This window comes from Telopea speciosissima, chromosome 2 (assembly GCF_018873765.1).
Source record: "Telopea speciosissima isolate NSW1024214 ecotype Mountain lineage chromosome 2, Tspe_v1, whole genome shotgun sequence".
NCBI lineage: Eukaryota > Viridiplantae > Streptophyta > Magnoliopsida > Proteales > Proteaceae > Telopea > Telopea speciosissima.
The window spans coordinates 4574745-4646833 of NC_057917.1; the positions used below are offsets into that span (position 1 = coordinate 4574745).

The window sequence follows — 72089 nt, forward strand, 5'->3', positions numbered from 1 at the left end:
TAGGAGTGCTGGCGTAGACCACACTCCTGCACAGAAAACTGCTTCCCATGCTTAAAAACACCAGAATAAGTGGGGGGGGGGGGAAAAAAAAAAAACCAACAACAACAAAAAATCCAGAGCTTCTAACACAATCACTCAATCCCATAAACCTATAAATGCAAAAAAGTTGTACGAACTCGACAACAAATACTCCACTATTAAACCCTAAAGAAAATGTTTCTTGCAGTAATTATGACCAAAAAATGATGATGCTTACCAGCTATCTCAGCGACAGAAGAACCCTAGTTTCTTTTCCATATAAAGTAGAACCTCAACGAATTCTGGAATTTAAATTGTAGAGGAAGGGAGGTTTCTTCACTTGAAAACAGAACTGTCGCTTGTGAAACAATCTCAACTCTCAAATCCATAATGCTGGTGTTTCAGGATTAGGCAGAGGCAGGAGGTTTCTAAGAACGTGATTTAACGCAGGTCGGTCACGTTGTCTGGTGGACTTGGTGAGGCAGGCAGTGTTGATGCAGGATGAGGTGCAGCAAGAGTTGTGGGTGCAGATCGCGGATAAAGAGGCAGCAGTGTTCAGGGGCTTGTGATTTCGGGAGATGCAGGGGTTACTCACATGGTTGGGGTGATGTTTGGACGGGCGGAAGCTTGGTGTGATCGCACCGGCTTGTTGCAATGGTGTACTGCAAGGGTGCAATGGACAGAGCAGGGCTAGTGAGTTGCATAAGGCAGTCGAGTGTAATAGAGAGATCAACAAGGTGGAAGAGGAGATCAGCAGGGTGGAAGAGGAGTCCCATGGCCTATTGATTCCAACCGAAGAACACCCACAACAGAGATCCTAAAAGTCTCCTCACACCCGTCCTAAACCAGGAAGAGGAAGAAAAAGGCAACTAACAGGAACAACTAACAGAGTAACAGAGTAGGTTTATTTATTAATTATTTTGGAAAGCAGAGGTGGTATGCATAAATATCCAAAACTCAGGAATGAATCTGTAATTAGGCCTTACCTCAGGGGATGTACGTGTAAATTTCCCCAAAAAATTGACGCCTCCAACGGACAATGTTTATTGGGTGAATTAAGATGCAACGTGCAAACCAAAATCCAAAGGGGCAGAAACTTAGAATAAGCTTGCACAACAAATAAGATTTATGCAACGGTATGCTGAAGGGAAGAGATTTCAAGGCAGTTGAGCACAAACATTCAGCCCCATTGCCACATAAATTGAGGAGAAACTTCAAAGAAGGCACCATTTAATAAGTAGGGACGGACAGTGAAGATTTAGGAAGATGCTTGGGTTCCAAATTGTTCCACATGGCACATATCCATTTAACCTGCTTTTCAATAATTCATATAAATTAACAGAAATTTAGTTCAGTAAAATTCAAACTACGGTTCAAAGAATGTTTGAAACTCCAAGTTTCATCTTAGCAATTTTCAAAATCCATAACAATGACTGACATTTTGGTCTCAAAATATAGTCACAAACAATTACTTCCCCAAGTAACCATAATTTTTTTCTAGTCATATGGTCTTTTTTCCAAACAAATTGTAGAAATTAATTTTCTTCCGAGTTATCTTTGAATCTGAATTTGCTAACTATATTGCTACCTTTTAAAGACAGAATTAGACCCTCACTTCTATTGTCAAAACAAACCCTTTCCCCCCCCCCCCCCCCACCAAAAAATAGAAAAATATGCCCTTCCATGAACAATATTTGTATAAGATGCAGGGATCCTTGAATGATCTGACCATGACAACCTTATCTAAGAGTCTGATTGGCAAGTCGGTCTTTCTATACACTGGCACAATAGTCCCCATATTATCCATCAAAACAAACCACCAATCAGAATCATAACATAGCGTTTTTCTGCTATACAGCTCGACAATAACAGCAAATAAATTATAACAAATCCTTCAAATGTGTATTTCGTCAACGGGTCAGTCTACTTAAAGCACCCAAATATACAGCCAAGCCATTAAAAGAATTAACCTGTCATCCCAATGTGAAATGAACATCACTACTCCAAACGCTGCAGGGAATCAGAAGAACAGCACTCTGTACCATGGATGCAAAATAAGATCTATAGCAATCGAATTTAGCATAAGTTGGTCATATTGGAGGAGAGAATCTTTATTCCGTGCCGTGCATGGGAACCATAAGATGCTGTCCCTGTGACTGCAGCAACATTCCAGAAAGCAATATTATTATCAGAACAGAGTTACATCTCACCATACACTTACCTATATAGTCCACCAAAATGTTACAATAAGAAAATTGGCACTTGTTGATTTCAGCTCTGCCAGTATGTATCTACAAGGGTTGGCTTTATTACAAACAGCACAACTCATGTTTAAGCTACGAAGTTCCTAACCAATACAGTCAGTAGTGTCCCCTATAAACTCAAGTGGATGCAGTATAAATAGAATTTCTAATCAAGTAAGCTTTCATGATACCGTTTCTAAATATTATCACTCCAAGACTCATGAAATTTCAGGTTCCACTCAATGAATGATTATCAGGGTCAGAAAGTGATTACATAATCCTCATCTAAGCATATGATTATGCTTCCCCTAAAGATGATCCAAAAAAGGGAGAAGGGAAACTCGAGGAGGATAGGGAGAAGACTTATTAAACACCATATCCAAAATAAGTAAATAACAAGGAGTTGATTTTTGGTGTTATTTTTATTATTAAACACTTATTTAAGTTCCCTATTTGAGTTGTAATCCTAATCGGGAATCCTAGTTAAGAGTCTAGTTTCTATTTATAGGTTTTATGAATTAGTTTCTTACTTGATTAGGATTGGGTAGTTTTATTATAAATACATGTGTGTGGCTGAACAGAAACGAGACAGTGATTGAAGAGAGGAGCTATTGATGAAGCTGTGCGATGCGACAACAGTGAGATACCGTGGGTGAGAAGCCCTGGGTGAGAGGATGATGGGCTGAGATAGCTGATCCTATTCCCCCTTCTATATCCCCTTCTTCTTTTTCTTATCCTTTTATGCTCTCCTTCATATGCAAACAGCAAATAGAAATAAAACTGTTTTAGTGATTATATTTTTGTTGTTTTCATTGTATTGATCCTGCTGCAACCGATCTCCCTCTGGTTTCCCTGGTTCGAGGTTGAGTTTACATTAATAGCTAGATCTTGAAAACAAGAAAACCCATTTGAGGTTGCAATACCAAAAACAAGGTCTCCCTGTCAGAAATCTCAAAAACCCTATTAAATTCTCTTTTTTTTTCATTCTAGATCCAATGCAAAAATGAAAACACAAAGAGGAATTGAAGTGTTTTTTTTTTTTTTGTGGGTTGGGGAGGGGGGGAGGGTTAAGGCTGTACAAGCAGAGGAAAACACTGTAGTGGAGGAAGGTATCTACAGTTATGAAGCTCTAAACCATGTGGCTTTTAATCAATAAATCCAAGCAAAACATATCCATTTCAAGGAAAACTAGGTTTGGTTAAAAATCTGCATCAAACATCGCAACAAACTTGTAATCTTTACATAATCACAACTCATTGTGGACTTGAGATACCCAGTTTCGAAATCAGTTGTAACCAATCGATGGTGGTTAATAATGTTACTCTCGGCTTACAGAGAGAGGGGAGAGATGCAGCAGTGCCGGTGGAAATGATCCACGTGGCAAAGGAGAAGAAGTAGAAGAAGAACGGAGCTTCATTAGATCTTTGAAGGACGGACAAAGGCAAGACTCAACAGCAGGTGAATGGGACAATGATGATAGGAGGGGGTCTCACCATGACATCGAGGAACCAGCCATCGAGCGAAAATTCATTGGAAGATTGTGATTACCCTCATATCAAATATACGGATGCAATACATCAAACACAAGAATAAGTTGGAAGACATGCATAGTTTAGGTCTCGTCTCAAGTATGACGTCGAATAGAGCTGATCGGAGGGCAAGGATCCGTGTAGCCGACCGAGCTAGTTTGTGTTTTTTACTTTTGTTACGATGTTGTGTTTCTTTTCTTCTACTTTGTGTCGAAGGATCTGTGTAGCCGACCCCATTTAGTTGGGATAAGGCTAAGTAGTTGTTGTTGAATCATCTTAATGAGCAAATTGCAGACGTGAAAGGAACAGATATTCTTTTGCTGAAATGCAATAGAACAACTAGGCTAAGAACTTCCAATTCAATCATATGTGGATGCTGGCCCCCCCCCCCCCCCCAAAAAAAATAAAAAAAGTGGCAACTTTGTTAATGATACAACAGCCATCATGACTCCAGAGAAAAGAACCAACCATGATAAAAGATGCTTCCTTGCCATGTACAATTAGAATAGGGGGGGGGGGGAAGAAAAAAAAAGATCAGATTGATTTTCCAGAAAATATATTTCCACAGAAATAAAGAGAGCCCTAAATAAACAGTGTACTAAAGTGAAATACTATTAAAGACTAAATGAAATTAAAAAGAAAAGTATACATGCATAACAAAACACATATTTCACAAAGATGCATATATTAGGTAAGAAGAATGATATCCTGGATGGCCAGTTAGAAAAGCCTATGGCCCTAACATATTCCTAATGATGGGCCAAATAGAATACAAATTAGGTGGACAGAAAGGGCTCACAGTCCCAGCTCACATGTGAAATTTCAACTCAGACGGAGTTGGCCACATGACAAAACAAAGCTCTGAGAATTCACTCAGAAAAATAATATTTTGTAAAGATGGTTCAAAAAAATTTGACGGCTGAAATAAATGGAGTGGCATATGATTGTGAAAACAATAAGGGAAATAAGAGCAAATTTGGATCTGAAATTTGACATGTAGTAAATCAAACCATGCCCCTCCCACATTTGGAATTGATGGTCCGAGTGAAGCACAACACTACAAATGCCGACCGAAGCAACAATTAGCATCCCTAGTCTGAGAGCCAGAGATTCACCAACCAACGCAGGATACGGGTAAAGGTGGACCGAAGCAACAGAGACAAGGAGGTTCCGCTCATTCAATAAATGGCAACCCAGCCGGGAATGCCGAGGTACTTCGTGAGTAGAGGAATGAACGGTGCTTATACCTTGATGTGATGGATTGCTGGAAATAAGTGCCAACACCTTGTCCATATTTTGATCTACCAACAAGATCCAGCTTCTAAAAGGGGGCAATGCTACTACAAACACTCGTGCGTTTCTCAATATCCAAATCTCCAATACTACGACAGCTTGTGCAGCAAAAGATTTATGTTTGCTCAATTTTAGTCATAGTTCAGAATTTTGCCAAATCTATGGCGAATTTTTCACTTGTTTTGCAAATTCCGAACTTGCCGATACGGAAACACTAGGCAAAACCCAGAATAAGCATCATTTCAGTCGAAATTTCGCCTCCAAGTGCCAAAACGATACATTCACCTTACTTAAACACATGGTTTCGTGAGTTGTAGTTGAAATTCCGAGAAGAATTCTACTGTTTCAGTTCTTTCACTTGGGAGAAGAAGAAAACACCTCTTTTGCTTTTAGCCACATCACCTCATCAAATTGCTGGAATATGCTACTGGGGGTTGCCACATCACTATAAAGATATCGGTTGCTGCATATTAGCAAAGATTTGGCAACATTCAACCGTTCCAGGTAATGAACTTTTACCAAAAATGAATACTGTTGCAAAAAATATGGTAAATGCCCGATAATTGATGATGACATTTTTATATGTTAAGACACCGGAGGCAGATCTACGAGAAAGTCGTTTGAGGTGGTATGGCCATGTTCAACAGAGACCTTTGGATGATCCAGTAAGGAGGAGTGATTTAATTCAGATTAAAGGAGGACCTAAAATGACCCTTAGGAGAAGAAGTGAGAAAAGGCGTGTATAGCTTAGGCCTTGTATCAAGTATGACCTCAAATAGAGATGATTGGAGGGTAAGGATCCATGTAGCCGACCCCATTTAGTTGGGATAAGGCTGAGTTGTTGTTAAGACACCGGAGGCAGATCTACAACCTCATAGTGTCGAGTATTTTTTGTTTATATATATTTTTTATTTTTCTGGTTTGAAAATATATTTCCTACAACAAAATTGTGAAAAATTAGGGTTAATATCAATTGGATGGGGCTCAATTTTATATATGTTAGACACCATTGGCCGATCTACGTCCTCACGGAGTCTATTTTTTTCCTACCGGTAAATATTTTTTTTTTTATTTCAAAATAAATAAAAATAACTTAAAATTAAAAAAATAGAGAAAAACAAGGAAAAATATTCTGTCAGTTTGACAAGTAAAGAAAAACTATGGCAGTAATTTCAGCATGCTTTGAAATGCATGAGGCTTATATTATACTATACCAGATTTGCTTTTGTTGTATTAGGCCAATATTTTTATGCATAAAAATTATGAAATAAATATTTTTAATTTAGAGAAAAACATAAGGCTTAGGGGAAAATTAATAAGTAGCTACATAGTTATTTTTGTGGTCTCGATTGATGTGCTTCAATTAATGATGGCTTGTTTTCTTCATGCAACAATATGATGGTGAGATAATGGCTGCCTAGGGAAGAGATGATGACAGGGGAGACATAGAATGGAGGCATGGAGTGCCAATTGGAAGTGACAAGAAAAACAGTGTAATTACTATGGTAAGAAGATCATGAGAAGTGGGGCCATAAGATTGAAACAACATTTGGCTACAAATGTTAAAGATGTGGCCACATGCTCTATGGTTCCTGTGGAGATTTCTAAGGTCATATCTGCACACATGGCGGGAGGACATGTGGAGTGATGAGAAGGGGAAAGTTGGGGAGGCTATGTCTAGGTGGTTGTTATTCCACAACATCCCAGCAAACACCACTACGGGGCCCTATTATCAGACTATGCTAGATACGGTGGCCGAGGCTGGCCCAAGGGTCAAGGGGCCCTCTGCATGCGAGGTGATGAATGTGTATTAGCCCTAGCAGAAACAGGATCTTCAGGAGCATATAGATCATAGATGGCCTGAAGGGGATGTGGAAGAGCTACGGGGTGACGATCATGTGTGATGGTTGGAGTGAGCCCATGAGAAAGTCCATCATCAACTTTATGGTTTCCTATGAGTGGAGGACAGTATTCCTCAACTATGTGGATGCATCCAAAGAGAAAAATGATCCAAAATACATTTATAGGTTTCTAAAAGATATACTCTAGGAGGTGGGAGTGGAGAACGTTGTCCAGATTGTGAAGGACAACGGAAGCAACTTTAAGGACGGTGACAAGTTAAAGCATAATAATAGGTAACGGCTCTTCTAGACCATAGTTATCAAGGCGGCAAGGCGACCCATGGCAGTGGAGGGGTGTCTAAGTGCTTAAGCGGCAAGGTGCCTGCCTAGGCGTCCAAAGCGCACAAGTGTTATTTTTTATTTCCCCTCTTTTCTAACATTATTTAGTATGCTACAATATATACCTTATATCATCAAAAATCAACATTAAGCCAAGTCATCAAAAATCAATATTAAGCCACATCAAGTCATCAAAAATCAACATAGACCGAGAAGGCAACAGAATCAAAGAAGTAAGATATTGGAAGTTTAAAACAATCAAAACATACATATGGTTCATACTGTTCTTGGAATTGGTCACTGTCTTGGTATACCTAGTCTCACATTTGGTTTATATTATTCTTAGAAAATATGATCTTATCTATAAATAATTAAATTCTCTCAATTTACAGAAATGTTTTGATTCTCTAAGAAGTTTGACTTGTCATATGATTTTATTTTTACACGAAACTTTTTTGTATTGGGTAGAACACAAAACCAGCTTTCCAATAAATCCAAGATTGCTTAAATTTGATTTATATTGAAGGAATTATGTTCCAGTCAAACCTTATTTGATATGTGCGAATGCTATCAAAATTGCTCTGAATGACAATATTTTATTATATATCAATACAAATGAATATTTTACAGCACTTTTGTTTTTAGCAATGTTCTACCATTTTAAGATTTATGGAATTTTTAGCTTTGAAAAAAAACTCCAACATTAGAAAGTTGAAAATTTCACCTACTGCCAAAAATCGTTTTTGTTCTTGAAGGGGGGGGGGGTTGACTTTTTATCTTTTTGGAATTTTATTTTTTAACTATGTTTATTGGGTTCAAATAGGGGGTATTTGCTTATTTATGAATAATATCTTAAGTAAATGTTTCATTTACATAAATGCGCCTCCAAAATTCCGCCTGAACGCTTAGGCGACGCCTTGACAACTATGTTCTAGACCCCTTGTGCAGCCCATTGCATTGACCTCATGCTGAAGGGCACAGGAAAGACAAAATTGGTGTAGGGTATGGTTGAGAGAACGAGACAATAAGCACCTTTGCCAACAACCATGGGTTTGCACTAAACTTGCCGAGGAAGAAGTGTGGTGGGGACTTGGTCAGGCTTAGCATCACTAGATTCACCGCAAACTACATTGCACTAAAAAGCTTTGAGGCGAAGAAGGCCGGCCTCAGATCTATATTTGCATCTGAGGAGTGGTTTGGGTGGAGGGAATCAAGTTTCCCTAGTAGTAGGGTAGCATAGTCTACCATTTCATCTGAGGAGTTTTGGAACCACCGGCATAAGGTGGCAAAAGTCTTGGGCCCGGTGGGGTAAAGGTCTTGAGGTTGGTGGACTCTACTTTCAAGCCCACCATGCCATAGTTGAATATTGTTGTGGACGTGATGAAGGATCATGTGTATAATATGATGCCACATTAATGTAATCCCATATAGACAAAGCTTGAATAACACTGATCTCCAACAGTAGCAGATTGAAGAAGAGCTAAGAGAGGACCTCCCGATCTACAAGATGCAAGGAGTCACTGGGGATTCCAGTCCTTCAATCCTTGATATGACTCACAAGGAGGGGGGTCTTGATATGACTCACAAGACTGGATCTCATAGGAGAGAATAGCAGCAACAAAGGCAACAAGCATAAAGCTGAGTTTTTATTAATAAAAATTCGTCTTCAATGCTGGCCTCCCTTACAAACTTATATAGAAGACTCAAAAATAGACTTAGACACTAAAAAAGAAAGACCTAATCCTATCCCTAACCTATTAACTAGCTTAAACTGATTAGGAAACTGAAATAGACTCAAAATAGAGTCCTAATCCAACCTAACTAAACAACTAAAAGAAAAACTAATAAAATCACTTAAATTGAACCATTGGTTGAACCGATTCAATTTAAAACACCAAATAAAAAGCCAAGTATGGAAATAAAACTAAGTATGGGAGCTAATCCCGTATGCAACCTATTTACCCATATTTTAGGCCCATAAAAGTGGCCTATTACATTGGAAACCCAAGGGATCAAAGGCCCAACATGTTTGTAACCCAACCCTAGACTTATTCCCAATGAAACAAGCCCTATTTGGTGATGAATCTGCATCAACTCTCCCCAGCTTGTTCGAATTTTGTAGTGATGAGGGGTAAACAACATGTGAGTAGCAGCTTTGACCATTCCCAAGCAGAATTCTGATTGCTTGTAGACTTTAGGGATGTAGTCTTCAAGGCGTGGAGCTTTCTCTTCAAAGAACCATAGTGGTATAACAAACTCTATGTGCTCGACTTCTTCAAGAACAACATCTTGGATGTCAATGATTTCTTGTGGAGTGTTCTCAATCGCCACTTCATCTTCCATGTCCTTAGTCTTGTCTACTTTGCTCTCTTCAGTGTAGACCTCTTCAGTAGTTTCTTCTACCCTTGTGTTTTGGACCTCCACATCAATTTGATGGCCGAGCTTCTCGACCATAATCTCAACTATTGGTGCAGCTTGGTCTACTTGAATTTCTTTAGCTATAGGTTCTTGAATCTCTTTAACACAAACCGCCTTAGTGGTGCATCCATCATTGGTGAAACTTCAAACACAGTCGATGCCACTTGTGTTTGAGTTGACATGTTCGGCTGTCCCTATGGCTGTACAGTCAATGTGGTCACCTTTGGTTGTAACCCTTTTAAAGTAAAACAATGGTATAGATGGTGTCGATTAGGTAGGACACACCAGTTGTTTTCAGGTTCAGTCCAACCTTGTCGCACATCCAACCAATTACAACCTACTGCAATAACGCTCCTTGGAGATGGTACCGGCTAACACCAAGCACCATCAGAGTATGAGGAACGCTCAAATTCAACAAAAACTTGACCTGTAGGCATGATGCAAATCTCTCTTGACTGGGACAACATATCCACCACGGATTGTGAAATAATGTTGTTACGTCGCCTCTCATCAACAATTAATATGGTTGTACTCCCATTGGGTAGACGAACTCGGGTCTTAAAAATGAATGGAGGTGGGTCTTTCAAGGCTTGGTTGGAGCTTCCCTCTGCCATAGCTCTGATACCAATTAATGTAATCCTATATAGACAAAGCTTGAATAACACTGATCTCCAACAGTAGCAGATTGAAGAAGAGCTAAGAGAGGACTTCCCGATCTACAAGATGCAAGGAGTCACTAAGGATTCCAGTCCTTCAATCTTTGATATGACTCACAAGGGGGGTTCTTGATATGACTCACAAGACTGGACCTTATAGGAGAGAATAGCAACAACAAAGGCAACAAGCATAAAGCTGAGTTTTTATTAATCAGAATTCGTCTTCAATGCTGGCCTCCCTTACAAACTTATATAGAAGACTCAAAAATAGACTTAGACACTAAAAAGGAGAGGCCTAATCCTATCCCTCACCTATTAGCTAGTTTAAACTGACTAGGAAACTGAAATAGACTCAAAATAGAGTCCTAATCCAGCCTAACTAAACAACTAAAAGAAAAACTAATAAAATCACTTAAATTGAACCATTGGTTGAACCGGTTCAATTTAAAACACCAAATAAAAAGCTAAGTATGGAAATAAAACTAAGTATGGGAGCCAATCCTGTATGCAACCTATTTACCCATATTTTAGGCCCATAAAAGTGGCCTATTACATTAGAAACCCATGGGATCAAAGGCCCAACATGTATGTAACCCAACCCTAGACTTATTCCCAATGAAACAAGCCCTATTTGGTGATGAATCTGCATCACACATGGCAACATGACCTCCTTAAGATTATCAATCATCACTGGGAGCTTCAACTGATTCATCCACTGAATAAGGTTGATAAGTATTTTCTTAAGTGTACCTAATTTAAATTGCAGTTTATAATTTATAGAATATATTACAATACTCAGAAAATATCTATATGTCAATTTTCAACAAACTATATAAAACCCTAGTATCTATATATCCATAGACTTAGTTGAATCCGAATCCTCTACAAGCAGTGAAGCAAGTGGTTGCCAAGTTTGAGCTTGTAATACAATACAGTCTATTTGAAACTTAGGAATATAGTAAGTAATTAACCCAACTGGTATTTATTGCTAACATTAACAATTTTCCAAATGGGTATAGATAAAAAGTTTCAAGGATGCTGATGCAGGTACAGTGTCTTGGACCGACCCAAACCCACTTGGGTATCCATGTGAAGATGAACCGGGTCCAACCGGGTCTTTGGGTTCAGTAGGATATTTAATTTATTTATTTAATAGGGTTTTTATCAGTAGTTTATCACGTAATTTTGTCTTAGTTTTAATACGTTATTTAGTGGTAGAGTCTATCTAGGATTTTTTTAAAGTTATGAGTCCATTAGAGTTAAGGTTAATTTCAGTTTTAGAGTTTAATTTGGAGCCTTTTAGTTGTTTTTCTTTGAATATCAGTGTAATCAAACAATAATCAGATTTGAATGAAAATTTTTTTTGGTTTAGTTACCAGATTGGTACTAACAAGATCGTGTGACCTCTCTCTCTCTCTCTTTCCTGCTCCTTCTCTCTTTCATTATTCTTCTTCGTTCTGGTTTCTCCCCTGTTTCTGACGGTACCAGCAGTGCCCCAATCATTGGCATCGATCTCTATGGATACTCTTCAGATTAGTTTGAGGTTCTAAGGGGTCTTTCCTGCGATAGAAACGACACACCCTACAGAGGTTCGAACCGAGATTTGGCCTTTGCTGAGAGTTATAACAAGAACTTCAAATCTGGTCCTGTTCTTGTGCCAGATTAGGTTGCAGAGGGTTTTCCTTGCTTTATTTTTGCTTGTTGGTTCAGCCTTGGTGTGGGCTTGAAAAGGACTGGAATTACGAACTTGCCTTTGAAATCTCCTGCGATTTGGTTCCACTGTTAGGAGGTTCTATTGATTAAAACTCATCCAGGTGCTGCTGGTTATCTTTGTCGAAGGTTGAAGAAGAAGCAAGTTATTTAATTTTGCAAGTAAAGGCCTATTACCTTATTCACATAAAAACCCTTTCTTTTCTGATGTTACTTTGTTTACCGCCATTTAAGTGTTTCAATTCCAAGAATACCCCTCCCACTAACACGTTATACCCATTCATTTGTCTTTTTTATAGTGGATTCCATTAAATTACAGTTCTGCCACTCATCCATTAAAACCTTCCATTAATTACCATTCTGCCATTGCTCTTGTGAGACTTCAAATATTTACTGTTTTGCCATCAACTTTGAATTTGAGTGCTTCTTTGCTTGGGTGGGTTCACAAGCAAAACCCGATAAAGGGTTATTCCAACCCGGGTCTGCATTAGATGTCTTGGGGAGTTTTGGAGCCCCCACCGCTAAGGCGCTAACATGTCATATTACTGTAATGCAGCTGAAAGGTGGGTGTCATACTTGTCACGGCGTCTAGGCAACCCGAGGCATTGGAGAGGGTCAAAAATCAAGGCGATACCAATTAAGCGTCCAAGGCGCCTAGCGACGCCTTGACAACTATGGTGGGTGTTGTATGGGGGTGAAGCACAAGAATTGAGAAAGATAGCAATCAAGGTGCTCGCCTAGACATGTTCCACCTCGGCTGTGAGCATACGATTATGCTCATCCACTCCGAAAGGGAGAACCAATTGGGATGCCAACGTCTGGCAAACATGGTGTATGAGCGCACTAAAATATGAGGCTGAAGATGAAGCACATACACATGGATATGGAGAACGACAGGGACCCGACCGAGCTTGCCGAAATTTTTGAGGTAGAGTCAGAGGAGAATCTCTTGGTGGAGTGGGTGAGGGATAGAGGTGAGCTAGTGATGGATCAAGCTAGGGGTAGGCCTGAATCCCAAATAGCCAACCAGACGGGTGCTAATGTGGACGACTTTATGGCTACAGAGGGCCGCATACACTCAGACCGTTCAAGCCCACACTTGAAGGGATGATGAGAACCCTGATTGGTCCCATTCCAATGGCCACACTCGCACACCGTCATTGTCTACTCGTGGAGATGATTGTAGCAACGAAGACAATGGTGATGGGGTGGTGATAGATACGCAGGACTTCAAGAGGAGTATGATTAGGCAAAGGAGGTGTGGGAGCTGAAGCCGATTCGATTCATTAAGGAGACCCAATTTGATCATGCCAACAGGATATGGACCATGGTGCACATCTATCTTCCTCAGGTGCAGGCTACGCAAGAGAGCCAAGTCTCTAATTCCGACCAGATGAGCAGGTTGATTGTATGGACATCGATAGCTTGTCCAACACAATTGGAGGATTGAGTATAGGGGGCAGCAGATCGAGTGGGCACTAGCATGTCCCATCCTTTGCCGAAGAGAGCAACTGGTTGGAGTTCAGTGTGTATGGTGGCGGCTATGGTTGTTTCACTGGTGTGGGGGAGCATATATCCTTTGGTACTTCAAAATGCACAAGGTGTAATTGCAACGATAAGGACCTCTCATGTATGGGAACCAACAACTATCACAGAGAATCTTGTTACTTAAAACAACTGATAGTAGTCCATGCAAAATTCTTAAAAGATCTAGTTTGATACACATAAAAGACGAATACTCATGTTTATAACCTTAAATCACATTCCGAAAATATAAAATGTGACATCCATATTAATAGAATGTCCAATTCTATCCTTAGTTGTGAACACTTTATGGTATGTAACCTTGGGGCAACATAACTTATATTAAATAAGAATGTAAATTACTGTAATTACTATAAATTGGGTTTAATGGATACATATACCCAATTGAACGTTTAGGACACTTCTTGGGTACTTAGGAAGCCTGACGTTTGTCCAGACCATCTCATGTTTATGAAGCCTTTTTGTTTCTAAGACAGATCCGTGATGGACTTCCAGGATGCTTGAGAAACGCTGATGGTTCCCAAACCTTCTCATTCCTGAAGATTTTTTCTAAAGGTTTGTTAGGTTACAAGAAATAAAGGGAATGAAAGTGTAATTTTTAAACAAAAAAATATCCCAAAATATTCTCATGTGATATATTGCACCACAACCAAACCTGCAATTGTACCTACCACCAGGTCTTGAATCAGGTTGGTCTCTTTCATTTGTTGCATACTCTTTTGACCTGCTGTCAGTTGTATGTGATAGGGCTTTGAGTGGCGACTCATCGCCTGAAATTTCAGGCCCAACTGGTAGCAAGTGAAGGAGTTCTTCTCCTTCTTAGTGTGTTGTTTTTCCGCCTCTCTAGGTCGAGGGCCGGTTAGGAAAGAAAGGAAGCTGGGAAAAATCAGAGTTGCAAGAGAGAGAGGAGAAATCGCATAAGAAGGATGGGGGGAGAAGAGTGCACACGCACACAGCCCTCAGGCTAGACAAATTATAAACTCAATTCATTCTTCAAATCTGTCTCCAACGATGGGAATTACATCATATATAAAGACAAATAAAAGACTCCTAATTACTTCCTAAAACTTAGACTAACTAAACTAGAAACTCAATAAACCTCAATTTGGAAATTTCCCTACATATCTAATAACAACCCCAAAATAAAAGATTTCCCAAATAAAATAAATTCTAAATATCCTACTGAACCAAAACATGGTTGGGACCCGATTCATCTTGGTTTGGATACCCAACTAGGTTTGGGTCGGTGCAAGGTAGTGTATCTACATCAATTCCCCCGGTGTTGAGAAATGGTAAAAATAAAAGCTCACGAGTGGGGACTATAGGTTCCATGTCTGCAACTTGAAGAAAATCCAACATATAAAGCTTTGGGGTGCATCCATGGCTGGAAAATCATGGGGAAGAACGAAGACATTATGTGGAATAGCTTTCACTACACTGGAATCTGTCGTTACTTGATCTACGATCTGCTCATCTTCTGTGGCCGCTATTGGCTGTTCTGGTTGAGGCTGTATCACTGGTGCTGCCTCTTTTGGCTTGGAACAAACATCATCAACTAAACCATGAAGATTGAATATCTGGCGCATGTGGAAAGGATGTAGGGTGCACAAGTTTCCGTCACGATCAATGATGCCTTTTCGTTCGTCTAGCCATTCACGAACCAATTTAATAACATGCCAAGGAGAATCAAACGCTTCACAATGAGCTCCATCACAATAATAAGAAACGGAGAATTCGACGAATACATAATCCTCAAAGTGAATAATGATCTGGTCGTTCTTTGATAACATCTCTACCACAGATCATGAGACGAAATTGTTGCTTTGCCCATCATCAATAAACAACATAGCAAGCTTTCCATTGGGCAATCGAACTCTAAACTTGAACACAAAATAATCCATGGCCAGAAGAAAGTACTCAAATCAAAGAGTTAATGGCAATCCTATAAATAAAGTGAAACCTATAACAATAATGACAGAATTGTAATTTTGGGAAACACATCAGAGGAGCATCACGTATAGAGGAGGGGGTAAACTTGGGAGCTAAGGAAAATTTAGGATAAAGTGGAAATAAAGGACACCAGAAGGGTAACTTGGGGGAAAAAGATAAATTAAAGAAAATAAAGAGAAAAAAAGGACAATTTTGGGTAGAAAGAGGGGCAATTCTGGAAAAAGGAATTTAAGCCTTAAAACAATTAAGACATTAGAAGGGAGGGGTAATGTAGGAAAATTGGGGAGTAATGGGAACTTATTGTAGGGTCAGAAGATGTTATGGACTTGCTTTCAACCGCTGGAGAACCAGAGAGGAGATGGCTGGAGAAGTGCTGCGAGCTGCAACCGAGGAGCTCGAATCAAGCCAGCAGTGGCACTTCAATGACCAGTGATGCACGCTGGAGATGGAGTTCGAACCACAGCTGCTGAAATAAAATCAGGTGTGATTTCGTTCTTTTTTTTCTTTTGGTTCTCAGTTCTCTCGCTCTCTCTTCTATTCTCTGAAACTCTTCTCCTCTTTTTTTTTTTGTCGTTAGAAATTTAAAAGGAAAAGAAAGACAGTGGGGTTGGTTCTGGGAAAAAACGAGAAGCGGTGGTTCGATTGGTTTGTAGAAGGGTTTCAACTTTTTTTTTATCCAATGTAACAGTGAGATATAAGGGAAAGGGAAGGTGGGTTTGGGGTTTCAGTGGGGTTGATGTAAAGGGATGGGAGATGGAGAGTGACGCAGGCTTTTTTTTTTAATGGGAATCACAGGGGGTTGCTGTGGTTGATGGGAAGGAGATGGGAAGCTGGTGTGACGGGTCGAACAGCATCGCGGAGAAAGAATACAGGGAAGAAGCCAAGAAGGAGAATGGAAGAAGAGAGATTGATAGAGAAGGAGGTGGGATCCTTCGTCTCTGATACCAAATTGGTGGAGGACCGGTTAGGAAAAACAGAGGAAGCTGGGAAAAATCAGAGTTGCAGGGAAGAGGAGAAATCGCATAAGAAGAAGTGGGAGGGGGGGAGGAGAAGTGCACACGCACACAGCCCTCAGGCTACTCAAACCATAAACTCAATTCATTCTTCAAATCTGTCTCCAACGATGGGAATTACATCATATGTAAAAAGAGAAATAAAAGACTCCTAATTACTTCCTAAAACTTAGACTAACTAAAATAGAAACTCTATAAAACTCAAATTGGAAATTTCCATACATATCTAATAGCTACCCCAACATAAAAGATTGCATATCTTTCCCAAATAAAATAGATTCTAAATATCCTACTGAACTAGAACATGGTTGGGACCCGGTTCATCTTGGTTTGGATACCCAACTGGGTTTGGGTCGGTCCAAGTTAGTGTATCTACATCATCTCTATTATGATCTGGAGGTTGAAAACAACCCTCCTAATTCGATATCCTTAGTTTTGTCCCTTGTGTCAAAATTACCCCTCTTTTATTACCCCATACCCTTTATTTTAACATCAATCCAAGTCTATCCCAAATCAATAATTCAAATACCTTTTTGTGTCCTCCCCCTTGTTCCTACCTAACAGCCTTCTAAGTTCTAGATATTGTCTTGCCACTCCCCCTTCTATAAACTCCAATATAATTACGGATCTGCCATTATTTCTTGCAATCGAGTCATCTAGTACTCGGGTTGGCCCATAGCGAACCCAAATTGTGTTTCCAGCACCCAGGTTCCGCACCACAGGGTGTACCCTGGTTTTGGTTCTTTCTGGTATCATGTCGTTTAGGTTCTTTCTGGCATCATGTTGTCCATAATGTAGTCCTGGATTTTATTGCTCGAACCAGTAACCAAGAACAGAATCTTATAATCAAAGGATAATTAAGATTATGAGAAATCTAGATAATAGGAAATCAGGTGGTTTAATTGGCTTAAAACTTAGGTTGAGTGAGGAAAAGGTGAGGGAGAAGATATGCTGAAAACCACAACTAAATCAGATGGTTAAATCTGGAGTAATGGAGGTTTCCTAGTAGAGATAGGAGTAAGGAGTAAAGTGTAATTTCAAACAATCGGCTGGTTGGATGGAGTGAAACTTGGATCGAGTCTCACTTAGGGTTTGAAGATGATTCGATCAAAATTCAACAGGCACTAAAGGTTGGATTTGGCAGGGCAGAATTCTCACAAAAAACACATAACGTGCAACCTACTAGAAGGGAAGACGACCTAGTTGCAGGTTTTCAAATTTAGACTTACTTGATGTTAAACCTTGATTTCAGAATTCCAAGGCAATAAAACAGTAGTAGAGGATGTAGAGAGTAACCCAACGACCCACCCGGGTCTTCCCACCGCAAGGTGTCAATCAGATCGAGCACCGATTCCTTCAAATCTTGATCAAACACAAGATTTTCTTCGCGAGGAAGACAAGTTGTAGAGACAGCAAGCAGCTCAAAGATTTCTTTTCTAAAATTCGTGTGCTAAGGAGTGAGCCTTCTATTGCTTAAATAGGTAAAAATTCAAGTTGGAAATCAAATAGGACAAGTCCTCACTAACCTCCACCAAGACAATCCTAAAGACGAAGCTAGAATCAGAGTAGGAATAGGAATTTGAACCCTAACTGGGCTCAGCTGATTACATAATAAAAATTAAATCAAATTTCACTTAAATTGAACCAACAGATGAACCAAAATTGGACCAGGTTCAATTAAATTAATCCAAACAAAAAAAACAGAAAAAGAAAAGTACAGAACTAAAACAGCAACCACTTGGACTTCTTCTTTGATGCAGATCGGTTATGTTTTCACCCCATATTCTGGGTTTAATTAAACCCATCGAGCCAGCCTTATTTGGGAGAGAATACAACTATCGATCTTGCTGATTTCATGGAGATTTTTATTATAAGAGAACAGATTGCGTGGACCCACAGCCTGCTAGCTTGGAGATCAAGATTGAAGATGCCATGTGAGAGGAAGTTTTTTCCAGATTTCAAGTGGGCCCCATGGCCATCTCGCATGCAGGAGATAGATCATTGATTACTGTGGGGCCCATGGAAAGCTAGCGAAAGGAGGAATTACATAGCCTTTCAACTCCTAAATTTTAGGAATTCTTTTTATATCTTGCGTGGGACTTTATTGGCTAAAATTTAGCTTCTACTTTTTTGGGTTTTATAAATTTGTACTTTCCTTTTTCCCTAGGATTCTTAGGTTTCTTTAGATTAGGATTGGGTTGCTCTGTAATTGGGTCATTATAAATAAGTATGTGGCTGAACAGAAAAGAGGACAGAGATTGAAGAGTAAAGAATTAAGATTGAAGCTGTTAGACGCGGCAACGGTAAGACTTGAGAGACTGTGGGTGAAAGGATGATGGTCTGAGAGAGCTGATCCTATTCCCCCTTCTATATCCCTTTATTCTTCTTCTTATCCTTTTTTGTGTTCTACTTCATAAGTAAACAGAAAAATAATAATATAAAAAGAGTTTCAGTTATTTAAGTTTGTTCCTTTTATTGTATTGATCCTGCTGCAACCGATCTCCTGCTGGTTTCCCTGGTTCGAGGTCGACTTTGCATTATTCTTCCTACGATGTAGTTCTTCAGATCTGCATCAATCCACCATCGAAGGGGAGGAGGGAAGAAGATTTGCCATTTCCTTTTTAATATATTGTTATTTTTCAGATATTTACAAATAAAGTAGCATATTTCTCTATTTTACGTATCAATCCTTTTATATTTGTAAGTAAAGAAATTGAACCTACCCCAGGGGGTCAGCTCAGTTGGCAAAAGACCAACTCCTCAAATAAGAGGTCATGAGTTCAAACCACCTTGGGGTCTATCCCCATCCCCATCCCCTATCCCCCCCTCCCTATTAAAGCTCTCCAATTCCAAATAAAAATACAAAAATTGAACCTTTTATTTCACACAAAAGATCTTTAAAATTAAGACCAATTATAGAAAAACATTAATATTTACACCTAAGTCTCCTAAAAATTACATCTTACATGCATGTGCACACCTAGGTTGCCTAGACGTTTCCTGTCACCGTGACAACTATGTGGACCATTCGGGGAAGAAAGGAATAATAGGATGCTTAGGGACTGCCTTAGACCTTCCCATGAGATGGTTGAAATTGTTGACTGCTAGATGGGAGTCTAGACTGGAAACTTTTGAAGAGTGAGTTAATTTCTTCCTTATACATTGGGATTTAGTAGCTTCTTCAAGGGTGGCTTCCATGGAGATGATAATCTTTGCATTCCTCCTCCCTTACGTCAAACCAATTGGTAATCAGGGTGCAGTGGGTATTGGAGGAGTCTCTCAGGATCAGGAGGGGAAAGTCTTGCCGGTATTTCCATGTTCTATTGGCTTATCTTACTCTATTACAGCAAAACTTCGCAATCCTTGAAGTGTATTAGTAAAATGAATGGTTGGACATTATGATTGAGGGAGATTCCAGGTTGGTAATTGGTTGGCTGTAAAATAGTTGTCTGCCCCCTTGGAGACATGCAAATCTGAACAAGAAAGCAACATCATTAAGAGCTCAGGGGAGGCTCTCATTTGTATGGAGACTGCAATCAGCCAATGTTCTGGCAGATGAGCAGGCTAGGGGAGGGGTGACAGACGTCTAATATTTGGACTCTTATCCCCCTAATAGTCCCTCGCTGTTGTTCATCGTTGACCTAGGCAGGAATGTTGTATCATAGCTTCTTTTTTATTTCTGCTGTTTGTTCCATTGTTCTACCACTACCTTTCTGTTCTGCTCTTCAGAACTAAAAGTTTTCCAGTTATCTATCAGCGGAAAAAAGAAAGACATGGACATAGAGGTCTTAAATATGGAAATTCTAATAAATAGGATACGCGACCTGAAGTGGCATATAACATATGAATTTTCTAGTTTATTTAGACACCCTCACATCAACATTTGATTTAGGTTGACACCAATCACTAAACAGTAGCCATGGCCACCATGGCATTAGATTAGACCTTTTCAAGAAACGGGACCAATAACAAAAAACCACTACAATAGGAGTATCTAGAGATCAAACGATAGGAAATAAGACACAATCAAAAGGGAGTTTGATCTTTATTTCCAAAATAATAATAATAATAAAGAAAAAAGGCCTCATAGAAACTCCGCAATAACTTAATGGAAGTAGAAGTTATAGGAATGACAACTAAGAAATTAATCAATTGTCAAATAATAAAACAGAGAAAAATACAATACCACTAACCATGTGACCCTTCATTTTGGTTTAAGTGGTTGTGTTGGTAAGTTACTAAAAGAGGGGGAAGCTCTGACACGAAAGTTTCTGAATGGTATTCATAAAGATATATTCCACACCAATTGTTCCCATTGTGCTTCAATAAAACAATAAAGTCCCTCAAATAATAATTCATGCATTCATTGGACCAATCACATTTATACAAAGGGATCTTGATGGATTTGGATACTATGGAGATCATTACTCCACCATATAAGCCATCCCATGAGTATACATGACCCCCCTTACCTGTATAAATCATACATCCCTGCTCAAGGAGTAGGTCAAAGCTTTATATAAGATAAGTCAAGAGAGTTACTGCCGCCGTTTACCGAGGCTTCCATTTAAAGCAAATGACACTTCTTCCAACCTTCCAGCACCGGGCAGGTCTTTTTAGACTCTGTAACATCATGTTACCACTTACATCTGAGAGAGAGAGAGAGAGTACAGATGAGATCGCCAATCCAAAATCCCCCCGACCTAATGGCGGATGTAAGAGTGCCTAGAAAATACGGGAAGAGGGAAAGGACCGCCCAACAAAAATATCAACTTCCCCCCTTTACGAGAGTTACCCATTAGAGTTCAAAAGAGCAGAAAAAATCGATAGGAAAACATAATTGTCAAGGCGCTGCTTAGGCGTCCAAGCACTTTGGTCGACTTGGGTGCCTTGGTCACCTACTTGGTGGCGCCTTGGTTTCTTACCCTCTCCAACACCTTGGATCTCGCCTAACCGCCGTGACAACTATGTAGGAAAAGTTGTCGGGCACTCAGGGGACCGAAACCTAAAAGAGGGCCCTTTACATCTAAGGGGACCCTTTCGAGTTCTGAGGTTCAGACATAACATATTATTAGGGGTGAGGCAGCAGCACACTTCTCATGCCAAACAAACACTTATCTAAGTCTCTTCTAGGTGATCAACGCCAAAAATGGTGCCAGGCGTCTCAACTGCCTAGAATTATAGGTAACCGTGTAGCCCAAATGCCTAGGATGAGATCATCTAGACCTCAATGACTGCCGAAAACCAGGCCACGCTTGGGCATCGCCTAGACCAATATTTACAGTTTCAAGAAAAATTGTTAAATTTGGCAAAATATTTCTGTTTCACCAGGGGTCAAAATATGGAAACTGTCACTATTGAGGAAAATCTGAGCGAAACCTGTCTAAATTGATGACAGATTTCTGTTTCTAGGGGGGGTCACCCCAAGGTGAAATTTCAATCATTAGCCTAGACAACACTAGTAAATGGAATCACCAATCAACTTTAAATTCGTACTTCTCTTTCATCAAAAATCATTTAAGCAGTTTTGTTTTACCAAGGATAATTTAGATTAGCATATTATCACCCAATTTACCTGTACTTTAATTAGTATCTGAAAAGAAATATAGAAAATGGAGCTCCCATATTAAGTTATAATCTCTCAGGTAGACCGTAATGCACAAAAGAAAAAATATATGGTGCCAATCCAATCTTTCATCCGCTAAAAATAAAAACGAAAAGACCAGCAGTTATTTTACAAATATCAATTGTCACTCGATTATTTGTTCACAATATGTTAATCATAAAGGAGGCTCATACAATCACCAAATAAGCAATTCAGTGAGAGAGGAAACAAAATTACAAAAATCTTTTTGTTAAAAAAAGACAGAAACCAACATAAATGAGAATCCAAGAAAGCTAAAAACATACAGCCATACAAGAACTCAATTATTGGTGAAGAAAAGCTCGTCAGAAAAATTGAGATAGAAAGAAAGGAGATAAATGGTGTCAATATTTAAGGATATGGCCTACTTTTTCAATCGGAAAACAAGTGAAAGAAATTTCATATCAAATAAATTATCAAGATCCACTTATACCACGAAAGCAATTTATACACAATGTGTGTTTAAATCAAAAGTTGCTTCAAACAAGTGTGTGAACATGTTTCCTCTTTCTTACATACTTCATATGGTAACCGCATCCCTCTTCACCCGGAATTGACCAGTAATACAGGAGGTTAAAGTGCATAAAAATGGAAAGAAGTTCAACACAACTTCCTCCAGGCATTTTCCCATATGTGTTGCCCTCAAATGTTTACACCATTTATCATGAAGAGTGGAATGTGTGAGAACAGGGAGGACTTGGACCCTAAAAAAATTCATCCGTCTAAATATTTTCAATCTCCAGTGGAAAATTTTAAGATCCTCATTTAGAAATTAATTTAACTATCATAATGTCTGGCTTGATCGGAATGTCTATGTTGATCTAAATGCTGAAATAGAAACAGAGGTGAAATTATTACTTGAGAATTCATATAGCTCACTCCTTGCGTGAAGGATCCCTGATGAGCAATCTGTGAAATTTATTTACCAGACAGTAAATACACCACTGTAAGCATTTATACGTAAGCTGGATGACGAAGGATTAGAAACACAGACAAACTTTAAGTGGATAATCCATTACCTGTGCATTTGGACCAGGTTGAACTCCAACAGCATCCCTTTTATCACCACTCTTTGCAGATCCCTTGGTATCACCCTATCAGAACCATAAATAGACAACAAGATGAGTAACCATTCCAAAGAATGGAAAAGAAGATACGATGAACAGATGTCGGAGGACAGCAGAAAAACTAAAAAGAGCAGGGCTACAACATAAAAGGGGAGGTAAAATACCTCCATCTGCCGCAACACGTCCATCCACGAAAATCAACCAGGGAAAAAGAAAACATCAACGAGTTAGTTTTAAACTTTCCAAACTAGTCAAAGAGCATAAGATTGGAGACCGATGAAAAGAATAAGCAAACACAGGTGACCATAAAAAAGAAAATTCAGCTAAACAAAAACACCATACAAGAAAGTTCGCAAATTACCTCTCTGTACCTATTCAGATACACCTTAAGGGGATCAATATAATCTTCGAAACCCAACGTCGCCATCGCCCAGAGCAGATCATCACCATTAATCGTCTTTCTTTTCTCTCGCTGACACTTATCGCTTGCCCTAAACCACCGACACAATAATAAAATTAAGAAGAAGATAAAAAATAAAAAAAATAAAAACCCTAATCAACGAATTAGTAAGAAAGGATCCTGATCCGTACTCGCTAGTAATGAAACTGATGAACTCGGAGACGCATTCCTGAACCGTCTCCTTGGCATCCTTGGCAATTTTTCCGTTAGCAGGGAGAGCTTTCTTCATGATCCGGCTAATATTCGCGATTGGAAGGTACCTGTCCTGCTCTCGAACATTCGAACGGGGGCTCTGGTCACCACTCCCATGACTACCACCGCCAGGGCTAGACGGACCATCGGCCATGACCACCGTAGGTTCAGAAAGCAGTCGCTGCAGAACAATATCAACGGGACCGGAAACCCTAGCAGTCCAAAAAGCAGAAACCCTAATCCTGACAATGCCATAATAGCAAATTTGAGCAAGAAACGATGAAGAGATATGAGGAACAGAGAAGTAGAATACAAAGTGAAGACTGAGAGAAGAGGAGAAGAGGAGAAGTGGAGAGAGAAAGAGATAGAGAATCAGAAGGGATTAAGACAAAACATACCTGAGAGAGAGTATTTGGCGCGTCGAGAAGAGAATCGATGGATTTTTTTCCCCGAAGAGGAGATCGGACGCTGGAGAAGAAAGGAGGAATGAGACGTTTAAGATGAGAACTTAAGGCTTTGCTTTCTTTATCTACACCGTCCGTTGTTCCTTCCTTTTTATATCCCAAACCAACTCTCTCTTTCTCTCTCTCACGGTCTTACGGTCTCACGGTCTCACGGTCATGACCTCGCAGTTTCTGTTTCTGTTGTATTTCTCATGCGAGCAAAAAAACAGTCCCTTCTACTCCAAGCGACTCGGATCCCCTTGGGTGATTTCACACACTCGCGCTCGTGCCTTCACCGACTGACACGTCTCTAACCGGGCGGCGCTCGTCTGCAACTCCCCCGCATTTAAAATAAAACCATGGAAGCTTCCGTCAATCCGTCAATCGTCTGAGTTAATCAATCTGTTACCGTTAAATCTGTGGGCCACACGTATCGTATCATCACATCAGATGTGTTGAGTATATATATATTTTTTTTGGTAAGAGATGTGTTGAGTCTATCACACTTTTTATAGATGCAATTACATCTATAGTCTTCCTTACCAAAAAAATAAATTTACATCTATAGTCTTTACCAATAAAAAAAAAATTAGACCTATAGTCGCCCAAATACGCCAATAAATTTAATAGAAACGTATCAAGATATCTCTCTCCGAAGTCCCAAACCTCTGTCTAATGGTTCTGAATCTTGGATCGGATGGGCCGATATTGGCCGGATTGATATTGATCGAGGTTGATCCTAAGATTAGACCGATACAATAAGGTTTGACTGGATCGGCCAACTTGGTTGGATCGGTCGATCCGATTCGATCCTTGACCCATCTGATTGTATATTTTTTTATTTGTTTAAGCCTTTAGGATTTTTTTAAATTTTTATATTATCTTGATCAATATTGATCGATCCGATCCGGTTAATATCGGTCGATCCAATCCCGAGATCAAAACATCCATCAACTTAGGCCGATACATGACCCGATCCATAAAAAAATGATTTTGGGGGTGTTTTGACCGATCCTGACCAATTTGTACCGATCCAATCTTGATCTGAAAAGGTTTTGACAATGACCGATACCGAATCCGATACTTGGATTTTGAACCTTGTTGTCTATGGATCCCGAACTGAAAAATCGATCGGAATAAATCGAAAGAACCAAACCAATTTGATCGAACTTCCATATCAGTTCCGCATGGGTTTTAGTTTTTCTTTGTTTTTGGTAAATCGGTTATGGATGTTTCAAAATCAATAAAAATTGACATCGATTGAGCAAAGTTATACAATTGAAATTGAAAAAAAATGGTTTTTTTTTTTTTTTTGGTTGAAAGAGCAAATGTTATTTATCTAACATGTAGTACACACGGGTGTCTTACCCAAAAAAAAAACACTGGTGGTCATGTGGCCCTTGCATCAGTGCATGGTCAATGAGAGCACAACAGGGCATTAAACATGGATGGATTTTTTATTTTAAAGGTAGGGTGGTAATTTTACATGATCAGTTAGCATTTTTTTATATATATGGAAAACAAAGATCAAACTGATAAAAAACTGTTAAAGAAAAACTATCAAGTAGCCTTTTTAGTGCTGCTTATTGAACATGAAGTAATGGTTTTTTCTGCAACACCAAAAGGATCTGATGTTGCCAGCCTTAAGGGTGTCAATTTGGAATAGAAACCGAATATCGAAACTAAACCAATCATATAAAACCGTACCGAACTGTACCAAAGAAGATTTGGTACGATTTCAGGATGGAAAAATAGAATCTTTCTCGATTTTGGTACAATATCGATTTCTAGGCTAAAATTGTTCGATATGTACCAAATCGTACTGAATTATCTATTTTTGTATTAAACCGAGGCTATATGTGTTATTGATTTATTGTGTTTATATATAATATAACATTAAATCGCAAAGAATAAAGACAAATAACCAAAAGAAAAATGTAAAGACAAAGCTGAATGATGTGTTGAAATCATATTTCTTACAAGACTATCAAAACCATACACAGCTGATGATAGTTCAAATAAAAAATTGTATTTTATACCAAATAAGAAACGTTTTATTCCGAATAAAAATCGTATCGCAATTGTACCTTGGCATCGATATTGAAAATAAAATTTGTATTCAATACGGTACAGTTTTGGTATTTACTTTATGTCTTTTGTATCAAGCTGATACCTTACCGATTAACACCCTCAACTAACCTATGATGAAAATATCACCATTGTGTCATGAATTGTTTTTGTGCATGAGAGAAAAGGAGGTCAACACCATCCTTCCTGATAGGTTATTAGAAATATTAAGCAAAAGAATCAAGATTGATTAGCCCAATAACTATGAATTTTGATTTGATTTTTGGAGACCGAACCGATCGACTCTCTATTTGTCCAGCTTTTTTATTCGTTAATATATGTACAAAAAAAGGAGAAAAGTTCTTTTGTGGAGGAGTGTACCCGTGACATAAAAGGGGCGAAATGACCATCCCATCACCATGAAAGGCGAAAATCCCACCCTCTCAATGTGCCAACTCTCGCACTCTCATTGGCCAACCACTCGCACTCAATGGCCATACTCCCCCCACAGAAAACGTCGGTCCAAAAGAAAAAATGATTGAAATCGACTAAAACTGGTAGTTGACACCCTTAAGCTCGAGCCTGATGTCTTGGTGAAATAAACAAGAATAATAAGGAAAATTTATTCAAGAAACGCAGTCTCGCAAGTGGTGGGACTCGGGATTGGTAGATAGAGAGAGTGGGCAAACCGAATAAAGGATAAAAATGTCAAAATACTTCTACTAAAAAAAAAAGTGTCAACAAACCGAACTAGAGAACCAAAAGACTAGAGGAGCAATACAAACTGGCTGGTCCAGGCTTGTTGAGAGTCCGTGAACCATACAATCAAACAATGGAGTTGAGGTCAGTGAGAGACCCCGCGGACACCTGACGCCCCATCCCTATCAGAAAAATAATGTACGACCCTCGTGGCTTTGTTACATGATATGTTGGTGAAAGGAATCACACCTAATCAAATGGTCTATTGGATAAGCCATAAGCGACACATCCAAAGCGACACCTATCCTAGTGCCTACAAAGTTTACAAAATCTACCAAACAAAGGTGAGGAGCATGCCTCTTCTTTGGTCTTCCAAACGAATGACAATCATAACGCAAATTATTTTTAGTGTACGGTTGATGATAGTTGCCTTAGTCTTATAAAGGGGGCTACTGTTGGGAAACAACCGTGTTACCCGAATGCGTAGCGGAATTGAATCGAATATTAACCTTTATATTCAAGTTTGAGATCTCTTCTTATAACAAAAATTAACGAAAAATATAGATTACCTGAGAACCACAAGTACAGTTCCTTATCCATATAGTAGTTCTTCTTCACTTGAGCAATGATGGGATTTAAAAACATTCAACTCTTGAATCTCTAAATCAAAGCAAGCCTTCAAAACGAATCACCACCAACAAATAAGGGTTTCTAAAACCTTAGCCTTACTCACACAAAACTCACCAAGAGAGAGAGGGTCGACCAAGGAGAGAGCCAAAAGTGGCACCCCCCCCCTTTTGTGCTGTCCTTTTATAACGAGGTGGACTCCTTTATTCACATTCCCAATGTGAATAGAAAATATGTTCGTGATGTGACTCTACTAGCAATCCAACTTGCTTTCAAAGAGAGAAGAAGTAGAATCTAAAAACGATTTGTGTGATCTTTTTAATTATAGTTAATTAATTAATTGTATTTATCATTATAATTAAAAAAATTAACAACCTAATATTAATTTTTCAAAATTTATCGCACATAATTAAACTCTTTAATTTACATATCAGACTCTCCACTAAACAATATCTCGTGATAGACTATAGGACATGTAATATAATACTGTCAAACCCAATCCATCGTATATGTCTTTAATAAGAGATAACGTAATTACAATTGGAAAACAAAAAATGTGATTAAACATCATTTGAAGCAAGATACTACTATGTTTAATAGATAGAAATTAAATTTTGTAAACCATTTAAAAATGTCACTGGATCCAAATTCCAGTCCGATTGATCACATGCATTTTCTCTACTTTATATTCCACAATCAAGGATTCAAGGATAGTAGATTCCATGTTGAGCATCTCCTTCATTTACGATGAGTCATCATGAATCCAACACACCGATATATAGTCCACATGACATCAACCATTGGTGTTATACAAGAACCCACAATGTAATACCATAAAGATAAGGATAACTTAGGTCAAAGGGTCACTAGTGACGAGTACGCATCTCTTATTAATACGTCAGACAATAACATATGTGAGAATTTGTACCAGATTCTATCTTATACACACAAATAATGTGTACTTATATTTATGCCATGAAAACAACTTCTATAGTGACATACAATGTAATGACCATGTGAACAAGGTGTCAGGTCCTATCCCTAGTCGATAATTGTTTTGAGTGAAAATCAAATAAACAAACTTATAAGTCCGTAAATAAATTCATGCAATAATAATAAAATTAGATTTATTTATTTCAAAATGAACTGGGGTTGATGGACATACTCCAACCCCCACTGGATGGACAGTTGAGATCAACGGATAACATTGTAGTACAGGCATGAAAAACGTGATGTTACACCAACAAATGGATGGGATCATGGGACCACATACTTATATTGTGCAAAAACAACCTTACTGCAGTTCAGTAATAACTTAGATACCCTGGCTGAACATGTTTGATCAAATAAGAAAGGAAGTCATCAATAAATTGGTTTAAGGACACTTGTCCCGTCCTCACACACCCTCCCCTCCCCCTTCCATAAAAAACAAACATCATGATTTGGGATGCAAAACTGCAAATGTAAATATTGACAATAATATTAAAATTTTATTATAGACCATGTTTTACTAAACACCAATTGATTTAGGAATGATTCAGAGAACAGTTCCAACACGGGTTTACCAAACTCCCAACAGTGGGTAAAGAATGATCTTTCCATGGAAAAACAACAAAAGATCATTCTGTCAAAGAACAACATTCTCAGAACGGACTTATTACCAAGCGGGTTTTTAGTATCCATTGGTTTTACTCAATCGCACACTTTTGCCCTTTTTAATTAAAAAATTCATCTTTTTTCACAAATTTACCCTTATTAAGAATTTTCCACCTATACTGGATCAACCAAGTATTCATATCGACATTGGTCTCGCCCGATTAGATACCAATATTTGAAACCGTTGCCTTTTTTTTCAACAAAAAAAAATAAAAATAAAAAAAATCTATCAAAACAATGAAAATCAACTTTTGAATGAGAATTAGGGGGTGGGCAAAGAGATTCTTTTCACCAAAAGGAACAAACAAAAAAAAATATATTTTGGAGAAGGATTTAGAATCATTTTATTATGTCCTGTTCAAATATGTTTTTACTTGTGGAATCGTTTCCCAAATTCCAAGAATAAAATACTATAGCTCAATATCACTCTTGCAAAATAGAAATTTTATCAAACAGTAGCACTTTTTGAAAAAATTTATAGTATTATTTTGTATTAGAGAATATAAAAAAAATTAAAATGACAAACAAAAAATAACAAATAGAAAATTAGAAATGCATATGGGTGGTTCGTTTTTCTTTCTTTTTTTTTCTTCGAATCTAACGTAGTATGGAATTCGATGAGAAGAACAGAAACAACTTCTTTGTTCCGGGAACAAGTAATCTTTCGCTCGAATCCGTTGGTCACGAGCATCTCGCAGGTACTCGCCCCCCCCATTCCTTTCTCTCTTTCTCTCTCCGACTCCGTCGCCGGCACCGGCCCCGACGTCACGGCTGCGTCCTCACAGAAATGCCTGATTTTTCCCAACTTGTTCCCCCTCCCTCTACGTCTCCCGCTCTGGAATCTATCTGTCGATTGTGTCTGAGTTAGAGTAATAAGAACTGAAATCGTAGGGCAACAGAGACCCAAGGGAATAAATGGGTCTGAGTTAGGATTTTCCATTTCTTCCATCGGATTGATTCTGGGATTTTTTGAAACTAATATTTCTAACCGATTTCAGTTCTTACCTATTTCCAGGTGTTATTTAGCAGTTATTTATCGTTCGTTGGAGGTGCTCCAAGTACGCAAAGGATTATGCTTGCAGTCTGTACCTATTTGCAGGTTCAGCTCCACAAATGTGTTTGTAGTTTGCTTAGGTTTCCTTCTCTGTTTCTATCCAACTTGTGTGCTTCATGTGTTGGATGTTTATTTCTCCTTTTCCCCTTCTCATTTTCTCTTTCTTTCTGGGTGTCTTCTTGTAAGAAGGTAACTGGGTTTTCTGTTTGGATTGTTTCTATGATTTGTTAGCAGGTAAAATGGGGTGGGAGTTTCCCTCCCCCTGTATGAAATCGTTTTTCTGGCAAAAGGGGAATAATGTGGTTTTCTGTTTGGATCGTTTTTGTGCATTTTCCCTTCTCTATTTCTCTTCTTGCTGCTCATCCTGTCTCTCATAGGATTTTATCGCAAGGACAACAATGTCAATGAAGCCTTGTGATGATCTATGTGGGATCCAGCAGCTTGCATGTGATTGTCACTGAGCTTCTCCAGGAACTCATCAGCAACTTTGCTAACAGCTTTCATACGGCACATTTTTGGTGCTTAAGTTCACTCCTTGAGGCGGTGCTATTGAGTTTCAGTTTCCAATTTGTGAATTTTCAAATGCCCTTTCTTTTATCTCGCATCCTGATTTCATGCTAGTTAATACCCATGATCCTTTACTCCTACTGGTGAGAAAGAAGCTTTTGTCATCAAAGGCTTTGTTTTGAATTTAAAAATGGATTACACTCTTTGCATTCCATCTGAAGAGTTAACAGAAGGTTGTATTATAATATCATTAATTCATTATAGACTCTGGAACACTTGAACGGATTGGGATTAGGATGAGATGATCTTCTCAAAGGATAGCTCAGATTTCTCAAAGAAATCTTTGGCACTGTAGTCTCAGAATTCATGAGGCTGAATCCTCAACTCAAGGCACTTGCTATTGTTCCATGTCAGCTTCAGAGTAATCACAGGTGTTCTCTAGTCAAAGGACACATGGATTCTCCCTCCAATAAGTGTTTAAACATTCTCAAACTCATGTAAGCTTGACATGTTTGTGGAATTTCCATTGCCATCAACTAACAATCCATGCTTTGATTTAGGAGATGCAAAATCAGGCCTCCATATTATTGACACTTCCTCCTTGCCATTTGTTGTCTTTGCTCTTTTGAACAGTAACTCCTGTTATGAGCCATGGGTAGCCTTTCAGGACAAGCATCTGTTAGCATGGGGTATGTCACTCCCTTTGTGCCCCACTCAATCCTTTTGCTGACAAATGAAATGCCCCACTGTAGTTCAATCCCTGAGTGCAAAGAGTGTAGTCAATTTAAAGTGACAATTCAGGTGTTTGAGATATAATGTTATTTTAAGTTAAGAGGTTCAAGCTAAACTCATCCAAGCTTTATCTGAACTATACTTGGTACTCACATTCTCATCCCTGGTCTGTGGTTACTTGTTTTTTTTAAAAAAAAAAAAATCCTTGAATGCTTATATTTTCTCTTGCCCCTTTAGTCCATATCATTTTCAGTCCTTTTTTTTTAACACCTCAAACTTGCATCATACATTAGTTCTACTCTGGTTTAGCTTATGTTGAAACATTATGATTGTTTTAAGGAAGTTATCCATGATACCATCAGATCAGATTTTGATTTCATTTTATCTTTGCTTTATTGCTATACAGAGAACTTAAGTTAATGCTTATGATTTTTAAATTTGTATTGGGTGGTATATGTTGATTGATTTGTGTATGCCTATAAGCAAACTATATTGGGTTTTCCTAAAAGTAGGTGATGGAGGAGAGTGGATATGGAGCCTTCTTGAGCAGGTTATGATGTAGGTTACAAATTATAGATTATTCTGGTTCTAGCCTTCAAGTTGGAATTCTTAGTTCAAATATCATCTTAAATGGGATATCCAATACATTGGACTTTGTCACTTGTGGTCCATGGTATTGGACAATTTAAATTATAAAGTTATAAACTTTTTGATTCTGGTTGTCCCTAGTATCTTGGTTGGTAGAAGGATTGGAAGACATGGCTAGCAGCTCACAACCCAACAATGAGAATGCAAAATGGACGAAGTCCGAGGTTGATGTATATGTTAAGTTAATGCTAGATGAGGCAAGAAAGGGAAATCGCACACGCAGTACATTCAATAAGGCTGGTTGGAATAACATTAGAACTCAGTTTGAGGCAAAAACTGGTCATAGATATAACATGATGCAATTCCGGAATAAGATGAACAAATTGAAGCAAGATTACATCAATTTTGAAAAATTGTTGGAGACATCTGGTTTCACTTGGAATCCTTTGGCCAGGACTGTCACTGCTGATGATGTTGTCTGGGATAAGCACATCAAGGTAATTAGAGAGTTTAGTCCTTTTTACTCCAGTTGTAATTTGTAAGATTTGGTTAGTATTTCTAGTAAATAACTCTTTTTAAATGTCAGGCTAACCCGAACTGGGCAAAATTCAGAAGGTTTGGCCTTCCTCAATGGCCAGAACTCCAAATGATATTTGGCGATACAAATGCATGCATGGATAATGCACTTGTACATGCTGAGGATGTTCCGAACACAGATGAGGATGATGATCAGGATGTTGATCAGAGTGGTTTTACAACACCTCTTGATGGTGGGTTGGATGATGTTGATGGAGGAGAGCCAGAAGAGAACCCTCAATCTGAAACCCATAGGCATGATAAGACCTCAAGTGGCAAGAAGAGGAGCAGGAACACGGACTTCTCAATGGCTTGTAAGACTATTGTTGACATGTATCGAGCCAGGATTGAGAAGATTAATAATACCTTCTCTACATCTTCTCCTGAACCCGTGAATGGTCACCCCTACTCCATTGGTAAGTGTATGGACGTGCTGAGCAGCCTCACTGATATTGGTGATGATATGTATGTGAAGGTAGCAAAGCGGATTATGGATGACCCGAACTGGAGAGAGGCCTTCATGCATTGTCCTCCAGAAAGAAAGAATGTGCTTCTAAGAATGCTTGAATAATGATGTGTAGTGTGTAGGTTTCTTTTATAAAATTGAATCCATATTCCCCCTTTTCAAAACACATTTTGTGGATTACTGTATTGTCGACGTTTCTTTGTAAAACCATGTGGATGATTATATTTTCTTCAGTAACTTCATTCGTACTAATGTTATACTATGCATATGTTGCAGTAATGACCAGTAATGATAAATTCCCAGTTGGGTAATTGAATTGAAATGCTGTTGATATGGATAATGATGAGGAAGAAGAATATTCATTAATCTTACAGTTACTATTAGTCGGTTCGGAATCACTTCACGTTAGAGATCAATATAAAGATGGTAGATTGATAGGGGCTGCATGGGTTCAAGAGATTTTTGATTGGTATCTAGATAGATATTATGAGTTATTTAGGATGGAAAAACATGCATTCATGAACCTATGTAATCTAATGAAACAACATGGTTGTTTGAAGATAATGGTTATATCAGAGAATGAACAAATTGTAATGTTCATCATTGTAGTTGGACTGAAGTATGCCAATAGATCTGTGTGAGAAATATTTTAGCAGCCAGGGGGAAATTGTAATTCGCTACTTCAGGAAAGTATTATAGGCTTTAATGAAGTTGGCAGAAGAAATTATCAAACCACTCTCGTTCAACGGGTATACCATCCGAGATTCTTGAAAAACCCCAAGTACTTCTCATATTTCAATTCAAGGTAATCTGGAATGCATTTGATTGTGAACTTCTTTTTTATAATAACATTTTTTTGGTTGTATCTAAATCCTTTTGATTGTTGAACATATTAATATTGTGATGGTGTTATCGACAACAAACATTTAAGTGCTCACGTACGAAGACCACAACAAATCCCTTACAGAAAATCAATTCTAACCCATGCTCGTTCGACATGAAATTCACATTTACTTGTATTGGTTGAGAGGGCACTACGAGTGACCATTGAGTCTTTGCTTCGGCCGTATGGATTGAAATTGCTTATAAATGTGAATGTGAATCTATGCTTATTCATCACTGCTTTTCTGTGGATCAACCAATTATCTATATGTAATGGCAGTTTTGATCCGTTTATCTTTAAAGTTGGATGGGCTGCTCTGTTTCTCCTTGATTCACAAATCTGTTTTGCATCTATGAGACAAATGATTTTTTAACGAATGTGTTGGCGTCGAAGGCTAGAGGGATCTTGCAAGGTCTGCTGCAGCAGGGAATGGTCAAAGGTTTCAGAAGAGTAGAGGTTTGGGTGGATAGTGGTAATTAAAGAGCTGATGGAGTGGCCACAGGACTTATTTAGTAAACTCTATTTTTGTAGTTTCTAGGGCTACGTGTACATTTGATATTCTTTTTTATCAGTATTTGAATTATATTTTTTCTTATTAAACTAAATGCACCACTTGAACAAATACTAATATTTGCAACCGTTTTGATGTGATTACTTAATAAAATGGTAAATGGTGTATAATACTCTTGATTACTCATTATAACTTCTAGAACCATGATACAATCACAACATCTCATGTTTCTTGTGGTTTTGAAAATGATTCGTATGAAAAAGAGCTATGACTTATGGTTTTAAACCTGTCATGCACAAGGGTATAATCCCAACTCATCTCAATAATCCTACTTAAATTCCAATGTATGAATCAATATCGAAATTGGGTTTTCCAATGCCAAAAGTGCTTCTGTTAAAGTATTTTTCAAACACGTTTCAGTTTCTTTTATGATTTAGAAACACTTTTTGTGCTCTATTACTAAACGCGTTTCACTCGCACAAATACTTCTCAAGAAAAGAAAAAGAAAATGCAGCTCATAAACACTCCCGGGGAAGATAAGTGTTTCTAAATGTAACCTAAATGGCAAAAATTTACATAAATAAGATTCGTAAGAAAGTGTACCATAAAAAGTAAGAAAAATAATCCAATCTTAACTCAACAATTCAAGTATTGGACACAGCCTCATCCAAACTATAATTCGGAGAGAACCATGGGAAAATAAAAAGAAACCGTAATTCAGCATGTAATAACATAGATTTCACCTTTTTTTTTCTTTCCCTTCACCCTTGAAGATATCACCTATCCAAAACCAAGAAAAGTAGACTCCCTGCTACAGAATTAAGAGTCTTCAACCTATAATCAGTGTTAAACAACTCAAAACTTCGGGTTCTTGGGGTTGATTGAATCCATGGTAATAGCTGCTGCAGAGTCGGCCCCCACTACCCAACAAAGTAGTGAAATGCAAGAATTCTTGGTAAGTTAGATGAGAAAACTTGTCAGGTATCCTTCAGTTCCCGCTAATCTCATTAACTCTCCCTACAAACACGACAAAATTCAATTATTTGCTCAGACAATAGAAGGCACTTTGAGCAAGAACAACCAGCTTCAGAAGCCAACCATACCCAACCGGCACAATATAGTATCTGTGAGTTCTGAATACAAAGACCACATTGTCATGATCATTTTTACTAATCAAGTAGTAGTGTAACTAATTGCTTACCTGTATTTCTGCAGTGATTACCCCAGGAGTCTCCTATTTTCATTCAAATGGAGAAAATGGTGAGGGAATTTCACAGTTAAAAGTAGTTCATAGCCCTCTGACTGTTACTCTATCAGCAAAATAAACAAACACAAGGTCACACACCTCAAACTGCTTCTCCTCCCATGCCAACTCCTTCCAAGTTTGCGATTCTAACAGTTCCCATGAGCTGGGAACACAAATTGTTTGCACATGCTGCACAAGTCTCAAGCTATCTGCAAGACGATTACATTTTTCTCATATATATCTGCTTGATTGTTTGTGCTTGCACTATGTAACAACCGGAAACATGAATCAACGTCAGTGATATGATGATAGTTGCAACATGTCTCGTGCAACAGTGGTGGCACTCCAAGCCATCGGATAAGGTCACAAAAAAAGGGCGTACCCAGTGCATGAGGCTCCTATCACAGTAAGGTCTGGGGAGGGTCATAATGTACGCAGCCTTAACCCCCGCTTCGCAGAGAGGCTGTTTCCCGACTCGAACCCGTGGCCACTAGGTCGCAATGGAGCAATGGATAAGGTCATACTGATGACAAAATTAGCCGACTGATAGGAGTCCCCCCCCCCCCCCCCCACTCTCTCTCTCAAGTCAAATACACTGGACCTTATTAAAATGGCAATGTTCGATTGCATTGCTGCCCAAGCTTTTCAATATATTTCTACTATTTTGGAAGCAAGAGGAAATTCTCCTCATATCATATTTCCATGAAGAATCATTTTTTTCAATAAATTAATGTAGCAAAACAAGTCTTCATAGAGTGGCTTTTACTCATTGTGGTTCCAGTGACAAAGCATTTAACTTGTTCTTCCGCCTTGCCCTCTTTCACAAATTAAAAAGCTTTTCTTCTATTAAAAAATAGAAGCAACATAGTCATAGCAAATGCAAGAATACAAGGAACATGCATTATTTGGACTTTCACGAGTTATCATATGAAAAAACACTAATCCTTGCAGGATTAATGTCAAACTGTTTATGTAGAATATTTTCAATTTAATAATGCATTATTTGGACATCCATTTCACATGACTACAAGTTGGCTTTACCAAGGTCTGTGTCAAAATCAAACAAGTAAATAAGAATGTTGAAGCCTGTTTCCAGAAGAAAAAACATATTTTTAGGTACAGAACAATAAAAATGAAATTACTCAATCTACTAGATGATCAGAAAAGGAAACTGTTCATGGACTGAAATATGCAAAATCCACAGCATCCAATTGAACAGTATCCATTGGTTAGACATCTGGACTGTGGGAATAATGTGATTATGTGCCATGACCAATACAAGGGCTGGCCAAATATTTTTGGAGTAGATATGATAGTTTGTGGCCCTGAGTGGTTGGGAAAAGGCTCTCAAATTAATTTTACAACAGTTCATGTGAAGAATCCTCGTAGCCTTACGTTCATAAAAGTTCAGTTTGGCCTCTCATAATGAATATTCAACAAGGTAATAGTCTCCAATAACAAATATTTTTGAAACCAAATTGGTTTGGTACCACATAACTAACAACCTCTAACATCTAGAAAGGCTGTAATCCGGTGCAAGTACATTTTTGCAGGCAGGATGGGTGGATGGAGTCGGTCCCAAAGTACTAACACCTACTAACAATTATAATTGATGTTGGACAAGATATTAGTCATAGTTGATTTTGGAAGATATTTATTATGAGATACACAGAGATATCTAAGAGCAATGTAATTCCACCAAATAAAAAACTGGGTACAATTATGGGTCACAAACATGGGATTTTCCAAAGCAGCATGGAAAAGTTGCCCCCTTCTTTTCCCCATATAAATAGTTGATGTGGGAGGCAAACCCAACTTTTTGTCTTCTATTGGGGGAAAAAAATTTCGCCTCTCCCTCTCTCTCTCTGTCTCACAGACACATTCCCCACACCCCCCAACAATCTCACTTTCACCGCATTCTCTGACAACCTTTTCTCCCTCTGAGGAGTCTGTTCACAGTGCAGATTCCATTGGTTTGACACGGGCTTAGATTTCAAGTTCACTGTTTAAGGTTTCTTTTTTGGGTGAAGATAAAGGAGAATACATGTCCCACAACCATTGCCAGAGAAGAAGATGATCTCTGTTTTCAGGTGACCGAATATGCAATCATATTTCTCTATCTCCATGCTTTTGGCAGGAAGGGAATGACAATCGGGGAGAAGAGTCAAATAGGGATTTTTGGGGGGTGAAAAGAATGTCTAGTTTGTCCCTAATTTAGATTTAAGTTACCTTGTAAGCAGAGGGGTATTCACCACCAGGTGCTTAAAACAAATGAGCACCAAAGTTCTGATCCCATAACACAATCCATAATGGGAAAACTAGTACTGATAAAACAATGGAATAGAAGTTAAAACAAAGTATGCCCAAAATCATTGAGTTCACTTGGTTTAGTTAACTTGGCTCCAATGTATGGGGGATCAGACCATGCTATTGATTTTGCTCCTTCTAACTCTCCCTTTTCAGTTATTCCTTAAACTGTGGAGGGCCAAAACTTCTTCCTCTACTACCTCTAATCCTTTCCAGATCGAGTTTGGAACTACAGGCTAGTGTTTTGGAGCTGTTGGCAATCTTTCATGTTGCGAGGACCACCAAAGGGCAAGAAAGGAGTGGAAAGGTACGAGAAGTATCTACTCATTCAGTTAGTACACCTTCGGCCTCTGTTCCTCCTTTAAGCTACAAATGCACCAAAAATCCTCAGAAACTCCTACTGGTTGACTGTCTGACTGTGACTATGGTCAATCTTTGAGAGAACTGTCTTACTGGTTCAAGTGTTCAACCATCAGTTGAAGAAAATGTAGCAAATGAAGTTCTTGTTAGAAAATGTTTGGGGTTTTTTAAACTCCTCGGATGAAGAGTACTGGTCTAATGGTCTGAGGAATCTGCAGATCAGGAACAGATTCGGACCTAATGTGGAGAAGGGGTGCCAAAGGATAAAAAAAAATGGCAATTTGCTTTAAAGAGCTGAGGTGGCCAATGACCAATAAAATTTCTACCCTGCGGTGACTGAAGCGTGTGGGGCCTGTCCCATGTTCTTATCTTAAGTTTTGACGGTGGTTGGTTATACCTTTTCTTTTGTTGGGGAGGGGGGGGGGGTCCCTCTTGCATGTTGTATTATGGCAGTGGTGAGGGTGCTATTGGTGTTTACCAACAAAACAAAAAAGGGTGCTATTGGTGGGAATTCTTCGGTTTCCCTTTTATTTTCCCTTCTCTTTCCTCTTTTCTTTCTTTGTGTCTAGGGCCTCCTCTCTTTTTTTGCTTCCATCTTACAGTCTAATAAAATTTTTGTTAGCATTATTATGGATTTCTTTTTTTCTTTAGTTCAAGTTGGATCTTCTTTCTTTACTTATTTGTATAATCCAGCTTGAGGGGGAGTGTTGGAATATGTAATCCAAAATACCGTGGGGGTATTCTGATCTTTTTGAGGTAGTTTTATTATTCTTATATTATTAAGTTTATGTCGGCGATGTGGGACTAGCGATGTGGGTTTTAGTCCCACATCGCCTAGTTTAGTCTCTTTGTAATTTCCCTTCTATTATAAATAGAAGGGCTTACCTATCAATGAACACAAGAAGTTATTATTCTCTCTTTACTCTCTTTTCTCTCTTCTCTTCTCTCTCTCTCTAAGGTTACTGGTTACAGGTCCTAGGTTTTCTACATGGTATCAGAGCTATTGTAACCAGTACTAATTCTCTCCATAATAGCTGTTTTGAGAGTCGTTTTAAGTTTTTGGTTTGAAGAAGGAAACCCTAGTTCATAAAAGAAGAAGAACTAGGGTTTCGTATGATGAATCATACATATTTGATTCGAAGGTTTGCTGGTCGTGGTGTTTATTCTGCCGCAATGATTTTCTTATTTCTGCTATCGATTTTGGGGTTCTGAAATTGCTGATTATGGTAGTCGATTGTTGATGGCGTTTTGATATTGTTGAAACCCCTTCTGTTTGATGTTGAGGGGTTCATTGGTTCTTCGATTATTGCGGTCCCTGTTATGGTTTCTGATATTTGTTGGTTCGAAGGTTTGGTCAATGGAGTATATGCTGTCTCCTAGAATCGATTTTCTACTTTGCTTGCTGCTGCAGTAATCTTTTGGAGGAGTTTCTACCATCAAGAGAGACTCAACTTCATCAATTAATGGTTTGAAGAAGTTCTTTTTCCTGCGGTAGCTGCTGCCCCTCTTCACCTGCGTTTTTTGGAGTCTCTATTCCCTTGAAGACCAAGTCTCTTTTTTGCCTTGGAGATTGGTTGTTCTTATTGGAGATTCATTCCAGCAGCCATGGACAGCATCTATCAAAGGTTTTCACTCTCTTGAATGGATTTCTCCAAATATCGAACTATTTTTTTCCGTTTCTTCTTTGACTGGCTGCATCGATCACTTGCTGGTTTATGGTTTCTCCCTGGTTTCGATCTGAGCTGCAACTACCGCCACGGCTGATTTCAGAATCACCACTTCAACTCTATCGTTACTCTCTGGACTCAATATTGGGGGAATCAATAGGCACTGGTATTACGTTACAACATCTTAAATTCAGGTTGAACCAAACTTGCAAGAGAGAGATCTATTAACTGAATCATGTTGGGTTTCCGCTGGATTTGCTGATTCTGTTGAGTCGTAAGGAAGAAGTTAACATCCTTCTTTATGATTCCTTTTATTTTATTTTAACCTAATTTTCCCATATTACCCCCATCTTAGGTCACTACCCATATCACGATACTTCTTGGAGACTCCCCCTTCCTCACGTTTCCTTTTCCTTTTACTTTTAAGTTTTAACTTATTAGTTATTTAATGCTACTAGTGTACTACCCTACCTTTATTAGTACCCATCCTTCTTATGATTATTTACATCTTGCCATTAAGAGTTTACTCCTTCCAAGTATGTCCCTCATCTATAAATCTAATTCCCTACATGACCCATTACTTTCTCATTTACCAAGGGCCCCTTGCAAAATTCTGGTTATTTACCAAACTGCCATTACTTTTTCATACATTCCCCTATTTGGCTACCCAATTGATCCTTAAAATTCTGGTTTATTACCAGTTTGCCCTTTGGCTTGGATTGTATTTAAAAGTGAATTTCCACAAAATTACAGCTATGCCATTTTTTTTCCAACACCTTTCTCTTTCAATACTTCTAATTCCCTTCATATCCCATACCTTTGGTAATTACCCATAACACCTTTGGAAACTTTTGGTAAATTATAATTTTGCCATTCTTTTTTTACTTACCCATAGCACCTTTGGAAAATTTTGGAATATTATGTTTTTGCCCTATCTCTTACATCATCTCTATTATGTCCACGCGTACTACACGTGGGGGGGGGGATTATGTACAATACACCTGCAGACATTGAAGAACGCAGAACTTGCAAGAACATTGGTGCAAAACATAGAAGATCAGTTTTTCTCCACTATTGCCATTGCCATTGGGTATCCTTCGTTATTGGGTTGAGTTTGCCGTAAGGGGGAGATTGAAGTATTGAAGAGTATTGAAGATATTTGGTTGTTGCCTATTTGAGGACTTTCAGTTGGGTTGATACAGTATTTTTTCCGTTGCCTGATTCAGTTTGTTTTCGCTGCTTGCTGTTCTAGTTATTTCACTTCAAGATTCTAAGTCACTATGACAATCTGAGATTCATTACTGGATAGCTGTTGAAGATCGTTGAAAGCTGCCTTTTTTGGAAGACGTTCCAGTCCTTGTTTGCGTATTATGTCTGTCCAAGTTTTGAAGATCTATTTTTGCAAGTTCTTGAAGGTTTATTTAGGAGCTGCATTCATCTGTCAAGTTGGATTCTGCTACAACTTAGTTTTTTACCTTTTTTTGTTCAAGTTGGACATTAGTACCTTATATGCGCCAACTTGAGGGGGAGTGTTAGCATTATTATGGAGTTTTTTTTTTCTTTAGTTCAAGTTGGATCTTCTTTCTTTACTTATTTGTATAATCCAGTTTGAGGGGGAGTGTTGGAATATGTAATCTAGAATACCGTGCGGATATTCTAGTCTTTTTGGGGTAGTTTTATTATTCTTATATTATAAAGTTTATGTCGGCGATGTGGGTTTTAGTCCCACATCGCCTAGTTTAGTCTCTTTGTAATTTCCCTTTTATTATAAATAGAGGGGCTTACCTATCAATGAACACAACAAGTTATTATTCTCTCTTTACTCTCTTTTCTCTCTTCTCTTCTCTCTCTAAGGTTACTGGTTACAAGTCCTAGGTTTTCTACAATTTTCTTATTGTTGCTGATCCAAAAAAAGCAAAGAGTTGATGTTATTTTTAAGGTTTGCTTCCTTATCTTTTTTATATTCTAACACATATTTTTCTCCACGGATAAACATATAAGCATGGATCTAAATCACAATAGCGGTATTGCTCCTGGCCGATACCGATACGTATCAATTGATACGGGCCGTATCGGACAGTTGCCCTCATTTTTTGAAAAAATAAGCCTCTTTTTGAACCATTTTCCCCTTAGTATGGACTGATACACTGATACTGTATTGGTCAGGTATCGGGATCAGGTACCAGCGATACTGATATGTATCAGCAAATATGGCTGATACAATACCGATACCTTGAACCTGCAAATAAGTAAGCTTAGGTAAGCAAAATGTTCACAGTTGTCTTCTTTTTGTTAATTTGGTGCAGTGTAATATCTACTTAGAAATTCTAAATCTTTATTTTCAGCTGAATACTGTCTTTAAAATTTAAGTTAGAAAAGTATTTTTTGGGTTTATCAACCTCTATTGGCTTTTAAAATTAAACTTGACCAGCTGAAAGATAAAATGGATAGATTAGAAGTTAGGTTGTAGACAACTATTATGGACATCATTGAAATAACTCTTTTATGAGAAGTCAACAATTTTAGATAATTCATTTTTAAATATATAATTTTCACAGAATAGTAGAATTACAGAAGAGGACACGAGGTCTTAGGTCATAATTGTTCAAGATGCTTCAAGTTATTACAGTTGAATGATATTTTCACCTGACCAAAATTTCTTGTTCTAATGTATCTTGTGGTTCAATTTAAAAAAAAATAAAATAAACAAAATAGGCCTCTCTCACAGTTGATCCCAATGACTCAATCCCTTCCAAGTGGAATCAAAAGAACCCTCACACACAAACAGAACACACACACAGAGGGGAGAGATTACTTGTAATGAAAGCCTCTTCCCAAAGCTCACAATTGGACCATGATGGAGCTACTTCTCGAAATGGGATTCCTCTTCTTGAACATACCCTACACAAAGCTTAAAACAGTCACACATTCACAATCAAGAAAGAAATTAATGAATAATAAATAAAAATATTTTGACTAGTCTAAGGTATCTGGAGAAACTAGAGCTCTAGACACTTTTCTGTCTGCTGCAGGGTTCGAAATGCAGAACAGATTTACCTGACATAATAATTGACTAAATATCAGTGAGCATTTCACCGAACTACCGAAGGTGCATCTTGTGCCTGGAGCCCTCCACAGTTCATCATTATCTCATGTTTTAGAGGATCAGGATCAAGTAACCAGAGGAAGGAATGAAGCAGGAGCAGGAATGGAACAGAAGTATCAAATCACCAAATACGAGAGAACTTCCAAGGGATGGAGTCGTAGACAAACAAGCACGAGCGTATGTACATATACTATGGTAAAGGGTTCCACCACATTACCTTTTCTAGATAACCTCTCCAATTTCCTCCACATGGAGTAATGATATGGCTGGATCATCCATCAGATACCGCATGTCAAATTTCATTGTGCACCTCAATATATGGTGCTAAAGTTTTAATGAAGTGTTTTCCGTCTCTAACACAAACATCAAGCTTTCCACTTTTTAGCCATCAAAGTATCAATTTTTTATATATATATATATATATATATATATATATTCCAGAAGCAGAGTTTTAATTTTCTAGAAGTATGAGGCAAACTTGCCAAAACATACACCCTTTTAAGCCACCAACCTATACAATTCCTAATTTTTATAAATTTATCTTCTCACCAGAAACCCGTTCATATTCTGAAAACAGATCCTTCATTGTTCGTGCATCCAGCGACTGGTCGAACAGAGATGAAAGTCGGCCATAGTGATCCGGGAGTCATATTTGGAAGGGCTCTCTCTGTGACATGGAATTCACTTGTCACTGCTTTTTTAGGTGATTTTTCTGAGCAAAATTGTCACATGTGTGGATGTATATATGAATTTCCAAAACATGCAATCTCATTTCGGAATACCAAAATAACCCCTAACAAAATTGACAGCTAGACTATATTAAATCTAAACCTAACACGATATGAAAATGTTGGCCACAAGCTGAACTTCTCCTAAGTTCTCAACTGTTTGACAGAAATTAAGAAGGATCAGGACAATAATCCCAGAAATCAACACATAAACTCTTCAAAGCATTAGAAAGAAGAGAAGTAGAAGCAAACACATACAGGAAGTTGAAAAATAAGCTCAAAGGAGAGTATAAGAAAATGGAAAAAACAAAACCATGCTCAAGGAGAGGAACAGGTCCTTTTTCTATTTTTGTATTGTTTTTTTTCCTTCTTCTTCTATTTCAGTTTAGACTTTAGCATCAGGTGGATTATGTTCTTATTAGAATATATATAACCCAACCATTTCACCAATAACACTTTTATTTGCATGTTTTCATTTTATTATTTCTTCTTGCTCAAACACATCGATTTCCATATCAAGACAAAACCCAGAAAGGATTCTGAATTATTGGTTAAAGTATTAGGTTTGAAAGAGGATCTCACAGAATGGGTCACAATGTGTTGAAAATGGCTTTGAAGAGTAGGTTCATGGACTTCAAGATTTCATTCTTGTTACGAATCAGAAACTTAACAAATCAGTAGAAGAAAGAACAAGAAGAGAAGAATAAGACGAGAAAAGTGGAAAAAAAGACACTGCCGAGAGAGAAGAGAAGGCAGCCTGCAATTGGAATTAATTTCCTATAGCAGGAGCAGGAATATATTTATAATAAGGCATAACAAAATTAGGTGTGCGGTTAGGGGTTTATAATGAAATTACCCCTAAGTCCTCATCTATTATAACTTATCAAATAAGGACAGAAAAGCAGGAATATAAAATAGAAACCCAAAAACCAAAAGTAACAAGACAAAACTACCCCTAATTCTCAACACTCCCCTTCCAGCTGAGCATATAGGTCTCCCATGCTCAGCTTGTTACAATAGGTGCTAAAATTAGGGGCAAACAACGATTTGGTGAAGACATCAGCTAGCTGATCTGAAGACGAAACAAACGGGGTCTCAACTAGCTTTTTCAAGACAGCATCGCGAACAAAATGGCAGTCCACCTCAATATGTTTAGTCTGCTCATGGTAAATAGGGTCACTAGCAATATATATGGCTGCCTGGTGATGCAGATTCATCATCAAATAAGGCTTGTTTCATTGGGAATAAGTGTAGGGTTGGGATATATATATGTTGGGCCTTTGTTCCCAAGGGTTTTCTATGTATTAGGCCACTTTAGTGGGCCTGAAACAGGGGTATATAGGTTGCATACGGGATTAGCCCAATACTTTGTTTTTATTTTGTGTTTTTAATTGAACCGGTTTAAATTGGTTGCATCCAATTGGTTCAATTGGTCTAATTTAAGTGAAGTGATCCTATTGGCTAAGAGGTTCTTATATCCTATTGGCTACTAGGGAATCTTCTTTATTTTAAGTGGTTTAAGTTGTTTTAAGTCATTAGGACTCTATTTTGAGTCTATTTGGGTTTCCTAGTCAGTTTAAGTTGCCTAATAGGTTAGGGATAAGGTTAGGGCATTCCTTTTTAGTGTCTAAGTCTATTTTTGAGTCTTCTATATAAGTTTGTAAGGGAGGCCAGCATTGAACACGAATTTGATTAATAAAAATTAGCTTTATGCTTGCTGCCTTTGCTCCATCGTGAGTGTGTCTTGTGAGTAATATCAAGGTTGAAGGGATTGGTGGACTCCGATCGACTCCTTGCATCTTGTAGATCGGGAGGTCTTTCTTCTAGTTCTTCAAAGCTGCTACCATTGAAGATTTAATCTTTCAAGTAAGTAGTTTATTAATTCAGCATTTAACCTTCTTTTTCTAATCCTCTAACCTAAGCTCCATCTACTCCTATTATCACCCCTTCCATTAATCCATAGATCCATTAGAACCCTAAAACCCTAAATCCAATTCTGCCCTAAATTGCAGAATTTTGTAACTCATCCAAACCCTAACTTCTTTATACCAAAATAACCCCCTAGACCTGCCCATTAATACCCTATAAACCTCTTTCCTAAAATCTGCCCCTAAACCCTAGATCTTACAAACAGTCCATTTTCATAAGGCATCCTACCCAAAACCCTAGAATTCCAACCTCAACCAAATTTGATCCAACTTATACCATTAGACTCATAAAAACCTGCTCATCATTACCAAATAAAACCCTAGCTCAACACCAAAACCCTAACCCTAATATTTCTGAATTTCTATTTCTTATTCAAACCTCATTAAAACCTATTCTAATAGACTCCTAAAATTCTGCAGACCATTACCCAATAAAACCCTAACTCAATCTCCCATTCCTAACCCTAATTTTGCCCTAGTTACCCTAAACTGCCCATTCGGCCAACCCTAAAACAGAACCTGGTCCTAAGTGAGATTTATTTCACCTAGGCTACATTACCTGGTTATCACAGTACATCTTCATTGGCGTCATAGTTGTCAAGGCGGCATAGCGACCCAAGGCGCTGGAGGGGTGTCTAAGCGTTTAGGCGACCAAGCCGCCCCCAAGTGTTATTTCCCCCCCCCCCCCCCCGTTTCTAACATTATTTATTATGCTACAATATATACTTTATATCATAAAAAATCAACATTAAGTCTCCTCAAGTCATCCAAAATCAACATTAAGCCACATTAAGTCACATCAAGTCATAAAAAATCAATATTAAGCCGCATCAAGTCATCAAAAATCGACAAAAAACTAGAAGACAACAGAACTGAAGAAACAAACTATTGGAAGTTTGAAACAATCAAACATACATTTGGTTTATAGTAGTCTCAGATTCGGTATATACTGTTCTTAGAAAAAATGATCTTATCTATAAGTAATTAAATTGTTCTCGATTTGGAGAAATGTTCTTGTTCTCTAAGAAGTTTGACTAGTCAGACGATTTTATCTTTACATGAGACTTTTATTATTAAGTAGAGCATAAAACCAGCTTTCCAACAAATCCAAATTGCTTAAATCCTTTTTTTTTTTTGGTAAAGAAAATTGCTTAAATCTGATTTATATTGAAGAAGTAAGCCTTTATTAAAAACATTAACTTAAATGATATTTGGCATAAATAAGGGCCAATATTGGATTCGATTCCAATAAAAACCAGCACAAGGCGCCTTGCAATAAGGCGGAGGTCGCCTAGGCCGCAACAAAACCGCCTGGATGCCTAGGCGGCGCCTTGACAACTATGATCGACGTAGGCACAGAAAATCCCATCTCAAAGAGAAGAGACCTAAGTGACATCAACTCAGCTGTAGTGTGGGCCATAGCCCGGTACTCTGCCTCTGCATGCAATAGTAGTCTGCTTTTTTACTTCGCCACGAGACAAGGTTACCTCCAACAAATGTATAATAACCTGTAGTGGAACGACGATTACATGCTGATCCAGCCTAGTCTGCATCAGAATAAGCAACTAGGTCCATAAGCTGATTAGGACGATAAATCAATCCTTTACCAAGAGCATCCTTCAAATAATGAAGGATGCGCATAGCAGCATCCCAGTGAGCTTTGAGTTTGCATAAACTGGCTCAGAACACCAACAACAAAAGAATGTCGGGTCTCGTGACAGTAAGGGGTAAATAAACTTTCTGTTGGGTTGTATACATGTTGGGCCTTTGATCCCATGGGTTTTCCGTGTAATAGGCCACTTTTATGGGCCTAAACTATGGATAATAAGATTGCATACAGGATTAGTTAGTAGATTTCTTTTTGTTTGGTTAGTGGTCATGTGATCACTAAAGTGATTGTGTGACTTGATTAAGTGGTCATGTGACTATTTAATTGTTTTGTAAGTTGGGCTGGATTAGGACTTTATAAGTCCAGCCATATTTTGAGTATATTCCCTTCAGTATTTCAGTTTCCTAGTCAGTTTAGGTCACCTAATAGGTTAAGGATCGGGTTAGGCCTTTCCTTTTTATTGTAGGAGTCTATTTTTGAGTCTTTTATATAAGGTTGTAAGGGGAGCAAGAATGGTAGACAAATTTTGATAATGAAAAAGCTTTTTGCTGCTCTCTTCCATTGAATATTTGTCTTGTGTTTGATCAAGGCTGGTGGGATTGGTGTTTCAACCAATCGACACCTTGCAGTGTGAAGCCTGGGTGGTTCTTTGAAGTTTGAACCTTTCATTCAAATTCTAGTCTAAGTTCTTACTTTTATTCAAGATCTACAATCAAGCAAGCTACTGCCAAGGAAATTCTGCAACTATTGTAAGTTTGAATTATCCCCAACCCCCACCATTCTTCTTCTAATCCTCTCACAGCTCAAACCCTAAGTTTCCCCCTTTCGTTTTCAATTCTCCCAAGACCTAAATCCATCACAGACATAACCAGCCATCAAAATCCTCCCATATTTGGATCGAATTCTCCCCTCACCGATTGGGAAACTCAATCCAAGACTGGTCCACTTTTGACCACTCTAAACCCTAGATTCCATCTTCTTCCTTAAAAAAAAAAAAAAAAAAAAAAACCAAAACCCTAACCTAACCTTGCTGCCGATTCATTCCAGCACACTTCCCACCATCGAAACTTAACATAACCTTCACTGGAAGAGTCCCCTACATCAACTTATCTTAATCCTATCATCAAACCCTAGGTCCCATTAAACCCTAACCCTAATTTGACCAAAACACCTATTTTGGCCTACCCGAATTACTGTTCATAGTAGATCCTGGTTATTGGCTTCTAGTTGGATTTCTACCAATCTAGAACTACATTAGGGAGCGAACTGTTAATTTTTCTGTCACATGTTAAAGTACTTTTGGTAGAAAGTCAGAAACATGCCCCCCCAAAAAAAAGAGTACGATGAATAAATGGGTCCAATCCTTTCAAATTGCCACCTCATCTACCACTGCAAACATAGTATCTGTTAGGGATCTACCCTGCTTTGTTTAAACAAGCTATTCTAATTTAGACTATGTCCTAAGTTCCTAGCTATCCAAATTAACAATATAGCAAAACCATAGTTTTTTAAAACCCAAATAGAGATTGAACTGTAGTAGGCCCCAATTCCCTTTTTTCAGTGGTTTTAAGAAAACCGGAAAAGAAAAACTAGGTAAACTGCAAACTGAAAAAAAATATGTGGCAGTTCTGGTTTTTCAGGGTTCAAACACCAGTTCGATCTAGATATAAAAAACTACAACTAGACGACTAAAACTTTGGTAGCCTCAATTCAAGGACTTATTCAGCATGGCTGCAGTGCAAGTGTGTAGCAATGACATTAACCACCAGTTTGAATGTTGCTGAGCAGTTTTTGGAAATCAAATGGACCAGAAGGTAATTTTAATGTGGCTGACTTACCTTCTTCTGCAATTAGTTTTGCTACAGCACCTACTCCTAGCTAATTATCTACCCTTTCCAAGCATGATTTCTGTGTTAGTATGGCCATGCCTAAGTGCATAACAGTAGAAGTAAATTTTTCTTTTTTATCAATCCAAACCCCCTTTTTTAAGCTTTACAAGCTTCTTCCCAAGCATATGGCTTTCTAGATGTTACACTAGGAGGACATATTTAGAATAACCATTCCTCCCGTTCCTCTAGGTAAACTATTTCCCTTCTGATGATTACAGCTTAAGAGAACCAACACAACGGTAAACCACTAAAGCATCATAAAATCCAAAGCTCATTAACACAGTAACAATGTTCTCACCACAAACACCCCCATTTCAAGCAGCAAATAAAAAAGCTGCTGTATTATATGAAGGGTATACTTGTATCGTGATCCTCTTTAGCAGGTTAGAGTTTCTCAGATATGGGAAAAGACAACAGAACACTCAGTTTGAGAGGCCCAGTAAGACAATCACCGTAATATAATGGTAGATTCTTTCTGAACAGTTCACTATATTTTTATTACTCTTTAAATGAATATAAACACATATCAACTAATGGACTTGGATGAGTATGCCATCTATCAGTCATAATCACAAAAGAAAAGCCTAAAGTTCCCTCACATGAGGGGGAAATAAATTAGAAAAGGAAGGGAACACTCATTTGTGGCCTTCCAAACAAACAGGGAAACCCAAGATTTTCCTAATATGGACTTAGAATTGCAAATGCCAAAGAACAATAAACAGAAATTGTTTAAAAGGAAAGTTGCAACAGAATAAGTAACTTACTCTAGGATTAATTTTCGTATAACACCTGGAAGTAGACCATCATTGATAGGAGCTGTCTGCACTTCAAAAGAACATGTACTTCTGTGATCACTCAGGATTTCCCCCGCAGATCCATTGCTCTCCTGGTTACATGTTAAGCAGGATAAAGATTAAAACAATTTTATTTAAGTAAAGCCATGAAAGTATTAACTTACAATCAATAGTACATTGGTTCAGTTAAACCATGACTAGTTATGATTCATCTCAAAGTTCATTCTAACATGAAAACAAAGTGAGATCACCAATGCCAGCTCACTTTGAAGAGTCTCTTTGAGCATAAATTAAAATAATTATAGACAGGTGTACACAGAGAAAGAGAGAATAACCCAAACCATGACTACTATATATTACATAAATACGGCTTAAAGCCAATATGGCAATGAAGAAGAGGTATAATTTCATTCGAAAGTATACTAAATGAATGGTTGCATGCATAACTACTTATGAAAATATTATAGAACAATTTTGGTTGTTCAATTCACTTCTTGAATGAGAATATGCAAGTTGTTCAATTCTCTTCTGAATGAGAATATGCAACACATCTGCTAGACTCAATGTCAAGTTCCGATTCTCACCAAGTCCTGAAGTCGCTGGGAAAACTGAACAATTTGAGACCTTGTAAGGTCTACTGATCACCTGAATATGATCCTCTAAATTGCCTAAAAACTGGCCTTACTAGGCTGAAACACCAAATCATGGGATAAGGTTTCCAAGTAGTCCAAGATTGCCAATATTTCCAACACCATATCAGGTAAACCATACAAATTCAGGCTAAGTCAGATGCAACCCGTGACTCAAGCTGATTTACAGAGAGTGAAATCACATCACATCTGCTCAAACAACCAACCGATGCAGGAAGAAAAATCGATTCCCTACATTCTAATCACACGCAGGCCTACAAGTTCAACACCTATAAAGAAATATCAGATGCCCAATGGTAAACGCAACTCAGGGCCAATACTGATTGGAAACTATTCAACTCGGCTGTGTCAAAACTAGCCAAAAAGTTAAAGCAATGCACCCACCTTGCGACACACAACGAAGAAGTTCGTGATGCATCCCTCTAGTATCCGGTCACCATCGTTTGACAACAAAAGCTCGGTAACCAAAGGAGGTCGCAGCTTCTCCAAACGCTTTCTAAGCCTGCCTACAAAAAAATCTTCTTTGACGAAGCCATAATTTGCAATATCATAAACACCCAGCCATCCTCATGGCCTAATTAGTGTTAGAGAATTATTGAAGTCCAAATGTAGAGACTCACTTTACCCAGTCTGAAAACTTCGCCCTGGCTACGTCCCTTCCACGACCAACGACAGCCAACCGAGCACCGTTTTCTCTATCACCAAACACAGGCGGAATGTAAATTCCTACATGTACGTACACATCAAGAACCCTAAGAGCCCTCTCTTCCTCATCAACCTCATCTACATTGCATTTGTTTGGATTCCCGCTCACAAGAGCAGTGACCGCCAGTTCTTCTCCGTTCTTCCTTTCTTTCAATGCGATTGGCAACGCTTTGCTCAACGAATTATTGACAAGCGACGGAATTACGGATTCCCATAATGAAGAAAACGATGATGACGACAACGGTGGCTTGGGGAATTTAGTAATTTGCGGCCCGAATAGGAGCTCTGGTCTCAATTCATAAAGAATTCTTGTGGAATCTGCAAGTCTGCGCAAGTGTCTCTGCCAAAACAATGGACATGACGCATTGTTGTGCGTGCGAGAAGTCGTATAGGCACCTGGTTTGATTTGATTTTAGCTATTGTGAGATTACAGAGACGATATCCATCAATAACTATGAGAAATTTAGAAATCAAATCCAAAGATCACCTGGATGGTTTTCGAGGAAGGAAGATACTGGAGGAACGTCGGAGGTAGGAGAGACAACGCCATTGATGGCCAGAAACCTGCAACTGCTCATTTTTTTCTGTATACTGGCGGGAGACGCGGAGGGCGAGGGGATGGATTCGACGCACTGAGCTTACATTAACTTGGTACTAACTGTGAAACCTTGATCTTCCCTAGCCCCACCAACCTTGGATGCCGAACAAAAGGATGAAATTTTCATCCTTCTGGTTGGATAGAAATTTGATAATACCATCCTCCCGTCAGTGATAAGGGCTTCAATGACTTTGGCATTGGACGATCCCAAAATGGTGGGTCAAGTAAATTCAATAATAGACGTCTGTTGGCATTCCAGCCTTCTCTTTTCACGGTCTATCTGAAAGAGAATCCAGTACCTCTTGGTCGTGAATATCTGAATAGGACGAATCGACTCCCGTAAAACGACGCTATAAATATTTCAAAATAAACTATACTAACAGGAAAAATTGCATTTGTCACAAACTCATACCAATTCACAGAATTGCTCGAATTCGAATATAAAAGATTTATCGACGAAGTTAACCATTTGGATAATATATCCAAATCCATTCCTCCTTGACCGAAAGGAATTCCTAGGAATCTGACGAATAAAGTAAATAGGACCAATATAAGTAGAGGCAGTAGCATAGTATTATCCGATCTAGTTTGGGTTAAGCTGGCCTAGAACATTGCTAGGGTTTTACTTGGGTTAAGCAGGGTTTCTCACCTATATATATTGTACTCATTTAATTAATCAAGCATGGAATACAATATGATTTCCTACATGGTATCAGAGCCAGAATACTAGGTTTCATTAAATAAGTACAGTATATATACGTTACAAGGTAGCAGAGGACCAGTGTTCTAGAAGTTACTGATGACATGTACAAAGTACCAGCATACATATGACCAAATACTAGGTTCCAGAATCCTTCTCCTTTACAAACACCCCATTCACTTTGCTCACGCGGGATCCGTGAACACTCCATTCATTTTGCTCACGAGGGATCCGTGATCAACCACCTTGAAGGACTCCATTTCAAAATGGTCGGGAGTGTTCAACAACTTTTTGTCGCAGCCCTGCTGCTGAGCAGAAGTGCAGAATACAGTCTCTGTCTTTTTTTGCAACAGCCTATTAATACCATTTGGGTAGAAGGCACTGAACACCATCCCTCTACAGCCTGCCACAAGACCCATTTCGGTGTCTCCCTCTCTTTTAAAATTACGTTCTAACCCATTGCTTTCTCCTCTTTTTACCAAGAACATCAACCCATAGTCAACCCAATTAAACCATAGTGAACCCATTGAGTCCATTGAGCCAGCCAAGTACTTCTAATTGGACCCAAATTGACCAATTTAATTCAATCGTAACTCAAATGAACCCAAATCATGTTAATTGATTTCTAATTAAGGGAAGCAATTTTCTGCACGGGAGTGTGGCCTACGTCAGCACTTCCATGTGTCTATCTCTCTCCTCCTTAAAACAAGGAGGCAGAAGTGTCTTTTCACATGGGGAGGAGAGAGATAGACTCATGGGAGTGCTGACATAGGCCACACTCTCGGACATAAATTTTTTCCCTCTAATTAAATATACACTTTGATCAATCTAGATGGTTAAAGTCCTAGCTACTTGCCTCAACTCAATTCAATTTGCTTAATTTTCAATCATACCCAACTCAACCAGTTGTCACTCCTGGTAAAATGGGTCAAGGTTTGAGGTACTGAGTAGGTTAGAAGACAAGAGGAGAGACAAAAGGTACAGTACCTACTGAGCATAGAACTGAAAAGCTACGTGGAGATGCCGTAGATAAAGTCACGAATAATGCTGAAACTAAGGGGTAGGCCTACCCTCTACAAAGACAATTAATTAGGGTTAGACATACTAACATCAGAATGTGTGTTCATCAGATATCTTCGTGTCGGATCAAACGCTTGCCAATCCCCCAAAAGACACCTTGTGAGAAAATGTACAACTTTATTTCCTTATTGCACACCAGACAGCGCGCATCAATTCGCGCCCGAGCAGGGATCTGGGCGGACGTTGGATTCCCAACAATCCCCCCAACGCACACTTAGGGACCACTCGCAAGTACAGTCTACTCCGCAGTATGTCACGGGCGAGTAGACTCGAACTCTCGACCACCTACTCTGATACCAATTGTCTGATCAAGCGCTTGCCAATCCCCCAAAAGATGCCGTGTGAGGGAAAGTGCAATTTTATTTCCTTATTGCACACCAGCCAGAGCGCATCGCTCTTCGCCCGAGCGGAGATCTGGGCGGAAGTTGGATTCCCAACACTTCGGTTGTAGGGAAGAAGACCTTACCTCTTACGGGCATACTCTACTTCAAGGGCATAATGTGACTCATGTTGAGACCCACAATATAGACGTTGGGCTTGGTGCGGGGACCACCGACCACGTGGGGCCCAATTTGAGGAAGATGGGTTGAGTTGAGTCCTCACTTCAAATTTGGGATTTATTTTGATGGCAATTCCTAATAGGGGTGCAAGTTGCCCTGTCGGCCTGAACCCGCCCTGAGCCTGAACAAGGTCTGGGCTGAGATATCTGGCCTTGAGGGCAGGTCAAGGCAAGAAAGTTCTAGTCCTGAGTCAAGGTCGGGTCGGGACAGGGTGGAGGCATCGGGTTAAGCCCGGCTCGGCCCAGCTCGACCATGTTTTAAGTTATACTATATAGCACAGGCCTCATACGTAAATTCTATTGTCGAATCATTACTATGTAATGAGACAAAAGAAAAAGGCATCATAGGCTGATCAAGTTATTCTTAAATTAACAGATAATGGATTGATTAAGATGAATAAATAATGAACATCATTCTGCCCATTAATTAAAGAATAATTTAATCACCCTATGATGCCTTTTTCTTTTTGTCTCGTTGCATAGCAATGATTTGTCAAATAGAATTTACGTATGGGACAATCATATTACCCTCAACTTGTGCTTGTTCCACTTGAAAAGATGTTGCAATTCTCACTCTTGGATATGGTCTTGGCTATTACCCAAATTCATTCATTTATGTATGGCTCTTTCTTATGTCTAATTTTATTCATATATCCTCCCAAAGTATATATTGACATTTTCCAAACGACAATAATTTTGAACAGGTTTGATTTTTAATGATATTTTTTCTCTAGAATCGGATCAGGGTGCTACCCAAACCAAGGTGGGTGGTGTGGTCAGGTCTTTGCATGGATCCGAGGTGGATGGTGTAGCTGGGTCTTTATAGGGTTCTTTGGTTGTTGTACTTCCGGTTCCTGTTGGTGAATCAACTATACACACTTCTTCTCATATTTCGATCACAAGTTACGATAATGGTAGAACTGCAGTTGTGGTTCATGCTACGAACGAGCAAGGTGAGGATGTAAGGGGTGAAGATCATTTCACAAAAGTGTCGCGTCGTCGGTAGGTTCAGACTAGGAATGTGGAGCAGGCGACCATTACCCCTGGATCACGCTGTCGACGACACAAGACTGAAGTTCGATTGGTCGCGAAAACCTTTAAAAATTCTCATAGGGAGGTTGAAAAGGAGTTAGGAGTGGGGTTGCAAAAAAGTTTCATCTCCCTTTTCTCCAGAGGAGGAGGCTCTTTTGGCCCGTGTGGCTTTTGATCGGCCTGGTGTTTATGCTATGATCCCCCAAAGATCAAATAGAACAAGGATCCCCTCAGTGTGGCTCACAGATCGCTCGTAGACTTATTTTATTATTTCTCTTGGGTGAGCGAGTGGCTTGTTGCCTTTGCCAATATATTTTTAGGATTGAGTCCCCTTTTTAGGCTTTAGCTTTCATTGCTTTTAATCTGTCTGTAGGCTTGTTTGCCTCCTCTTAAATCTTTAACAAATTTTTTTTATTTTGGTTAAAAAATTAAAAAAAAGTAAAAAAAAAAACATAGCTAGAAGGGTATCTACCGCTACTGGCAGACACCACCACGATAAGAGGTGCTTTCCGACTATGTTAACTGTGAAAAAATTTATTTATTTATTTATTTTGGGAGGGGGGGGGTTAGAAGTAAAAATTTAGGAGTTGAAATTATAGATTGAGGTAGGCATGGTGGTGCTCTATTAGTTTGCTTTGTTGGTTCATGTAGCTCTGAAGGGGTAATAGACGATGGATTTCTGTTCTGAAATGTGTCAATGGACGATGAAAACTCAATTGGTGAACACCCCATTCATTTTGCTCACGAGGGATCTGTGTTCAACCTCCTTGAAGGACTCCATTTCGAAATGGCCGGGAGTGTTCAGCAACTTTCTATCACAGCCCTGCTGCTGAGCAGTAGTGTAGAACACAGTCTCTGTCTTTTTTTTGCAACAGCCTCTTAATACCATTTGGACAGAAGGCGCTGAACACCATCCCTCTACAACCTGCCACAAGACCCATTTCGGTGTCTCCCTCTCTTTTAAAATTACGTTCTAACCCATTGCTTTCTCCACTTTTTACCAAGAACATCAACCCATAGTCAACCCAATTAAACCATAATGAGCCCATTGAGTCCATTGAGCCAGCCAAGTACTTCTAATTGGACCCAAATTGACCAATTTAATTCAATTGCAACTCAAATGAACCCAAATCATGTTAATTGATTTCTAATTAAGGGAAGCAGTTTTCTGCACGGGAGTGTGGCCTACGCCAGCACTTCCATGTGTCTATCTCTCTCCTCCTTAAAACAAGGAGGCAGAAGTGTCTTTTAACATGGGGAGGAGAGAGATAGACTCATGGGAGTGCTGGAGTAGGCCACATTCCCGGACAAAATTTTTTTTCCCTCTAATTAAATACACACTTTGATCAATCTAGATGGTTAAAGTCCTAGCTACTTGCCTCAACTCAATTCAATTTACTTAATTTCCAATCATACCCAACTCAACCAATTGTCACTCCTGGTAAAATGGGGTCAAGGTTTGAGGTATTGAGTAGGTTAGAAGACATTTAGGAAGAGACAAAAGGTACAGTACCTACTGAGCATAGAACTGAAAAGCTATCTGGAGATGCTGTAGATAAAGTTACGACTAATGCTGAAGCTGAGGGGCAGACCTACCCTCTACAAAGACAATTAATTAGGGTTAGACAAATTAACATTAGAATGGGTGTTCATTAGAGATCTTCGTGTTGGATCAAACACTTGTCAATCCCCCAAAAGACGCATTGTGAGGGAATGTGCAACTTTATTTCCTTATTGCACACCAGCCAGCGCGCATCAATTTGCACCCGAACCAGGATCTGGGCGGACGTTGGATTCCCAACATTCACCCCCAATGCACGCTCAGGGACCACTCGCAAGTACAGTCTACTCCACAGTATGTCACGCGCGGGAAGACTCGAACTCATGATCACTTGCTCTGATACCAATTATCGGATCAAACGTTTGCCAATCCCCCAAAAGATGCCTTGTGAGGGAAGGTGCAACTTTATTTCCTTATTGCACACCAGCCAACGCGCATCGTTCCTCGTCCGAGTCGGGATCTAGGCGGACGTTGGATTCCCAACACTTTGGTTGTAGGGAAGAAGATATTACCTCTTACGGGCATACTCTACTTCAAGGGCATAATGTGACTCATGTTGAGACCCAAAGTATAGACGTTGGGCTTGGTGCGGGGACCACCGACCACGTGGGGCTCAATTTGAGGAAGAGGGGTTGAGTTGAGTCCTCCTCACTTCAAATTTGGGATTTATTTTGATGGCAATTCCTAATAGGGGTGCAAGTTTGGCCCTGTCGGCCTGAACCCGCCCTGAGCCTGAACAAGGTCTGGGCTGAGATATCTGGCCCTGAGGGCAGGTTAAGGCAAGAAAGTTCTAGCCCTGAGTCAAGGTCGGGTCGGGATAGGGTGGAGGCATCGGGTTGAGCCCAGCTCGGCCCAGCTCGACCATGTTTTAAGTTATACTATATAGCACGGGCATCATACGTAAATTCTATTGTCAAATCATTACTATGTAATGGGACAAAAGAAAAAGGCATCATAGGCTGATCAAGTTTTTCTTAAATTAAAGGATAATGGATTGATTAAGATGAATAAATAATGAACATCATTCTGTCCATTAATTAAAGGATAACTTGATCACCCTATGATGCCTTTTTCTTTTTGTCTCGTTGTATTGCAATGATTTGTCAAATAGAATTTACGTATGGGACAATCATATTACCCTCAACTTGTGCTTGTTCCACTTGAAAAGATGTTGCAATTCTCACTCTTGGATATGGTCTTGACTATTACCCAAATTCATTCATTTATGTACGACTCTTTCTTATGTCTAATTTTATTCATATATCCTCTCAAAGTATATATTGACATTTTCCAAACGATAATAATTTTGAACAGGTTTGATTTTTAATGATATTTTTTCTCTAGAATCGGATCTGGGTGCTACCCAAACCAAGGTGGGTGGTGTGGTCGGGTCTTTGCATGGATCTGAGGTGGATGGTGTTGCAGGGTCTTTATAGGGTTCTTTGGCTGTTGTACTTCCGGTTCCTGTTGGTGAATCAACTATACACACTTCTTCTCATATTTCGATCACAAGTTGCAATAATGGTAGAACTGCAGTTGTGGTTCATGATACGAACGAGCAAGGTGAGGATGTAAGGGGTGAAGCACTTTTCACAAAAGTGTTGCGTTGTCGGCAGGTTCAGACTAGGAATGTGGAGCAGGCGACCATTACCCCTGGACCACGCTGTCGACGACACGAGATTGAAGTTCGATTGGTTGCGGAAACCTTTAAAAATTCTCATAGGGAGGTTGAAAAGGAGTTAGGAGTGGGGTTGCAAAAAAGTTTCATCTCCCTTTTCTCCAGAGGAGGAGGCTCTTTTGGCCCGTGTGGCTTTTGATCGGCCTGGTGTTTATGCTGTGATCCCCCGACGATCGAATAGGGCAAGGACCCCCTCAGTGTGGCTCACAGATCCCCCGTAGACTTATTTTATTAGTTCTCTTGGGTGAGCGAGTGGCTTGTTGTCCTTGCCAATATATTTTTAGGACTGAGTCCCCTTTTTCGGCTTTAGCTTTTGTTGCTTTTAATCTGTCTCTAGGCTTGTGTGCCTCCTCTTAAATCTTTAACAAAATTTTTTATCTTGGTTAAAAAATAAAAAAAAAAGTAAAAAAAAAAACATAGCTAGAAGAGTATCTACTGCTACTAGCAGACACCACGACGATAAGAGGTGCTTTCCAACTATGTTAACTATGTAAACATTTATTTATTTTTGGGGGGGGGGGGTAGAAGTAAAAATTTAGGAGTTGAAATTATAGATTGAGGCAGGCATGGTGGTGCTCTATTAGTTTGCTTTGTTGGTTCATGTAGGTTTGGAGGGGTAATGGACGATGGATTTCTGTGCTGAAATGTGTCAATGGACGATGGAAACTCAATTGGTGAACACCCCATACATTTGGCTCACGAGGGATGCGTGAACACTCCATTCATTTTGCTCACGAAGGATCCGTGATCATCCTCCTTGAAGGACTCCATTTCGAAATGACTGGCAGTGTTCAACAACTTTCTGTCGCAACCCTGCCGCTGAGCAGAAGTGCAGAACACAGTCTCTTTTTTTTTTTGCAACAGCCTCTTAATATCATTTGGGCAGAAGGCGCTGAACACCATCCCTCTACAGCCTGCCACAAGACCCATTTCGGTGTCTCCCTCTCTTTTAAAATTACTTTCTAACCCATTGCTTTCTCCTCTTTTTACCAAGAACATCAACCCATAGTCAACCCAATTAAACCATAGTGAACCCATTGAGTCCATTGAGTCAGCCAAGTACTTCTAATTGGACCCAAATTGACCAATTTAATTCAATTGCAACTCAAATGAACCCAAATCATGTTAATTGATTTCTAATTAAGGGAAGCAGTTTTTTGCATGGGAGTGTGGCCTGCGCCAGCACTTCCATGTGTCTATCTCTCTCCTCCTTAAAACAAGGAGGCAGAAATGTCTTTTCACATGGGGAGGAGAGAGATAGACTCATGGGAGTGCTGGTGTAGGCCACACTCCCGGATAGAAATTTTTTTCCCTCTAATTAAATACACACTTTGATCAATCTAGATGGTTAAAGTCCTAGCTACTTGCCTCAACTCAATTCAATTTACTTAATTTTCAATCATACCCAACTCAACCAGTTGTCACTCCTGGTAAAATGGGTCAAGGTTTGAGGTACTGAGTAGGTTAGAAGACATTGAGGAAGAGACAAAAGATACAGTACCTACTGAGCATAGAACTGAAAAGCTACCTGGAGATGCTGTAGATAAAGTCACGACTGACATACTAGCATCCTTCTAACCCTTGGATTAAGACAACTCATTTAAGATCTTTGATATAATTAAAGGAATAAAAAAGGACTAACTCAATTAAAACATTAATCAATTTGTGAATGAAAAAAACTCAATTAAAACATTAATCAATTTGTGAATGAAATTTTTTTTTACAGATAACTCTGGTATTAAGGTTTACAAATAAAACTGATGTAATTAAGGTAGTTAATTAAAATCTCAAATGATCTCTCTCTCTCTTGCTTAATCCACGATTAATCAATTGTTGCTTTTTGTTTTTGTCTTTTGTTTTTTTCCCTCTCAAACAACTTCCACGATCCTTACTACTAAGGTAGAAATAAAAAATATTCCTTATTCTTAAGGATATCTCCACCCCCCCTCTCTCTCTTCTCTCTGGTTTCTAATTTGACCAAAATGAAAAACATGTCCCATATTCTCGAATATCTTGCAAATATTATCCTTGATTTACCTTCTCATATTCCAACCATTTATACCAATGGTGAAGACTGTGCAAATATTGTCTCATAATCAAGATGGAGAAGAAATCAAGGATGAAGAGGAAACTGAAGGAGATAGTTGATGAAGGTGAACCCATTACACCCATTACACAATCTCCTCTCCTTGAGCTTTGATCATAGAAGAAATCTGCTGGATTTTTTAATAAGGATCGTGGAAGTTGTTTGAAAGGAAAAAAAAAATAAAAAAACAGCAATTGATTTATCATTAATTAAGCAAGAGCGAGAGAGAGATATTTAATTAACTACTGTATTTGAAGGTAGATAGTTATCTACCTTAATTAAAGTACAAGGATCGTGGAAGTTGATTGAATGAAAAAAAATAAAATTCAAAAAACAGCAATTGATTAATCGTGGATTAAGCAACCGAGAGAGAGAGATCATTTGAGATTTAATTAACTAAATTATGGGGAAAGGTTTCGTACACGGTGGTGTAAACCGTGTACGAAACCTTTCTCCTTAGTTTTAATACCCGTAATATTCTTAAAGAAGGTATTTTTCCCTATTTATCCCCATTTTATGACAATTTTACCCCACTAAACCTCTTCTTTCTGTTTAACAGTTAACTCATCAACGACTCCAACCCCTTTTTTCTGAGAACAAAACCAAACCCCTGAAACCCTATTCTTCTCCAAAATATATCTCTCCACACCCCCTTTTTTCTTTTTTGATTCTCCTGAATCTCTCTCCTCTCATGGCTTCACTCTCCTTTTCCTATCCATCTACCTCTTCATTCTGCAACCTTAAGAAAATATAATCCTAATACCAAAAACCAAGAACCAAGAACCAAAAACCAAAAACAAGAACCAAAAGGCAAAAAAAAAAAAAAAAACGAAGAAGATGGGAGTTGCAGAAAATCTTGTTAATAGAAATTGATTTACCAAGAAATTTGATCAAATTCTAGACAAATCACATCATGTGTAATTAGAATCCTTTTTTTCTAATGCATTCACTGCTATATGCCGTCTGGGTTGAGTTGGAATTTCATGTGTTCATACAGTTCGATGTGAGCGCCAGCATGTGGCTTCTCTTGTATTGCCTCCATTTCATTTGTGTAGAGAGAGTCTTGACTATCTGATGTTGTGTGTGCGTAGGTGTGATTTTGTTGGGTTGTCGCCATTTATTTGTGAGAGACCCCACAAATATAGAAACAGAGCTTGATTTTTTTTTTTCTGACTTTCTCTGTCTATGTATTGTGTAAGAATGAAGGAATTTCAGGTCAGTAATGGTGAAAATGATCTTCTTCTAATGTTGGGATGCATTGTAGGTATATAATAACTGGGACAGGAGAATTTGCGGCGTTGGAGTCGGCGACAGAGGCTGGCTGCGGGCACTGTAATCATAGAGGACGAACGGTAAACAGAGGAGAAGAGTCGTTTTTACTCAATCTGTACAATATTATTTGGGGATATAATGGGGAAAGGTTATTATTATTATTATTTTTTGGAAGAAATTAACTAAATTATTTAAAGTTAGATAATTATCTACCTTAATTACATCAATTTTATTTGTAAATCTTAATACCGATTACATGTAAAAGCTTTTTTCATTCTCAAATTGATTAATGTTTTAATTGAATTTGTTCTTTTTTATTCCCTTAATTAAATCAAAGGTCTTAAATGAGTTGTCCTAATCCAACAGTTAGTAGGATGCTACCATGGAAAATACGCCCCCTACAAGACCAAGTAGAGTTCTTTTCCCCCAAAAAAATTTATCATCATAATGCACTTTACTGCAAATCCCTCTCTGAAACCACATCTTCGTTTGATTCGTCTTCAAGCATAAACAATCGAAAATGAAAAAAAAAAAAAACCAAAAAATAGGGATTCAGTTGCATAAATCGATATAACCTCTCCAAGGAAAAAAAGGAAAACAATAAAAAAAAATCTTAAAAAAAAAAAAAAACATTGAACAAGAGACTTATTTGACATCAATTTCAAAAAAGTAAACATTTATACTTGAAAGTACTAGAAACAGAAGTTCCTATCAGAAATTTCCTTTTCATCCACGAACCCCAGTTTTTCGTCTTCAACCGAAAAAAACCGCATAAAAATTAGTGTCTCTTACTCAATTAATCATTAGCTCACACATCAATTGGATTAATCAGTAAAAATAATAAATAATTTCATAAATAACAAAAAAATTTTTTTTGATTGAATTTCATAAATAACAATTGTCGCATCATACATTGAAACATAAAATAAGTAAAATTTCTTGAAAAACAAAATGAAATTAATCAAATGAGTTGGGGATGGGGGTGGAAGTGGGGGCCGGTGGCTGTATATGTAAGCCAAGCAGGTGGGCGACGATACTCTACTATCTGGTAATCTTTGCCGATGCCTGTGTCATCTTGAATTGGTAACGACGATGACTCCTCATCAATACAATCATCTTCTAATCTGAATATGCCTTTATCATAATTCGACGTTACATTAGATTGATATCTGCAATAGAAATCGATGAAATAGATGCAATTTCCTCTAAAAGGATTATTAATATTAGAAAAAGAAGAAGAAGAAGATATGGAGAAAAGTGAAACCGGTCCCATAAACAAAATATTATCTTCTCCTATGCTCTTCACTGGCATCCATCTTTCATTTTCCCACTTAAAAACCATAAACCCAATTGTTTTTCTTCTATCTTCTTTTATCCATAATTTATCATTTTCATACTCTCTGAGATCCTGAAACGTTGATTTTATTTTCTGAACAACCATCAACACATCATCATCCAATTCCACTAACCTAAACGAATGTTTGCGAGACGATCTCTCGAACCACGGGAATTGATCATTGCAGAATTCAGGTTGTGGTTGCCGAATAGAAAAAATTTGCGTGGCCTCGCCGCTGCTGCTCCCGCTGCCGTGGGCGGCCATGTGGAAGAGATAAACATTGAGAGTAGAAATTTGTAGAGCATAGATTTTGTTGTTCCCATGATGGAATAAGACATCCGTGAAATAACAAAATTGATCTCCCTCATCCTCCTCCTCGTCATCATCATCATCATCATCAACATCATTACATGGAGAATTCATCTTAATAGGTTTATTATTAAAATCAATCCATGCTTTATCTCCGGGTCTAGTGAAGACCAATTGTTTGTTGATGCCGTAGATGGCGATAGCAATCGCAGCAGCAGGAGGAGTTGATGATAAGACAACCTTTTTAACACTGGATACCTCAATGGGTGGAAGGCCGAGTTTGGTGTTTGTGAAAGGGTTGTAAAGGTATAAGGAGTGATTACATGAACCACTTATAATCAACCAATCATGAGAAGAACCCTTAATAGTCGAACGTTTGAGAAGAAACTGTTGGTCAGGAAGGTCACGGAGGTGATAAAGCTTATTATTATTGGGGGATAACCCGAATATGCCATTACGAGAGGAGCCATTTACATTTGTCCTATAACGTAAAATCAACACAGGAAATTGATGGGATGGATGGTAGGATTTGTTTGGTAGGAAGGAGTACCATGACTTGCAGACCGACTTGAATCGTATGTAATCTACGTAAACATTATTGATGAGCCGCTCGCTTATCTTGACCACCAAATCCTCTGGAAGCCCCGACCATGATGATGATGATGATGATGATGATGATGATTCCTCTCTCTGCATTTGATATCTCTTCGGCTGCGACTGCTGCTGCTGCTTTTTCTTCTTTGTGTAGTACTACACTCTAAACTTTTAGCTTCATCCTTCTTTATAAGGGTTAAAAAATAAACCAAAAACAGAGAAACAGTCTGGGAACTAGTGGGGGTAGTTTCCGTATCAAGGGGAATTTGAATCCTCTATGGTCGGGCAGTTAGAATTGGGATATGTGACCGGATAGCATTTCTTAACGGTTACAATGTTGATATCCTACGTTACGTATGGGAAAAAGCGGCAAAAGATTCGCCCAACAACTTTTATTTTGGATTTTGAGTGCTACTAGCCTACTATTACTATTTTACCCTTTTGTTTGTACCATTTTACCGATACGATATAAGTACAATATCAGGTCATGGTTTGAAGAATCCGTATTCGATCGGCCAATTTGCATCGGTATCAATTGAGACCAATATTGATTCCAAGTCGATCCCATCTGATCTCGGTGGACCGATATAGACAAGGGTAAAATTTTAAATTAAAAAAAATATATATATATATATATATATTTTTTAAGGAAGCTGGGATAAAACCTAATTGATCTAGATCGATTACTAAAACCCGAGTCGGTATCCTCCCCATCGACATTGAAGAGGATTCCTCTCCAGTAACCTTCTCCTATTGCCACATTTCATATCAATTCACGGAGACTTAACTTGGTTTCCCTTATTTATTGTTATTATTTTTTTTTCTCTTATTGGTCTCAAGTCTCAACGGATATCGATGTGAATCGACCGATCCAATACCGATTCTTCAAACCATGATCCCGATATTGTGCCGATATCGTATTGGTCAAATGATACAAGCAAAGGGTACAATAGGTAAAAAAAATCTATATTTTTCATAAAGAAAACCAGTGGGTAAACTTATCAGATACAATCGATCAATGTCGATGCCATTATCAATATCCTATCGATTTTACAGGTGATCGATACCCACTCCGATTCCAGTGACCAATACCCGATCCGATACACTAGAGCATTAGTAAGCACTCCGACAATAATTTCTTCACCATCCTTCTGCAAGACCAAATCGGTAGTTTCCTCGATCTGTCAACTCAGTTTAATCCGATACTTATCATTTTTTGGGTTTTTGATTGATATTTTGGGGATTTTGACCGACTTTTTAATTTTTCAAAAATTTGTACGGATTTTTAGTGTTTTATTAAGGGTAATTTACACATACCACCCCTGAGGTTTAATGAAAGTATAATTTTTACCCCCCAATTTTGGATAATTCTGTGCCCCCTGAGGTTTACAAACGCTAATAAATACACCCATTCCGTCAGTTCATGACTAACCGGGTTAAATTTAAGAGACAGATTGACCAAATTGCCCTCATCTTCCCTAAATCTGAAACCCTCTTCACCCCTTCACTACTTCAGGAGTGGTATGTGTAAATTACCTAATAAATAAGAGAAGTGGAACGTTAACGTGGTGTTGTAGCGTGGCATGTATAAGCATCAAGGTATATCCGTGTGAGAAATGATCGGTGTATCCCTGGTCCTTTTCACCTTTCCGAGGGGATGCGCCAGTCAACTTGCCAGGTTCGATGATTAAATTACAGATCAGGATCGTCTCCAAGAAACCTAGCACCCAGGGTACTGCCAAGGGGCATCCAACGGCTGAGCTATGCCACACACATCTTGGTGCATGCCTAGGAATGTGTACGGCACAACCCAACGGCTAGCAGAACCCTTGACGTGCTGGTCTCCCTAGAGACGAACTAAATTCCTAAATTGCATAACCAACTTCCTAGAATGTTTGGTGGCATGAAAAAAAAAGGCAATCAATAGAGCCTACTACATGAATTTACATTGATTTTGCTGATAAATGTTCCCTTTTAGTGTTTTGACACAATTTGTAGTCACAGAAAGTTCTTGTAACTCCATCCCTACCTGGCGTAACAATCACAGAGACAGGATCGTCCTCTTAGCTCGGCCCAAGCCCAACCCAGCCTTAATTGACCCTGATTGGGTTGGGTAGGCCGAGTTGGCCCTGGTTGATCCTACTTTTGCAATCCTAACTGACCCTTCTTATTTTCCATTTTCTTCGTCCTATGCATTAAAAAAATTGAGAAACATGCTCTTCACTTGCATCCATCTTTCGTTTTCCCACTTAAAAACCATAAGCCCAATTGTTTTTCTTCTATCTTCTCTCATCCAAAATTTATCATTTCCAAACTCTATGAGTTGATGAAACGTTAATTTTACATTCTGAACAGTCATCAACACATCATCATCTAACTCCACTAACCTAAACGAATTGTTGCGAGACGGTTTCTTGAACCACGGGAATTGATCATTGCAGAATTCAGGTTGTGGTTGCCGAATAGAAAAAATTTGCATGGCATCGCCGCTGCCGTGGGCGGCCATGTGGAAGAGATAAACATTGAGAGTAGAAGGTTGTAGAGCATAGATTTTGTTGTTCCCATGCCATGATGGAATAAGACATCCGTGAAACCATAAAATTGATCTCCCTCATCCTCCTCGTCATCATCATCATCATCAACATCATTACATGCATGGAGAATTCATCTTAATACGTTTATTATTAAAATCCATCCCTGCTTTATCTCCGGGTCTAGTGAAGACCAATTGTCTCTCTTGATGCCGTAGATGGCGATAGCAACCGCAGCAGCAGGAGGAGTTGATGACAAGACAACCTTTTTAACAGTGGATACCTCAATGGGTGGGGAGGCCGAGTTTGGTGTTTGCGAAAGGGTTGTAAAGGTATAAGGAGTGATTACATGAACCACTTATAATCAACCAACCATGAGAGGAATCCTTAATATTGGAAGGGTTGAGAAGAAACTGTTGGTCAGGAAGGTCACGGAGGTGATAAAGCTTATTATTATTGGGGGATAATCCGAATATACCATTACGAGAGGAGCCATTTACATTTGCCCTATAAGGTAAAATCAACACAGGGAATTGATGGGATGGATGGTAAGGTTTGTTTGGTAGGAAAGAGTACCATGACTTGCAGACCAACTTGAATCGTATGTAATCCGCGTAAACATTATTGATGAGCCGCTCGCTTATCATGACCACCAAATCCTCTGGAAGCCCCGACCATGATGACCATGATGATGATGATGATTCATCTCTCTGCATTTGATTTCTCTTCGACTGCAACTGCAACTGCGACTGCGACTGCGACTGCTTTTTATTCTTGCATGGGTGGTACTACACTCCAAACTTTGAGCTTCATCCCTGTTTATAAGGGTTAAAAATAAAACCCAAAACAGAGAAAGAGTCTGGGAACTAATGGGGTAGTTGCCGTATCAAGGGGATAGTAACAATTTGAATCCTTTACGGCCAGGCAGTTAGAATTGGGATATGTGGCCGGATAGCATTTCTTAATGGCTACAATGCTGATACGTTACGTATGGGAAAAAGTGGCAGAAGATTCGCCCAACTACTTTTATTTTGAATTTTGAGTGCTACTAGGCTACTATTATTATTATTGGGATGAACTTCTCGGATTTTAATCCCCTCAGGTTCCCCAATCTGTAAGTTCATGTAAGTACCCTTTTAGAATGTCGACAGTTGTCTTATTCTAATCCTACGGTCAAAATTGATTTTTAGACTTAACTATGGTTCAAACCCAACCCTCTTCTCTCTCCTCTCACACTCCTCTCGGCGGTAACCTCTCCTCTCTTCTCCCCTGTCTTTCTCTCTCTCTCTGCCGGAGCAGAAGTAGGGTAATAACAGTCGCCTCTTTTTGCTTATTTTTCGCTTCGCCATTGCCGGCACCATTTTAGGAAACTTCTATGGATTTAGAATTGGTGACAACAACCGATGCAGGAGTACGAGAATCTCAACCCTGCATGTCCACCTCCCCCTGTTCTTCGTTCTTCGTTAATAAGCAATGTCCTGGCTGTGATTTAGAGGAACTGATTTCACCACCGGCAGTCTCTTTCTCTTCATCGGGTTTCAGATCATCAATTCCTAACACTAATTGAATTAACGAAGTGAAATCAATTCAATAAAACATCAACAGAAAAAAAACCCAAAAAACTAAATAGGAGAAACCGTAAAAAGAGAGGAATGGTTGTTGGCGGCTTTTTCTTTCTTTTTTCTTATCTTGCTTTCTCTTCTTTGCACCTGATGGCATGATGAGGTATTATGGGTTAGTGTATGTGAAGATGATGGTGATGAGTTCTTCTCCTTACCACTCTGTAAAAGGGCCCAGCAAATTATCTCGTTCTCTGGTATTTCTTTATTGGGTATCAACAGATTACAGATCTAGAAAAGCAATAAGAGGGAGATGGGCGAAGGGCGGGAGTTTAGAAAAACGGCAGAGAAGGACAGAGATAAAGAAGTGGAAGTCGGCATAGACAAGCGAGTAGTGACTGAAGTTTTTGCATCCAGTACACACACTGTTGGATGAAAAGAAGAGGTTACTGTCTCTCATCTGACCATTAACTAATTTCCATTCATCACTGTATTTGGATCTCATAAAAAGATCCAGCCTAGGCGGATCGTGGTGAGGTGCTTGAGATTTTTTATGGTGGAAGGGACGGTTTTTGTGAGATTTTTAGCAGGGGAGGCGACTGTTATTACCCTTCTTCTACTCCGGCAAAGAGAGAGAGAAAGAAAGAGAGGGGAGCAAAGAGGAGAGGTTACCGCCGGAGAGGAGTGTGAGGGGAGAGAGGAGTGGGTTAGGTTTCAACCATGATTAAGTTTAGAAATCATTTGACCGTAGAATTAAAACAAGACAGCTGTCGACATTCTAAGGGGTACTTACAACAACTTACGGATTGGGGAACCTGAGAGGATTAAAAAATCCGAAGTTTTCTATCTGGGAGTGTGGCCTACGCCAGCACTCCCATGAGTCTATTTGTCTCCTCCTCATTTGAAAAGACACCCCTGCCCTCTTGTTTTAAGGAGGAGAGAGATAGACACATGGGAGTGCCGCTGGCGTAGGCCACACTCCCGAACAGAAAACTGCTTCCCATTATTATTTTACCCTTTTGCTTGTACCATTTCACCGATATAAGTACAATATCAGGTGATGGTTTGAAGAATCGGTATTGGATCGGTCAATTCACATCGGTATCAGTTGAGACTAAGGGTGTCAATTGGGACAGTTCCCGGTATTCGGGACGGATCCACACCTGTACCGGTACCAAAGATGTCAATCCCAATACCGTCCCATTTAGTAAACGGGATCAAACTTAAGTCCCAGTCCCGATTTTTAACAGGACAGGACGATATCGGTTCCTAAACGGTTATAGGCCCAGTAAAAAGGGGAGAAGAACTTTAATGGATCCGAGATGGTTCCATTATTAGAAAGCAACTTAGAGTACGAACCTACGATGAATTTCATGGTTTTACTTCTTCAAACTCCCTAAGATCACATGTAAAATTTTCAAAACGGCGCCTAAGATTTAGTGATGACGAAATAAACAAGCTCATGTATGGTTTTAGTGTCATCACAAAACAAATTCAGAGAAATGGAACTAAAGGTCCAATGGCTAAAATCTCCATAAGAGAAAATACACTAAGATACATCAAACTACTGCCATATACCTTCCATACAATAACATAAAATATACCTTTTAAAAAGGTCCTAATAGTTTCGATACTGGACCTGTATTTCAGTATTGGTACCATTGGGAATCCCATCCCAGGATCGTCTCGTCCCATTTATTACTCGATACAAAAATCAGATCCCAATACCGTTCCATTTATTAATGGGACGGTTCGGTATCGGGTTTCAGCGGGACGGTTCCCGGTTCTGGTCCCAAATTGACACCCTTAGTTGAGACCAATATCGATTTCAGGTCGATCCCATCTCGGTGGACCAATACAGATAAGGGTAAAATTTTAAATTAAAAAATATATATATATTTTTAAGGAAGTAGGGATAAAACCTAATTGATTTGGATCGATTACTAAAACCCGAGTCGGTATCCTCCCCAACGACATTGATGAGGATTCCTCTCTAATAACCTTCTCCCATTGCCACATTTCATATCAATTCACAGAGACTTAACTCGGTTTCCCTTATTTATTATTATTATTTTTTTCTCTTATAGGTCTCAAGTCTCAACGGATACCGATGCAAATCGGCCGATCCAATACCGATTCTTCAAACCATGATCCTGATATTGTGCCGATATCGTATCAGTCAAATGGTACAAGCAAAGGGTAATATAGGTAAAAAAAAATCTATATTTTTCATAAAGAAAACCAGTGGGTAAACTTATCAGATACAACCGATTAGTGTCGATGCCATTATCGATATCCTATCGGTTTTACAGGTGATCGATACCCACTCCGATTCAAGTGACCAATACCTGATCTGATACACTAGAGCACTAGTAAGCACTCCGACAATAATTTCTTCACCATCCTTCTGCAAGACCAAATCCGTAGTTTCCTTGATCAGTCAACTCGGTTTAATCGGATACTTACAATTTTTTGGGTTTTTGATAGATATTTTGGGGAATTTGACCTACTTTTTAATTTTTCAATAAATTTGTACGGATTTTTAGTGTTTTATCTAGGGTAATTTACACATACCACACCCCTCAGGTTTAACGAAAGTATAATTTTTACCCCCCCAATTTTGGATAATTCTATGTACACCCCTGAGGTTTACAAATGTTAATAAATACACCCATTCCGACAGTTGATGACTAATAGTGTTAAAATTAAGAGGGAGATTGACCAAATTGCCTCATCTTCCCCAAATCTGAAACTCTCTTCACCCCTTCACTATCTCAGGAGTGGTATGTGTAAATTACCTAATAAATAAGGGAAGTGGAATGTTAACCGGTGTTGTAGTGTGGCATGTATAAGCATCAAGGTATACTCGTGTGAGAAATGATTGGTGTATCCCTGGTCCTTTCCCCTTTTCTAGGGGGGGGGGGGTGCGCCAGTCAACTTGCCAGATTTGATGACTAAATCGCAGATCAAGATCGTCTCCAGGAAACCTAGTGCCTAGGGTACTGCCAGGGGGCATCTAGCACCTGAGCTATGCCACACACATCTCAATGGATACCTAGGGATGTGTACGGCACAGCCCAACGGTTAGCAGAACCCTGGGCGTGCTGGGCTCCCTGGAGACTAACTAAATTCTTAAATTGCATAACCAGCTTCCTAGAGCTGGAACGTGTAAAAGGTTGGTGGCATGAATAAAATAGGCAATCAATAGAGCCTACTACATGAATTTACATTGATTTTGCTGATAAATGTTCTCTTTTATTGTTTTGACACAATTTGTAGTCACACAAAGTTCTTGTAACTCCATCCCAACGGACCCAACCTGGCGTAACAATCACAGAGACAGGATCGTCCTCTTAGCTCGGCCCAAGCCCAACCCAGCCTTAATTGACCCTGATTGGGTTGGGCTAGGCTGAGTTGGCCATGGTTGATCCTATTTTTCCAATCCTAGCTGACCCTTCTTATTTTCCATTTCCGTCAT

The 72089-nt window shown here is 38.8% G+C and overlaps 3 protein-coding genes and 2 long non-coding RNA genes across 10 annotated transcripts; 2 read left to right on the forward strand and 3 right to left on the reverse strand.

Moving 5' to 3' along the window:
* Positions 1–1800: 1800 nt before the first annotated feature.
* On the reverse strand, positions 1801–24154 carry LOC122652977 (nuclear transcription factor Y subunit B-1-like). 3 transcript variants are annotated; one of them, XM_043846875.1, is made up of 7 exons: positions 24109–24154; positions 23858–24075; positions 23628–23757; positions 23431–23436; positions 23219–23293; positions 2086–2174; positions 1801–1968 (listed from the first exon to the last, which is right to left on the reverse strand). In XM_043846875.1, exons 2-6 carry the CDS (start codon positions 24070–24072, stop codon positions 2130–2132), a joined length of 471 nt encoding a protein of 156 aa, XP_043702810.1. In that variant the 5' UTR covers positions 24073–24075; positions 24109–24154; the 3' UTR covers positions 1801–1968; positions 2086–2129. The 3 variants fall into 3 exon arrangements, with proteins under 3 accessions (XP_043702810.1, XP_043702808.1, XP_043702809.1); XM_043846873.1 differs by adding an exon at positions 23058–23108 and having other exon boundaries at positions 1801–2174; XM_043846874.1 differs by having other exon boundaries at positions 1801–2174.
* Positions 12746–24433, forward strand: LOC122652978. The gene is made up of 3 exons (XR_006331678.1): positions 12746–12776; positions 14098–14108; positions 24328–24433. It is a non-coding gene; the product is annotated as an uncharacterized LOC122652978 (long non-coding RNA).
* Positions 24434–30365: 5932 nt separating this feature from the next.
* On the forward strand, positions 30366–33557 carry LOC122653271. Of its 2 annotated transcripts, none has more exons than XM_043847247.1 (3): positions 30366–30509; positions 32433–32788; positions 32878–33557. In XM_043847247.1, the coding sequence occupies exons 2-3, from the start codon at positions 32462–32464 to the stop codon at positions 33436–33438; spliced, it is 888 nt and encodes a 295-aa protein (XP_043703182.1). In that variant the 5' UTR covers positions 30366–30509; positions 32433–32461; the 3' UTR covers positions 33439–33557. The 2 variants fall into 2 exon arrangements, with proteins under 2 accessions (XP_043703182.1, XP_043703181.1); XM_043847246.1 differs by lacking the exon at positions 30366–30509 and adding an exon at positions 31465–31660.
* A 1916-nt stretch (positions 33558–35473) lies between these two features.
* LOC122653270 lies at positions 35474–52358 on the reverse strand. Of its 3 annotated transcripts, XM_043847244.1 has the most exons (9): positions 52204–52358; positions 51632–52112; positions 51396–51513; positions 50332–50453; positions 43123–43208; positions 36073–36182; positions 35929–35961; positions 35649–35744; positions 35474–35531 (listed from the first exon to the last, which is right to left on the reverse strand). In XM_043847244.1, exons 1-8 carry the CDS (start codon positions 52292–52294, stop codon positions 35688–35690), a joined length of 1098 nt encoding a protein of 365 aa, XP_043703179.1. In that variant the 5' UTR covers positions 52295–52358; the 3' UTR covers positions 35474–35531; positions 35649–35687. The 3 variants fall into 3 exon arrangements, with proteins under 3 accessions (XP_043703179.1, XP_043703178.1, XP_043703180.1); XM_043847243.1 differs by having other exon boundaries at positions 35487–35744; XM_043847245.1 differs by having other exon boundaries at positions 35487–35744; positions 35929–35964.
* Positions 52359–60805: 8447 nt separating this feature from the next.
* LOC122653073 lies at positions 60806–68571 on the reverse strand. Its single transcript, XR_006331699.1, has 3 exons — positions 68493–68571; positions 67791–67795; positions 60806–60818 (listed from the first exon to the last, which is right to left on the reverse strand). It is a non-coding gene; the product is annotated as an uncharacterized LOC122653073 (long non-coding RNA).
* Positions 68572–72089: the final 3518 nt, after the last annotated feature.

Excerpts from the sequence above, each read along its gene's own strand:
- LOC122653271 (XM_043847246.1), top strand. The coding sequence starts at position 31,480 with ATGTTTGTGGAATTTCCATTGCCATCAACTAACAATCCATGCTTTGAT. Across the intron at positions 31,661-32,432 it reads CAAGCATCTGTTAGCATGGG|TATCTTGGTTGGTAGAAGGA; the intron begins GTATGTCACTCC and ends GGTTGTCCCTAG. Across the intron at positions 32,789-32,877 it reads TCTGGGATAAGCACATCAAG|GCTAACCCGAACTGGGCAAA; the intron begins GTAATTAGAGAG and ends TTTAAATGTCAG.
- LOC122653270 (XM_043847244.1), bottom strand. The coding sequence starts at position 52,294 with ATGAGCAGTTGCAGGTTTCTGGCCATCAATGGCGTTGTCTCTCCTACC. Across the intron at positions 50,454-51,395 it reads TCTTCGTTGTGTGTCGCAAG|GAGAGCAATGGATCTGCGGG; the intron begins GTGGGTGCATTG and ends ACATGTAACCAG. Across the intron at positions 35,962-36,072 it reads GGGAGGAGAAGCAGTTTGAG|GAGACTCCTGGGGTAATCAC; the intron begins GTGTGTGACCTT and ends GAATGAAAATAG.
- LOC122652977 (XM_043846873.1), bottom strand. The coding sequence starts at position 24,072 with ATGGCCGATGGTCCGTCTAGCCCTGGCGGTGGTAGTCATGGGAGTGGT. Across the intron at positions 23,758-23,857 it reads ATCAGTTTCATTACTAGCGA|GGCAAGCGATAAGTGTCAGC; the intron begins GTACGGATCAGG and ends TCGGTGGTTTAG. Across the intron at positions 23,109-23,218 it reads AACCTGGTCCAAATGCACAG|ATTGCTCATCAGGGATCCTT; the intron begins GTAATGGATTAT and ends TAAATTTCACAG.